This window comes from Gossypium arboreum, chromosome 11, assembly GCF_025698485.1.
Source record: "Gossypium arboreum isolate Shixiya-1 chromosome 11, ASM2569848v2, whole genome shotgun sequence".
NCBI lineage: Eukaryota > Viridiplantae > Streptophyta > Magnoliopsida > Malvales > Malvaceae > Gossypium > Gossypium arboreum.
Window position 1 is genome coordinate 27,124,470 of NC_069080.1, and position 72,089 is coordinate 27,196,558.

The 72,089-nt window shown below is 35.7% G+C and overlaps 1 long non-coding RNA gene and 1 pseudogene across 1 annotated transcript; one reads left to right on the forward strand and one right to left on the reverse strand.

Moving 5' to 3' along the window:
• Nucleotides 1-13,508: 13,508 nt before the first annotated feature.
• Nucleotides 13,509-15,967, reverse strand: LOC128284108 (uncharacterized). The gene is made up of 2 exons (XR_008274421.1): nucleotides 15,865-15,967; nucleotides 13,509-13,679 (listed from the first exon to the last, which is right to left on the reverse strand). It is a non-coding gene; the product is annotated as an uncharacterized LOC128284108 (long non-coding RNA).
• A 14,431-nt stretch (nucleotides 15,968-30,398) lies between these two features.
• On the forward strand, nucleotides 30,399-31,254 carry LOC108473320 (protein argonaute 4-like; annotated as a pseudogene).
• Nucleotides 31,255-72,089: the final 40,835 nt, after the last annotated feature.

Genomic DNA, 72,089 nt, shown 5'->3' on the forward strand with positions numbered 1-72,089 from the left:
ATTGGTTTTTAATATGTTCAATGATATGTTATGAAATGTTTGAAATTTCTGTCTGTTTGAATTGTAAACTATAGTAATGCTCTGTAACCCTGTTCTGGCGATGGATACGGTTTAGGGGTGTTACAATTCCACTCTCAAGGCCACTAGTAAAAACCCATGCTACACTGGCAGACTGAAACCTATTTCATCTTTTCTACTTTTATTCTACACTCGGGTTGAAATGTTGTTTGGATTACTCCCTTGTAATTTGCCCTATTTACGATACCTTGCTTTTAAGGTGTAACATGTCCGTCTACAGTGGACCATTTTGGCATACAATATCCGATAGACTATTATTTGAGTGACCATTCGAGTTTACGATCTCCATATATAATGGTTTGTAACACCCTCTTCCTGGATCTGACGCCGGGATAGGGTTCATGGCGTTATCAGACTTAAACATAAACGTTCATACAAAACCGGGCCATAAAATGTCGCCCAAATTTGAAACTTTTCAATCACATGCAAATTGTCCCTTATAAGTGCCTAGAGGCCCAAAGCATACATCAGAAGTGGTTCGGGACTAAACCGAGAACTTCAGAAAACTTTGAGAAAACTTAGAAAATTTTCTCATTTTTGAGAGTCATACGCCAGTGTGGGTAGGCTGTGTGGTCACACACGCCCGTACGGCTTGGGACACGCACGTGTAACTCTCTGACTATGACATCATCAAACAATTAAGGTCACACGCCCGTGTGCTTAGGCCGTATGGAAAATTAAATTCTCGAAATTAAGTGCAGACTTCACACGGCCTAGGTACACGTACATGTTCTAAGGCCATGTCCTCCACATGGCTGAGACACACGGCTGTGTCTCTGCCCATCTGTTTACTACTAGGCATTTTGTTTTGCATTAATTAGGGTGTAGGGGACACATGGTCGGATCACAGGCCTATAGGGCAGACCTTGGGTCAAACATGGCCTAGACACATGTCCATGTGTCTAACTGTGTGGACAATTTCTAGGCTATTTTCCAAGTCATTTGCCACCCTTAAGCACTTACACACTTAAACCCACTTCATGGCATTTAACATGGCACTTTTATCATATGAGGCATAGACATTTATGTTTTTAATAAGTCAACGAATAGCATATTCAAGTTAGTAGGTTTACCCAAGGTATTCCACACCAATTTCATGAATAATCATCTTTGCTATCCTACTTTCAAGTTATACATTTGTACCACATTTGTTGCCATACACATTAATCATATTTCATCCATTAAACAAACATGCCATCCATCACACTCATTGTCATAAACAATCACCAGCCACATCAAACATCCATCAAGCAGCCACAACAAGCATAAACACATTTGCATGCATGCATAATTGATTAGGGTTACAACTTAAATAATCAATACGAGCCACCTCTCATGGCCATATACAAAATGAATCATAACATCATCATTAGCCAACATATTTGGCTAATCAATATGACACATAACTAAAAAACCAAGTCCCTATACATGCCATATTCAAAATGTTGAGACTAACTATACCAAACTTTCAAATTGATAGTGTGATCGAAAATTGCGACATCTTTCAATCCCCGAGCTAGCTTGGCGACATTATAAGAAAAGGGAAAAGAAAGGGGGTAAGCTTTAAAGCTTAGTAAGTTCACATGCAAATAGAATGCAATTTAAACAAGCATTAATCATACATTTAACTTAATGAACATAAACTTGCATTTTATAATCAAATCACTTAAACTTATTCGTCATATATTTATTCTTACCACGGGTTCATCACATCCCAGGATGTTCTCATGAGTTCGATATACATACCTGTGCCCACTTGCACATACTAACTTACTTTCTCGTCTTTGACGTGTTCATCAAGATTACCCATTGAACTTCTCTTTGGACTACCCGTTGAACACTTGGAATACCATTGGATACATCAGAATCTCACACCTAAATGCCCCATATGTAGCCAGCATTACCTTATATCACATATCACATGTTGCTAGCTTTTGAGATACTCACAGGCCTGCTCATCCAAGCTGTCGGTCAGGATGTAACTATACGGGCTACTCACACAAGCTGTCAGGTATTCGCAACATATGTCGGACTATCCAGCCTCTGATAGAACATACATGGCCAATTCCCGGAACCGCATAACATGTGTCACATATATCATGAACTCAAACCACAACTCATGAGTTCAGATCACATAGTTCCTAGTAACATGTCACTTGTATCCTAAATTATTCCTAAGGTTCAAATGAGATTTTCATACTTATCGCATCACTGTCTGACTCGCTCGAAATATCGACCTCAATGTACTAGTATGAATCATTTTCTCATGGAAGGATCAAGACATAATCATAACAACAATAAAGCATTTAAATTTACAAAATAACAAAACATTGAACATAATACATATTACATTATTCACATATGAACTTACCTTGGTACAAAATGATAGGAACGAGCCTAATCCTCGTACACCTTGTTTTTCCCACGATAAAAACCCGAATCACGTTTTTCTTGATCTATAATGCCAAATTTAACTTATTTAATACATACATTATTCAAATTGACCCATAACACATACTTTGGAAAAAATTACCTTTTTACCTTAACTTTTAACTTATTTACACTTTAGTCCCTAGGCTCGTAAAATAAAATGCTTACATTTTTCTTGGTTACCCAAGCCTAGCCGATTCAAATTCTAAGTTATATCAGACACATTTCTCATTGAATCACATTTCTGCTATCTATTTTTACATTTTTACAAATAAGTCATTTTCATGCATTTCTATCAAATCTCACTTAGTAAAAGATGTTAAACACACATCAAACTTTCATATTCTTTCGTTAAATATCAAAATACGAACATGTCACACATGGTTCAAGTTTCATACATGAGCCCTACTACAAAATATGGCTAGAAATGAATAGATCATGCTTCAAGAATCTCAAAAATGTAAAAATATAAAAAACGGGGGCTTGGGAGCACTTACAATCAAGCTTGAAAAGTTGAACAAAACCCTAGCTATCGCTTTTGGAAATTTCAGCTAGCACTTGGAGAAGATGAGCAATTTTTTGACTTATTTTCCCTTTTTATTCTTTTATTTACCAAATGACAAAAATGCCCTTTAAGCCTTTCTTTCAAAATTTTCCTATTAATGCCTATTTTTGTCCAAATTTTTAGAACTTGGTCAAATTGCTATTTAAGGACCTCTAATTAATAATCCAATGCAATTTGATGCTTGAAGCTTCTAGAACACAAGTTTTGCATCTTATTCAAATTAGTTCCTAACTTCAAATTGGACACTTTAGGCATAGAATTTCTTTATGAAAATTTCACACAAACATGCAATCATATCATGGACCATCAAATAATCATAAAATAATTATTTCTATTTTGGATTTGTGGTCTTAAAACCACCGTTCTGACTAGACCGTAATTCGGGATGTTACATGGTTCCTTACGAAACTACCTCCATGATGGGTATACTCGCAATAGATCCTCCTCAAAGAGGAATAGTCTTGGCAGACATAACTGTCATTTGGATAATCCTTGCTAATACCTCTTTTTGGCCGTTCTTAATGGCAGATCCTTATCTACGATCCTAAGATAAATCCTCTTTCATTTGCCTATATACAAGGCAATACCGACACGTCATTCCCATATGTAATTCTTGTTGGGTTATGACCATATGCCCTACCAGCTTCCATGTTTACCATTTTGGTAGACTACCTAGTGTTTATTGTCCTAATGAACTACCCCGTTTTTATTGTTCTGGCAGACTATCCTGTTTTTATTGTCCTAGTGGACTACCCCGTGTTTATTATCCCAGCGGACTACTCCGTTTTTATTGTCCCAAGAAACTATCTCATGTTTATTATCCTGGAAGACTCTCTATGTTTCCATAGTCGAGCTATGGTTTTACACATCATACCCCATATTTAATATCCTGATGAACTTTATTAGTTTCCATAGCTGAGCTATGGTCTTACACCTTAAACACCATGTTTAGTGTTCTGGTAGACTCTATTGGTTGCCATAGCCGTACTATGGTCTCATACCTTATACCCTGTTATAGCCCATCTATTCCGCCTCCCTTCTAACCTTGATGCTCAAACACCGTAGTGTCCCTTCCACAAGGCCTAGAGCTTCGCATATCACGGTTTATACCCAAAATTTTTTAGATTGAGGTAAATGGAAACTCCATTTCCTAAACCATTCACCCAATCCTCTACATTACCAAATCTTATATTAAAATTTGGTCAGACGAATACATTAATTGGATAGTTAGTTAGGGTATATTGTAACAACTCGGTTTTAGTGGGGTCGAAAACAACAGTTTCAAAACCTCGTAATCTGATAATCGAGTCTGTAAATATTATTTAAAAATACTTATGAGTCTACCATAAATTTAAATTGGATTATGATCTTGTAAAATATCTAATTTGACAATTAGTTAAGTTAAGTGGTTTGACCCTAAAGTTAGTTATTTTGGAAAATGAGGAATTGATACCTTGTTTCTATAAATCGAGCTTATAAATATCTTTATTAAATATTTGTGGAGTTTTATATAAGTGAATTAAATTTTGTTTCAAATTTTTAATGATTAGATGGTTAATTAGGGTACAAGGACTAAATCGTAAAAGCGATAAAAATTAACCGCTATTAATTTTTATTGATTAAAAGGACTAAAAGAGTAATTAATCAAAGATTAAAGTGGAAATAATTCCAATATGGATGCTAATGGACGGTTGAGTGATGTTTAGGTTGTGATTAATGTTAAAATTATTATAATTATATTAATATAAAAATGTATAAAGGATAAAATAATAAAAGAAAGTTATCTTCACCATTATTTTTGCTTCTTTCATCGAAACCATAAAGAGAAGGACCAAGTAATTTTTTTTTTGCTTCAAATGCTTTCAGCCATTGCATGGTAAGATTTTCAAAGCCCATTTTTAGTAAATTTTATGTTTTTAATATCGTTGTAGCTCAATGTAGCTAATCCGTATCTTATTTCTCGAAACTATTAAAGTTTCAAAATGTTTCCATTGTTATTACTTGAAGATTTTAATGTTAAATGGTTGATTGTTAAGCTTAGAAATGAAAATGGACTATTTTGTAAAGTAAAATTGATGTTTTTGTTAAAAGGACTAAAGTGTAAATATTTCAAAATTTGGTATGAAATTTCTATAAATAATGGTAATAGAGGGCTCTAGAAGGATGAAATTGAGACGTGTTTAAAAATCAAAGCTCAAATTTGAAAGATATAGATATTTCAGTTTTGAGGACTAAATTGAAACAATGTAAAACTTTAGGGGACATTTGAAAAATAAAATTGAATTAATATATGATTACAATTGGCTATTTTAAGATGTTTAGAATTGATAAATTGAAATAAATTATTATATAGATTGAGATTTGAGCTAATAAGAGGATAATTGAGGAAAAGTCAATTTTTCAGATTAGTTCTCGATGTTTTGTGTGCCACTGTTTTGTCAAGTAAGTTCATATAGAACGTACTATGTTAATTTTTGATATATCTGATTATATTTAATTTTTATTAACTAGATTAATTATAATTTTGATGATATTGGCTTAAAATTGATTATATTTTTAACATTAGTGAATGATATGCCGTAATTATATAAGTTTGGATTGAAAATGTGGCATAAATAATTTGTACCTTATTGAGTTGGTTTATTTGGAATGAATACACACATGAGCATGTTGTAAGTTAGAAATAGAATGTATATAGGATTTGGTAAGTATAAGAAGTTATTTTGGAATGATGGTAATGATGGGTCATAGGTAATACTTGAATTTGAATGTTATATAACATGTATATATATAAGTCTTGTTATGTTTAAGTGTTCACTTGAATGTTGATTCTTTGGATCTAGCTTGGAGCTAGTAAATTGAATGGTTCATGTCTTGAAATTTTTAAAGGTATGTGTTAAACGAGAATGCCAATGCTTTGAATGCCTTGGTGATTGGTTAATGTTCATTTGGTAAGTATAAGAATGAATATGTAACAAAAGGGTGCATAGTTACCTTTGCATATAATGAATAGATGTTTGTTTGATCATTTATATGTGGCATGTAATTAAGAGATGTTATACTATCTTGTCATGTTTAGTTTGGTTGGGAACTTAGTTGATATTGAGCCTATAATGTAATTGGAAAATGTTTAATATGAAAAAGTTTATAATCATGATGGGGAATTGTTAGATAATACATGTATTGTTTGTATGACAAATTAGTGATCTTAGGACATGACTTAAATGTTGTGTTAACTTGGTATAACTTTTTTCTACATGCTTTTATATGGTATGAAGTGTTATAATAGTGATTGAAATTATTATCAATTGTATGCTTGAGCTTGTAGAAATACAAGTGATAGATTAGGAGCATGTATATAGGTTGATTATATTTACTATAAATTTGGCATAATAGTAGATGATTTTAAATTTTTTATTATTAGACTACTAAGTTCTATATATTACATTGTAAATAGGCACTGAACAATTAAATGTACCGAATGATATAGAGAATTCAGGGAAATAAGCATGCTAGTATGTATGATAGATTATTGAATTTGTGATTGTTTGGTTGATTAAATTTGTGAATATTGAGATATCTAGGGATAACTTATGGTATTTTTTGGTATACACATAGAGCCAAAAATCTAACCCTATTTATTCATCTTTAGTACCTATATTTGAGCCAAAAAATACTTCTTGATGAACCTCCATACAAAACCCAAGCTAAAAATGTTAATTTGTATTTCCCCTTTTTCTTTGGTCTTGAACTGCATGACTATAGATGTTTGTCCACACGTATTGAAGGTTAAGTAGATACATCACGATGAATTTTGTAATAACAGAGTGAAATAGGAAAGATCAGTGTGATATAGTTATTATAAGTTAACTTATAAGTGCGAAAAAAAAGAAAAATTAAAAAAGAAAATCAAAACGAGTAGAAAAAGTACTTGAAAGGCAAAAGCATTCGTGAGTGAGATGTATTGAAAAAGAAAAATGTGAAAAATTCAAAAAATAGAAAAAATCATTCATTAGTGCATAGAAACTCGTGAGCTAGCCATAGTTGTTGTATTATGCTATGATTTCCTATGTGCAGAAATAAGGGGGCGAGTGGGTAAGGGTCACTAAGGGGGGAGAATAAAGAACAATACGATGTGCCAAACTATTTTCATGCTTAAAACTATTTTGATGTTTATCGTTCTTGAATTCCATATCTGTCCTAAGCCTCAAAATGGTACAAACCGAAAAGCCCTATGTGACCTAGGTAAACTTATTCATGAATTGAAATCATATTAAATAATTGCATTTATGACTGCTTGTATTCTGTTAGGATAATCAAATTATATGTATAACCTATTGATGGATTCATACATTTGAAAACCTTAATGTTTGCATGCCTTATAATATAGTGAACTTAGGTGTTTAATATCAAAAGTGGTAAGTCATCTACATATCATGTCAAGATTACGTGTAAATATGAAATGCCTAGTTATGTACTCTGAAGCCAACATATGTACTATACTTGCTTAAGGGTCGTTTTTTAATTTATTACTTTTGTTTACCTTTCTTGAGGAAAAGTAATGACTTAAGTGTGAGGGAGTTTGATCTGCCATAATTTGATATAGCGGATTAAACTAGTTTTCACACTTGAAGAGCTTCAATACGAGTGTTTTCATTATGTTTTTATTAAGTTTTCATAGTTTAGTTTAAATGTAATAAAAAAGTGTATTACGAGTCTTTTATTGACATTAGAGGTTAAATGAGGCCAAAATGTGAGCTAATCTACTTAGTGAATTTGCAGAAGACCATTAGAGGGCATATAAACTCAATACTAGTCGTTGTGTTGCAACACAGGAAGTTTTATGTCGCAACATAGAGAGTAGAATACAAAAATATCAAGATTGTCTTCGGTGTTGTGACACAGCCATAAGATGTCGTAACACACCTCTGAAACAACCTTGAACCTGAGCATACTACCTTCGATGTGGCAACATAGGCACTAGGGTTTCGCGACATCGGTCCTGTACGAGAGATAATTATGAGCCAGGGATATTTTGGTCTACACAATCAAATATTTAACATGAGAGCGTCAACTGATTTTGGGTTGAGGACGACGACAACCCTAATTCTATAAATCGGCTCATTTAACACTTGTTCTGGACAACTTTTGATACATTAAGTTTGTAAAACGCGATCAAATGCTAGTGGATTGTCTGTGCTTCATCTAATACAAGCATGATTCTCTAAACTCTATTCTTGATTTGTGATTTATGTTTATCTTTATATTCAAGTTTATTGTATTCATGAGATCCATGATGAATTAATTCTCTTATTGGGGATTAGCAATTGGAGGTGTGATTAATTGATTCTTATGTAGAGTTTTCTTAGTGGATAAACTATTTGGGAGAGGAAGAACTTAAACCCTAAGCTTGAAGACCTTAAGAAGTCAATTAGGTGGGAATTAACCCAAAATTGGTATGGCCTATCCGTGAACACCATAGCCCTAAATAGTTCTAGACAATGAGATTAAGAGATAAGTAGTTCTTGCCTACTCATTAGTTTAGTGGAAGATCAAGAGATCCTGCTAGGGTAATGACTAGTTGATTGAGTAAAAACTCGAAATAGGAATTAGTTATGACCTCAAAAGCAAGCTAATCACCTATGCTGTAACGCCCCAAAATCCTAAGTATTTATTTTTGTATGTTTGTGTTACACAAATGCATGTTTGCTTCAGTGGTTAAGTATTCTGGGAAGAGTTTGAGAAGTCTTAGGTTCAAACCTTGGCTTGTGCAAAAGTTTTGTTTTTATGTGAATAAAATCTGTCTCTAGTCAGTAGGCTTTTAAATAAATGTGGGTATTTCATGACAGAATGGGCCTGATGGTCTAAGGGATAGGTGTCGTGTTGTTGATGCCTGAGGTCTGAGGTTTGAGTCCTGGTGGGTGCAGTGGAGTGTTTTATTTTGTTGCTGTGCCGTGGGAGTGTTGTGGTTTGACTGAAACACTGAAGTATTTGTGTGGAATTTGAATTAGGTGGTTAAGGGAGGAGTGGTCGGTTTTGAGTGATTTGAGGAGGAATTTGTGGGATTTTGAAAGAAGTGGAAGAGGAGTGCCGAACTTGAATTCTTGCTTGGAGAATTTTAGCTGTGGTTGGTTTTTGCTACTGATTCTTCGGCTTTTGTTTTATTTTTACTCTGCTGAGAGGTCGATTTTGTTAGGGTCTTTGGGAACCATTCGGTTTCATTTTGTTTTTGACTTTGGTTTTCCCTACAATCCCCTTATCTACCGATTCTTTTTCTGCTCTGCCTCTCCACTTTTTGGCTGAATATTGTTAGGGTTCTGACGGGGTTTATCTTTTTTTGTTTTTTTCAACTTTGTTCTTCCTTTCAACTGTCACCCTTGTTTGTCGATTCTCTGGTATTCTTCTCCTTTATTTGCAATCGTTTTCCTTCCTCCTTTCTAGTGGCCGAACCCTTGCTCCTGTCCATTAATCTTTTTTTTTCAGCCTTTGGCCGATTCTTCTCTCTCTACCCTTTCATTTTTTGGCAAGTTTCCCTATCTTACATTCTCTTCCTCTCCTCCTTAATGTTGTGTTCCTCTCGGTTCTTGGGTGCTTGTGTTGCGTCCTAGGTGTAGATCGATTGCTTCTTTCTTCCATCTTAGTTTTTCGATTTCGGTAAGTTGGTATGCGTTTGTTTCAAAGCTATTTGTTTGTGCATTATTGGTTAATAGAATTCGGTTATAGTGCAGTTAACCGCCAAGGAGCGTGTTATCAACCTTTTTCAGCGGTTTTTGTGGGTTGAGCCGCAATCGTTCTATTAAGGCAAGTGGCAATCTACCTTTTGGATAAGTACCATAAGAGGGATTGCTTTAATCCTTTCGTGAAGGGACTAATGGTGTGTTATGTTTGAATATAGGTTGGAGTGCTCAAGAGTGGTGTGCGCACGTTTGCAAATAAGGTGTGTACAGTCGCAACTCCAATTATAGGAATCTGCAAAAGCTGGAAAGAGTGAATGTCGACGCCACACGGGCATGCTCGTGGCTGTGTAGCTAGGCCATGTGATTAAACATGGGCGTATAGTCGACATGGCCAACCATGAGCGATTTCATGGGCTGAGGCCGTATTGGGCCGAATTGTGCTATGTGGGCCCACATGGGCCCGTAATATGGGACGGGGCCCATTTTTACTGTTTGACTGTTAAGGTTGCATGGCTTGCCCGATAAGACTATGGACCTACTGTTGGGTTGATAAGTGTACTTGGTGTAACACCCTTAGCCCTAATCCAACACCGGGACAGGGCTCGAGGCATTACCAGAACTTTACTTTTTCAGTATACTAACTTGGATCACAAAATTTCATTTGAATTTAAAACCTTTCAATCATGAACATCTCTTCCCTCTATAGGCCTTCGAGACCTATAACATATCGGAAAGCAATGCGGGACAAATACGAGCACGTCCGATTAACTTTGGGCTTCTCAGGGAATTTTTCTTAACATAAAGGGACACATGCCCGTGTAGATTGGGCCGTGTGGACTCACACGCCCATGTATCTTGAGGCACGCCCATGCCCTTCAACCGTGGGCAACACTGACTTATCAACACGGCCATGGAACACGCCCGTGCTGTCTGCCCGTGGACGAAACTGTCATTTTAACATGGCCATGATGCACGCCCGTGTGGCCTACCGGTGTATAACTTTGAGCTAAAGATTTAAGTGCAGGGGACACATGGCCATAGCACACGCCCATGGGAGGGAACCGTGTGTCACACACGGCCTAGGTACACACTCCTGTGTCCAACCATGTGGACTTTATTAGGCTATTTTCCAAGCCTTTAGTCACCCCTTTCTACTACTTGTGTTTAGTGGTTACCAAGTTTGAGAGAAAACATAATTTTACGCTTGTAAATAACCTTAATGAAAGTAGTTGTATGGAAACCTCATATCATTGGTTTCATACATAAATGGTTATTTCCTCTTTAGTATCATGGGTTCCCGTGTTACATTAATCCATCCGAAATTGGATCATTCATGTGACTCATTGTCAATTGATAGCAACCCATCATTAGTAATTAAAATCATGCATAAAATCATAAGTCATAGCCTACTTAAATTAAGCAAATTTTCATGGCCATATTCAAAGAGATAAACATATTTCTACATGCCTTTACTTGGCAAATCAAATGACACATGTCATAAAATACTCAAAAATACTATACATGCCATCTAACAAAATAAACAGAGTCTTTATACCAAAGCTTGTTTAGTTGATAGTGTGTTGACTCTCCAATTGTCCTCTAATCCTTTCGAGTCCTCGAGCTCTGTGAGACAGGGAAAAAGAGAGGGGTAAGCATTTACATACTTAGTAAGCTCGAATAACCGGAAGTAAACTTACCGAGTAATTAGCATACATCCGTATCTAAATCATAAAATCATCCATTATGAAATGATTTCCTATCACATGCACTCAATCAATGAGTTAGTCACATAACAAAGCATCATGTAATTTATATAGATGAGCTCATCATTCATCATCTTGTTAACATACATCATATTATCCCGTTGAGTTTCTAGGAAATCTCGATGGAGTACCCATTATCCGTCAATTCTTATGAATGATCATTTCACATATATACACTCTCGCGAACCTCACATCCCATGGCAGGATTACCAGTCTAGGCTAAATCCTCCATATCAAGAACTCGTAAGGTGATGTCAGGGTTACCAGTCCAGGCTAAATCCCTTATAGTGACAAACACCCCTAATGAGTTCAGATCTGAATTACCAGTCCAGGCTAAATTCAGACCCTAATCGGATTACCCGTCCGGGCTAAATCCATAATGCACACATATTCTTCGAGAGGCTTGATCATTCAAGGAACACCCGTCCGGGCTAGATTCCTTTCCATATTTGAGATCATGGATTACCTTTCCAGGCTAAATCCTTAATGCAACACATGCAGGATCTCAGTTCACATGTAACACATAGTTTATCCATCGAATTCCCTTTTTAACCTCAACCGAGATAGTTATCAACAAGTCATTACCAAAGGTGCATTTCATGCATTTTCATACCATCAATATATTAGGGCTTTACTTTAAGTTATCCAAACTTACCTGGTATTCTTTTCGGGATTGTGTTTCGGTTATTCTGAAACCTTGCGTTTACCACGATTGACTTCCGAAATTTATTCTTCGGGGTCTATAACAGAAAAATTAACTCATTAATACAATACATTATGCATTGCAAGTTTAATATCTACCCCTGGTCCAAATGACCATTTTTCCCCTAACTTTTCACATTTTTACGATTTAGTCCCTAGGCTCGGATAATGAAACACATGCACTTTCTATCTTACCCAAGCCTAGCCAAACATTTTTCCCTCTTATGATATCCCACATTATCCATTATTTTCTCATTTCTACCACACATTTACATCTTTTGCAAAATGGTCCTTATAAGGGTTTTTTTTATGAAAATCAACTAGAAAAAGATGTTTAACACACATTAATCTTTCATATTCCTCCATATTCCATCAAAAAACAATCAAATCATGTATGGGTAAATTTTTAAACATGAACCCTAGCATGAAATATTGGTAGAAATGGAGAGATCAAGTTACAGGGATTTCAAAAATACAAAGAACATGAAAAACGGGGCTCGGGAGCACTTACTATTAAGCTTGAAAATTGAAGAAACCCTAGGTATGGCGTCCTCCAAATTTCGGCAGCTATGGGAAGAAGATGAGCATATTTTTGCTCCATTTTTCTCTTTTTATTTCATTAAAATGCTTAATGACCAAAATGCCCTTATGCAAATTTTATCCATGTAAGCCCATTTTTGTCCAAAAATTTAGAATTTGGGCAAATTGCTCTCCAAGACCTTCTAATTCATAATCTAAATCAATTTCATACAAATTGCTTCTAGAAACCAAGTTTTGCAATTTATTCAATTTAGTTCTTAATTTCCAATTGGACATCTTATACTTAGAATTTCTTCATGAAACTTTAGCAAATGCATATACTCATATTCTAGGCCTCATAATAACCATAAAATAAATATTTTGATGTCGTATGGTCCCGTAACCACTATTTTGACTAGGCCCTATTTCGGGATGTTACACCTGGACCCCTAATTGATAAAATAACTATTATGCCCCTGTGTGATAAATGACTATTATTGTAACACCCCAAACCCGGCCTGGAAGTTTGGCTTGAATCTGGCGTGTCACATTGAAGTGTTTTTCAGAAACCATGTTTCCATTAAAAACCCTTCTTAATAATTAAAAACTTGTACCCTTTTTAAACCTTGTTAGAAAGCCTCAGCTGAATAACATTCTTAACTACTTTGTAAAAAATCCTGGCAGTTGCGGAAGCTTAATTTAAAAAAATTTGCGGTTACGTGATGTTTTGAACAACAGTAGTTGCTTTGGAAAACCATGTTCTAATACTAGCAATTATAAGAACAATAAATAAAATTCTAAATTTGAAATCCAGAAAATTAGAACGACTTTACTACAACCCACATAAAAACATTTAAAAGTAATAATCAAAACTGTAACATAAACAGTGTGTGTGGCTTCCTCCGAGCCCGTCCTAGCTCCGATCCGTCTAAGGCTGGAAATTACCTGAAAGGTTAATAAACGGGGTGAGTTTACGAAAACTCAGTGTGAAATCCCCTACTATATAAAGGAACAGTCAGTCATAGAATTAGAAGTTTGGCCCCAGCCTTACTTACAGTTTCAGTACCAGTTGGGCCTTAGCCCACTACAGAATATGAAACATTATCAGAACTAGAATCAGAATCAGAATTAGAATCAGAATCAGAATCATAATCAGAATCAGAATCAGAATCAGTATCAGGTAACAGAATCAAAATTAGAATGTGAATGCAATCCAAACCCATATCCATCCGTATACACCCCCGTACCAACCCTTCACTCCATGTGGGGAATAGCTCAACCCACCCAGCCCTACACTCTACAGTTGCAGCATTACTGCTCAGTTATCAGATATTGTGACAAAGTCACCAGATATAGATATTGTGGCAGAGCCACCAGAACAGATAGTTGTGGCATAGCCACCAGAAATAGATAATGTGGCAAAGCCACTTAACAGAATACGTGGCACAAAGCCATCGATAACTGCATTATGTTAGGCACATAGCCATCAACTAGAGCAACATAACTGGCATACAGCCCTAGGTAAATGTGATCGACATAGAGTCGTCAATAACCATATTCTGGCACATAGCCTTAGGCAAATACGTTTGGCACACAACCATAATCACGTTGGCACAGAGCCATATGTAGGTTGACACAAAGCCATAATCAGAAGGGTTTAAGCCATCGGTAGCTGTATCATGTTAGGCACATAGCCATCAGCGACGGTAATATAGTCGACACATAGCCTCGGGTAAATATGATCGGCACTCAGCCATTGATCGGTCCACAGTCGTCTTGGGCAACTCGTGCGACCTTATCAAATCAGTACGAATATACGACTCTTAAGCCTTCGGTGGATCCACAGTCGTCAAGCAACCATGCGATCCTAACAGATCAGATCTTCCTCTGTACAAAATCCCAACCCATGCAACATGTCATGTATGCAGAATGTCATGCCCATATTTTAATCAAACAATCACAGTCAAGTCATTCATATACCAACACATATTCACAATCAAATTCGTCAACCACACAGTCCATGTTAGTCACTTGGCCATAAGGGCAAAATAGTCATTTAACACCTTAGGGGTAAAATGGTAATTTTACCCCACAAGGTATCTCGGTAATTCCACCATACAGGGGTATTTTAGTAATTCTACCCTATAGGGGTATTTCGATAATTCACCCTACAGGGGTATTACGATAATTTTACCCTACAGGGGTATTTCGGTAATTCTACCCTACGGGGGTATTTTGGTAATTCTACCCTACAGGGGTATTTCGGTAATTCTACCCTACAGGGGTATTTCGATATTTCTACCCTATAAGGGTATTTCGATATTTCTACCCTACAAGGTATTTCGGTATTTCTACCCTACAGGGGTATTTCGGTATTTTTACCCCACAAGGTATTTCGGTAATTCTACCCTACAGGGGAATTTCGGTAATTCTACCCTACAGGGGTATTTCGGTATTTCTACCCTACAAGGGTATTTCAATATTTCTACCCTACAAGGTATTTCGGTAATTCTACCCTACAGGGGTATTTCGATATTTCTACCCTACAAGGTATTTCGGTAATTCTACCCTACAGGGTGTATTTTAGTAATTCTACCCTATAGGGGTATTTCAGTATTTCTACCCTACAAGGGTATTTCGGTAATTCTACCCTATATGGGTATTTTAGTAATTTTACAAACTAGGGGTATTTTGGTAATTTTATAAACAAAGTGTATTTTAGTAATTTTACAAACCAGGGTTATTTTGGTAATTTTGTAAACCAAGGGTATTTTGGTAATTTTACAAACTAGGGGTATTTTGGTGATTTTATAAACCAAGGGTATTCTAGTAATTTTACAAACTAGGGGTATTTTGGTAATTTTGTAAACCAAAGTATTCTAAACAGGGATAACAATACGAATGGGCCTAAAGCCCTTTCTCAGCCCAAATGGGCCCACACGCTCGTGTGGCCCTTTTAACCCAAATCTAGCCACAGATATGAGATTCACCTAGCCTAGTCCAATATTTACTACACAATCAAACAACTTATCCAATTGGGCCCGTAGGCCCATTGGGCCTACATGGCCCCTTTCGGCCTATCGCGACCCGAAGCAGCCATCCTACAACTAGAGTAGTAAGAAATACACACCTAATAGGAGACTGGAGTTAATCCGCGCTCCGAGCACTCTTAGCCAACGTCCAACCCAAACGAGCACGCCATAAAGCGAAAGGGATCAACCAAGAAAGGTACCTTTACTCTCCTCATGGTTCTCTCTATTTAAAGCCAGCTCTCCATCCACTCTTATGTTAGCTTCTCGATGTGGGATCCTTCCATCATCAGAGTTTAAATTCAACACCAACTCTTGCCGCCCCCTGTTAGCAAAATAAATGCTCTTTGCTTGCCATGGGATTCGAACCCATGCCTCCCCTTAAATGCTCCATACGCTACTTGCCACTAAGCCATAAGGCTTTTTGTGTCACAATTTCTCCAACAATATTCTTAAGGCCTACCTACTACACCCAGGGTTTGATTCACTTTAAACCAAATTTTTGCTAGAGTCCGTGTTTGAACCTGTGACTTCTCCAACACTTGTCAAGACACTTAACCACTAAAACAAGCCTTCATTAACGAAATTTACATGCACAACAGAATATTATAAGCTGCCTTCAACCACTCCCATGCTCAAGGCCCAAAACTTCTAGGCCCAAATTCAGGGTGTTACAATTATGCCCCTATGAGATGTATGATTATAATTGAGCATGCCATTTTAAATATATTGAATACATGTATGATATTATGACATAATGCATGATATGTTGCATGAGGATGGGTTTTATTATGATTGGAGAAAATGTACTATACTAGCAACTTTGCTGCAAATACTATTTAGTGCCGCAACCAGTACTACTAGGAGTGTAGGGATGGGTGAGTTGATTATATCCCCACATGGAGTGCAGGGTTGGACAGAGATGGAGTGTAGAGGCTGGCCGGGTAGGATCTCTTGATTGCATATCTGTACTGTACTATCACTGAGATGGGCTCTGGCCCAAATTGATACTAATACTGTAATGGGCTAAGGCCCTAACTGAGATTGAACCATTACTGAAATGGGCTTAGGCCCAGACTATATATGCTCACTGCTTGGTTATTTGATATGGGATTACACATTGAGTTTTCATAACTCACCTATCTGTTTCTCTGTACAGGTAATCCCTAGTCTTAGACGGATCGATGCTGCGAGGGACTCAAAGGTGGCCATACAACCGCACATACTTAAATTTTAAGTAATTTTATTTTGGGTATTTTTATTGTAATAAGGCCTCTTTGGATTTTATTTTTAATTTGGGATTTTTATTCGTTTTGACTTATAACTGCTGGCAGTAGGGAAAGATGCGGGTTTCAAAAAGATAAATGCTTTTCAAAAATACCATGAATACGCAACTTGTTTTAAGAGCTTCCGCAAGAATTAATGTTTTAAAAATTAATGACGTTTTAACATGATTAACTTCTTGCCAAACAGCTTAGATTTTGAAAATGAAGGATACATTCTAAAATCATCATTAAGATCACAAAGAGGTTAAATATAGAACGGGTTTTTCGATGATATCTCGCTTTACGAAAAACACTTCAATGTGACATAGCTAGATTCGGCCATAACGTCTAGGTCGGGTTTGGGGTGATACACATGCCTAGAATTGATTAAAGTCTATAAATTAAGTTTTTCGAAGTTCTTTATATTTAGGTTTTTGTTATTTCTATTTCATTATTTATAACCTAAAAATATTTTCTTTTATGTTTTATCATACTATAATTTATTTAAATTACTAATTTGATCTATTTGTGTTTAGGTTAGAAATAATTTAGTACTCGCCTCCATTGGGTACGGTCCTCAGAGTACTCACCTACTTCGTTCTCACTATATTACAATTTGACCCGTATACTTGCGGACACCGCTTATTTTATATCTTTTGTGCAGTATTCTTACTTTAGACGTTATTACATCCGAAGGCATTCAGCTTCCATCTGTTGTTCTCCACTTCTTTAGATATTGTATGAGCCAGCCTCTCCATGCAAAACATAAAAAAGGTAAGGAGAAAGATGATTACTGTAACTCCTCAACCCAATCTGATTCATTGGATCTGGATCTCGAGTGTTACTCTTCTAATATAGACTTACTCAAAAACAAAACATACAATTTTTTTGAATATTTACATCTTATTTAATAGTACTACTCCAATTAACTTACAGCTAGAAGTACTGTAGATAATTACAACCATTGTACAAGACTTAAAATAGCGAGGACTTAGAAGTGAATATCATAAATTAAATACATTATTCTATTTGTTTTATGCATAATAGAACTTAGTGAAAATATTGATTATAATAGTGCAACTAACACGTTCCGTATGCATAATAGCCCATTTTGTCACCTCTGGCATAGCCTTGGCGTCATCCCTCCTAGCGTAGACCGAAATCAACTTACTTGTAACACAATACACATAAGTAAGTTCGTGAGAACTTAGTGAGTAAAACTCCATTTACCTATATCGCGCCTATGCAACATATTTGGTAACTTCGTTGACCCTCTCATTATTCTTCATTCTTTAGCTTGTTTATCCCGAGTACAAGGCTATTTCATCTTTATAGTCCAAAAACTGACTGAACCGTGCTCTGATACCAAACTTGTAATGCCATCAACCAAATTTTATTTTCAGATCCGGATCTCAGGTGTTACACCTCTAATACAAACTTACTCAAAAACAAAACATACAAATTTTTGTATAGTTACATCTTATTTAAGAGTACTGCTCTAATTAACTTACAACTAGATGTGCTATAGATAATTGCAATCCATACCTTAAATTCGCCACATATTCTAGCTCATTTCAACTTATCTGTCCATATCCTAATACCATGCAGACTATGCTAAGACATTTTAGACGTAACCATTTCTTCAGAGTTTGCCATATATATCATTCTTTTAGGGTTTTCCATACTTACTATTCTTCAGAATTAGCCATTCGCATCATTCTTTCAGAGTTCACCATACTTACTATTTCTTTCTTTCAGAGTCCGCCACAAGGGCATTCCCTTCAAATGATAGCCATAGGGGCCTTACTTTAGAAAACTCCATGAATGCTTTCCTTTCCATAAATTGCCACAAAGGCTTTTGTTTTCATATATTGCCACAAAAGCGTCTATTCATAGATTGCCATAAAGGCATCCATTTTCATAGATTACCACAAAGGAGTCCATTTCTATACGTTTTCATCATAGGGATTCACCTAAACTCACATTATGTAAGGTTTGCCCCTCATTGTCTTAGGTTGCGTAGAAAACTCCATTAGGTATTAGCATTCCTTTAGATATTTCCATATGTTGCCATAACCCACCAGTTATGGTCTTTCACGATATGGTGCCATTGGATTTTTCTTTTAGAGAATCGTGTTTAAACTCCCAACGGGCCCCTTTAGATGAGTCCACCATGGTGAACAGACTTAGGCTCACTTGACAAACGTTCATGCATTAAACTCATTTAAAAAGTAACATATTTCATTTTAATTCATCTCATACATTCCAAAATCATTCATACAACCTCATTTCACTATCAGAACATCCATCACATGCTCAATTATCAGGAACTATACAGACTACACATGAAAGACTTGTTTATTAATCATACTACAACATTATCTTTCTATTATACTTACCTAACTTCATAATTGTAATGTGAGTACTTTCTACATAAGCATCTTGAATAATATCATGCATGCAAGAGTTAACTTAAGGACTCACCTAACAATCATGAATAGGAGCTTGAACTCCAGATCCATCATTAAAATAGGGATTTCAACGGTCTCTGCCCTATAAAATAGAAAATCAAATATAAAACCCATTCAAAATAGCCTTTACTATCATCTTATATTCAGACAACCCCCATACAAGGCCTTACTTTTTCATATGCTCAAACATTTCTACTTGCAAGGCCTTAAGACTTACCTTGACATGGAGAAATCATTGATAAAATTCAGGGTTTCCCGATCCATCATAAGAGAATGCTTCTATTTTTCTCCAGTCTTAATTTTCAATGTTTTGAAATGACAATAAGAGAACTCTCTATCTTTCAACTTGAAGACCTATTGAAATAGTCAAAGTCTTTATTGGAACTTGAAAAATGTCATATCACTACTGACTTGTCTTATGAAAGGTCTACAACTTCCGAGGAAACTAATTGAGTACTTTCCTTTTCTCTTTTAACTATCTCGGTTTACGTTTGATTAGTTCTTAACCATCTTACCTTATAACTCAACATGCACAATATCATAGGGAAAATGGTGCACTACTTCTGACGTGGGCTTATACCTTTAGTATCTATTTACCTGACTACATCCTTCTTCCAATAAGTTACAACAATCTGGTGAGGAGCTCTCAATATCTTTATCACACAACTGTGTCCGCCCTCATATACTCTATAAGGAGAACTTGGGCAATTACCAATTCGCCAATCGTACTTATCAAAGACTACGCCAGAACTTACACACTCAAAATTTACTTTGTATGCCTTACTTACATAGACATCATTTGAACATTAGGGTTTTGTCGAGTGGGATGTTACAACTCTTCCCCACTTAAGAAATTTATTTCTCGACATTCCGACAATGACTTGGGTTGTTTTTTCCAAACTCAAATTAGCGATTGCACAAATTCCATTGCACACACTTCAACCTTTTCTTTCTTATTGGAATACTTCCTGAAATTCCTAAAAAGATATCCTCATACTACTTTTTTTAATGAAATCAAATTTTTGATGGTTAACACTCGAGTATAGACACCTCACATTTACCTCTTTCTGAAAAATATCAAACTTGCATTGGAGAATTCAAACAGATTTTCCTAGAGTACCTTCTTGAGCATATTTATCTCTATAAAACAGATAATTTAATCCTTCCTATAAAGCCTTCGTCAAGTCTTCAATATTCTTAGGCTTCTCTGACTTCCTTTTCTGCCTTCGTCTTCTCCAGTTTCAAGAATTCTTAAAGGTAATCCTATTTCCCCTTATTTTCTTATTTTCATACAGGATGTCAAGAATGAACACTTGTGGTCGAGGTCGTGACCAACTTGGCTGAGTTTCAATCCCTAATCAACTACCATTTTTCGTCCTCAAGAACTCAAAAATACCCTTCCAACTATTTCCACTCCTGAATACAAATGTAGTAATACCTAAGAAGAAGTAGATTTATTCTTGATAACCTGAGGCTACCATTGTCCAAACTTCACTTACGACCTTGATATACCTTCAAGGTTTCATTTAAGTACCAACACCTTGGGTTTCACCCTTCCGCTCATTATGCTAGAGGCTGGTTTCTATTTACCTTTACACCTATTCTTCTGTTCAGTGTTAACTAAACATGATAATGCACCAAGGCAGTTATCAGCCTTATCTTAGTGAACCGTTATTGCCTACTGCTTAGATTGCTGCCAACAAAATGAACTTGCACTTCTAGGAGTTCCAAAAATTTTACCAACTAAAAATTACCAGATAATGGGAAAATGTCGGATACGCCCACTTCAATGTTTTCAAACCTTCATTGGAGAAGGGAAAAGTTCATAAAGGTAGTTTGTAAGTTCGAAGATGGGTTTGGCTTTTCCACTTGTTGGTATTTTCCTCAAGAGTCCACTTATTCTAAGAGTTTGCTTGTTTACTCTAAGGTGGCAAATAAGCATTTCAAGCGTTTAAGTAGAGGGTGTGTTCTAGAGCTAATTGAATTAGTTACAATTAGGAATGTCTTTAGTACTGCTTGTTGAATTAGAGTCTTAATGGCCACATAAACACTGCATGTATTAATTAGTTGGAAGATTTTATTGTGCTTTCAACTTCCAAGGCTTGTTTACACAACAACATTATTATCTTAGCCCAGATCCTAACTGGGCATGCAATAGAGCCCCCATTTTACTTTTACGAGTTTTTTGGGATACTTCTAGAAAATAGCTTATCACTTATCGTGCTCATCCTTCTTCTTTTTCTTCAAGCGAAGCTAACTCTCACATTGATGGTGTAGGGTCTATTTCCAAGTTTCATATTCCGCCCAACCTAAAGCTAGACATGGACATCAGAGCCATTTTGGGTATCACTCGTGATATAGAGGGAGCTTCAGTTACTCCTACTAGGAAGCCTATTTCCAAGAAGTATTAGAAGAGACTAAAAGCAAGTGAAAATGTTTTGGTTATTAAGGAGAGTGACCAATTACAACCCAAGTGGTGTAGACTCAGGAAATGACTTCCAAGTCCAAAGGTTCATTTCTTGCCAGTTTCGCCAATAGTTCCAATGGAATTTGACTGTGCAGCAGACTCTTCTACTCAGGTTACAGGTTCTCCTCACATAGAAATCCCAACAGAAACCTCACTAGAGGATCTATCTAGGAATCCCTTTATTTCTCAACCACAATTCTCTTCTTCTGTTGAAAATAATAATTTTTTCTTTGGCCCAACCTTTATACTTTAGGAACCTCATCTATTTCTTTAAGTTTGATTTTTTAAAAACCAATACAACCTGATTCCTCAACAATAGAAAGAGGCTTTCCGTTCTTTTATTGCGTCCAAGCATGTTTCAACTCATTTTTCTTATATGGCCAAATTTGTCAAAGCTTTATCTACTGAGTACGGGTTGTTAAGTGGATCTCTTTAAGAGTTTCATGGTTTATATAAGGCCACAATTTCCAATTGCAAGGAGTTGTTGAAGTCAAATTTCAAGACGATGGAGGAGCAATGTAGTAGGGAGCAGGATCTTAAAAGTAAGGTTGAAGAACTCGACCCAAGTGTGGTAGCGTGGAAGTTTAAAAACAAAGAGATAGGAAAAGTGTAGATTGTTGGAGAACACAGTCGAATTGTTAGAAAAGAATGATTCCTCTTTAAAGGAACAACTCTAATGCTAGAAGTTACTTTATAAGGCTAAGTTGGAAAGTCTATGCTAATCCGACGATGAAGTCTTTAAGAAATATCAGGAGTACACAATAAGAAACTTGATTGAGGCATTGTCAGAGTGGAAGGCTAACCTGATTCTCCATGCCCAAGTGGTCGTTGGTTCTATGGACTTGTGTCAAGAAGATTTTGACTTCCTTCTAGACACTGCTACATCTTCATTGGGCTTCAATATTTACAACCCCAAGGGCTTCAAAATGGAAACAAATTATCGGTTTCTTCATTCCTAACTCGTCCGAAATAGAGGCTGACAATAATCTTGAGGAGCTTCAATACTTAGAGTAAATCTTGGGGAAAATGGAGCCAACAGAAGAAGTCCACGCCAAGTCTACTAGGCATCACTCAGGGAAAGATGATAATTTCTTTCTTCTTATCCTTTCTTATCTTTTATCGTCTTTTTTTGTATAACATCCATTTTATCAATGAAGTGATCCTTTGTCTCTCTTTTTAATATATTCATTCATTTTTCCTTCTCATCTGTTTTATTTATCATTTCTTTACATCCTTTACTTTACACATAAATAAAATCGTTCACACATACCTAATAGAATTAGCCAAGCTCAGTGCATTATACATATTGGGCTCTTATATATTTATGGTCCAAGAACCCCCTGAACTGTGCTATGATACCAAACTTGTGATGTGTAAAACTTCCAACCAGTTCCCATCGGATTAGGGTTATAGAGTATTACTGTACAAAATAGAACATTCAACATCAAAGCAGAAACAATTATGTAATTCAAATGTTATCATTTCATAACTCAATTTAATTAAAGAAAAAATACATTTACAGGCCTTAAATCTAGCATACGGGGCCCTAAATATAGTTTGAAAACATTCTTGGATCAATTTGAAATAAAATAGAAAATTTTGGAAAAGCTTGAAAATATTGAAAATAAGGGTCATAATGTCGTGTGGCCAGGCTGTGTGACATAGCCCAAACCGTGTGGATATTCAAAGTCTAGACATACAGTCATGTCCCAGCTCGTGTGTCCATCTGAATGGGTATTCAAAATAGGGCCACATGATCGTGGCGTAGGCCGTGTGCCAAATCGTGTATGCATTCGATGTTAGGCCACACGGCCGTGTCATAGGCCATGTGCCAAATCATGTGAAACTTGTACCAAAAACAATAATGACACACGACAGTGTGGGGTGGCCTTGTGTGGCACACGATCGTGGGATAGCTCGTGTCCTAAGTTGTATGTTTTATAAATTGCCCCTAAAATAAGCCATTTCAAATCCAATTCTTATGCACCAAGACACAACATTTCCACAAACACTCACATGACCAAAACACATTTAAAACACATTTAAAGCATACCAATTCCATCAACCTATAAAACTAGCCAATGTACCAACAAAAGACACCAAAATTACAAAAAAACATAATCCCATTCAACATTACAAGTTCATTTAATAAACTTAGATCAAACATACCAACAACCATTCCAAAAGTATCCATTCAACCATGACTTACCTAATATAAGATAGAACATACATAAAAGCAACTTCACCTATTTACAACATCATTTGCACACAATATCAATTAAGCATCCAACCACAATTAAACTCATCACAACTTAAAACAATCGAGAAACCAATATTACATTTAAGCCTTAAACATGCCATTTATAACCATAAGCCAAATTAACCAAAAACTACAAAAATGATGGAAGGATAGTGTAATCTTGCTCTAATGCGATTGTAACGCCCCAAAATTTTGAATGTTATTTGTGAGATTCTGCAATAATTAAGTCTCTGTATTTGTGGTTATATGCTCTGCTTAGGTGTTCAAGGTCAGGAGTTCGAGTCGTGTTTTTAAAAGTTTTTCTAGTTTAATTTTAACCAATCTCTACTCTTGGGCCGCTGACTTAAAGTTAATTCTGTGTAAATCTGTGTTAAGAATAAGCCTGTTGGTTCACTAGTTAAGCATATGTCTATTCTCTGGTCCTGTGTTTGAGTCTCGGCATATGCATTAGGTAATTTTTTTACTTAATGCCAAAATTTTGATTGGTGGTTAATTAACTAAATATTCCCTCTTCTTCCCATCTTTATTTTTTTTCTATTTCTTCTTTCGTTTTCCTTCTTTTTCATTTATTTCTTTTTACTCTTTTCCTTCTTTATGGTTCAATTGTTACTTGATTCATATGGTTTGTTTGCTACATTATCGGATAAGTGCGCATGTCCTTACTACCAATTACATAGATTGTGTAAATCACGTTAATCGTAGAACTTCCGTTAGACGATAGTTCGTTAGTTCTCTCAAGGTTATTTCCAACTTGATTAATCTAAACTTTCTTTTAAGCGATTGTTCAGAACTGTTAATTTTGTTGTGTGACAATACAGAATGTAACGATCCTCCGCGTGAGTAATCACTGTTAATTTTGTTGGTAAGCCTGGAATTGTTAAAGGTTTTGAGTCGAAACTTTCGATATAGTTTTCTACGCGTAATTGGAAGTTGTTGTCAATTAAATGGCTTAATTGTGTAATTGGATGGTTGTTTTGGGCTTTGGGAGTCTTCTACATTGCTTCTACATTAAAACTACTTTAGGTGCGTACTAAAAACCTGAGTTTTTACAAATTTTGGACGTCAAAAAACATGGCAATCGATGCCATACAGCCGTGTGCTAGGTCGTGTAACTCATTGTTTACCAAAAATGAGCCACACAAGCACGAGACACGGGCATGTGTCTAAGCCGTGTGTGGCCAAGTTAATGCAGGGTTCACACGAGCCAAGGACACTTGTGTGTGTCTAGGCTGTATAACTCACTAAGTACAAGATAGAGATCACACAGGTTAGGGACATGAGCATGTGTCCAGGCCGTGTGACTTACTGTTGCTTTTAGAGTTCACACAGGCCATTGACACGGGCATGTGTCCAGGCCGTGTGACTTACTGTTTACAATTTTAGACAACACGGGCCGATGACATGGGCATGTGTTAGGCTGTATGAGACATACCGGTAGGTACACAAGCATGTGATAGGCCGTGTGGGGTTATACGAGCATATAGGTCAGATTCAGAAGTTATCTCTGAGGCCATAAGCATTGTCGAACGCAAACATCAACTTTTTATAGTGCATTGATGACCTGTATTAGACTGTATATGCTGCTATCTGATAAATCTGGAATGAACTATGAGTGTAGACACTCAATTTTGCCCGGGCCCAGAAATAAGTTCAAAAAATAAATTCCAAGTCCAGTACAAAATTACAAACATATAATTTGGCCCAATCAAAATGGCCCATTACTTGAAAAGATTTAAGGTCCATCTATAAGCTTGACTCATATGGAAATATAATCTTTAAGGATATGCAATCTTAGATATGATATGCAATCTTAGATATGATATGCAATCTTGAAGATATGATCTTGTAATCTTGGAGATTTAATTTGTAGATATCCTTTAATCTTAACCGTTGATGTAATTGATCTGTACCGTTGGATTTGGGGAGGCTCAACTATAAATAGAGGCCTCTCCCTTCATTGTAAATCACTTGAGTTTTGGGGAAGCAATAAGAATTCTTGAGAGCATTCACTCAAATTTCTCTCCCTCTTGCGTTCTTACTCTTTGTGGTTTGTTCTTATTTTACTCTTCGCTCATCTTAGTTTTTCAACCTTTTTTTATTTTAATTTCTTCATTTTTCAAATATGTATATTTATTCCTATCTTTTATACATTTGATTATGTATTTTATATATTATAATATTTAACCTTTTTATATAGTTTATTTTCAAATATATATTTTCTATGCATGTATATATATTATATTATCATTTCATGTATTTTGAACTATTGCATTATATTTTTATAATTTGTAAATGTTCTATTTGATTCATTTTTTAGTGTATGTCATTTATCTTATTTGTGCATAGTTTCATTTTTTTATATGCTATGTTTAATTATTTCTTTTATGTGCTATTTTATGATAAATATTGTTGTATAATTTTTACATGTATTATGTTTTTCTTTTAGTTTACTCATGTTTTTATTTTATTATTATCTTATATTTACCCTAGTATGATTTTTTTCATTAAACGTATGTTCGTGTTATTTAGTTTTGTCTTAATGATATTATTTATGTTTGTATGGAAATGTTGTACATCTATGTTTCATGATGCATTAATATGTCATCCTAAAATGTCATTTAAAATAATATTCCAAGGTTTTTTTTTAAAAAAAAATAAAAGGCAATGCTTGATGTTTGGAAACTTCGAGAAAGGTAGTGCCCTAACTTACTGGGTTGCGACTTTTCTCGTTGAATTCGAATAGTTAAGCACCCTTCTAAGTGATTTTGAGTTTTCAAAACTTAAAAAATTATTTTGAGATTTCAAAACATAGTGTCCTAACTTACTGGATATGGTGTTTTGTTGTTTGAGATAGAAATTTTGAAAGACGAGCTTAGTTTCAAGGTTTTAAAATGTTGCGTCCTAACTTACTGGATGTGATGTTTTGACTCGTTTGAAATAAGTGAGCCTTAATTTTAAAAATTGAGACATTCTAATTAAAAGAGGTTTGCATCTTAAAACTTTCAAATTTCCGACATTAAGGACACTTGATAATCAATTAGGTACCAATTTTTGGGCGTTACGAGGGTGCTAACCCTTCCCGTATGTGACCGACTCCCGAATCCATTTTCTCGACTTTCGTAGACCAAAATTAATGTTTTAAAACAAAACATTTTATAAGGTGATCCAATCACACCTAAAAAGATTGGTGGCGACTTCTGTTTTTGTTTTTCTTAAAGTCGATTCCCATTTTCCAAAAATTGATTTAGAAATGGTTTCGACAGCTTGGCGACTCCACTGGGGACTAATAAGAGAGTCAAGCCGTATAATTGATTACCTTTTGTCTTAATGTCGAAAATTTGAAAAATTTTAAAATTCAATCCTCTTTGCATTACATGTGTTTGTATTATTGCATATGTTATATATTCTGATACACATTGCATTTACAAGACCGTTGTGGTCACACCCTTAAGTGGGAGTGAGAAACTACGCCTTCGTGAGGTTTTCGCCTCCGTGCAGGATAGTGGATCACTTTCGGGATACATCCGTACCTATGGTTTCGTGAGATTTCCATCTCCGTGTAGCCATAGGGAAATGTATTCCCCTGAACTGAACTCGATTCAAATGAGCCTATAATGGGTGAGGATCGAGGAATCTGCTGGTTCGAGTACCTCAAACTTTAGAAACAAACCACATATAGAAAAACCGTAAGAGCTCAATATAGATAGAATTATACTTAGGTTATCTTTGTGTTTATTAATATCATACGATACTGACTGTTTTCTTTCTTTTGTGTATGTCATTTTGCATTTAAAAGGTATCGATTCACGGCTAGTTTCTAAGTTAGAAAGTTTTATTATAGAGAATGGGCTTCTCGATAGAATGGAGGGCAACGTTAACGTCCATAAATAGTTAAAGGAAACGCTGAAGGATACACATCAGAATTATGGAGTTACACTCGCATCAGCGTGGCACAAAATAATCTCTAGGAGTTAAAGGAAATATGGGATCAATGGAGTAATGAAGCCAAGCAGTTGTTCTACAATAACTAAGGGGACTTGCAGTATTTGCTTGACAGGAGGATAGATGAGCAATTCAAAGTGAGTGTGGGAGTATTGATGGGCACTTCTACCATTTTAGCATTTCTCTTTCATATGAAGACAGTTGCCGTGTGGATGGTAAGGGTATTGGAAGGAAAGTGATTGATAGAGTGCATGAGACCTACAAAAATGAGTTGGATGGAAAGAATTTTGCCTATGATGGTAAAAAGCTTGTTTACTATAGGGTCGCTACCAAACAACAAGCTTGAGTTTACTGTTGTACTTATCAGAAACAATGGAAATGCAAGCCCCGATGGCTTGGATAGCTCAAGTAAGTGTGAAAGAAAGCGATTAAAGAAGATCGTATCATACAAAGACCTTTAGAGATTAGCTATGCTGCGAAGGTACCGAGGCAGGATGCTCTGCGTGGGTAGAAATCTAAAAGCTCTCAAGAAACATTGAGGATATAGGATATTATTTTAAGGTAGCACACTGCAGAACGGGATACCTACCTATTCGCTAATCTATCTCAAAATAATCAGAACAACTTCACAGGTATTGGAGGAGGTGCCCTTAGTTGCACCGATTACCTCACAGGTGAGGTCGTAGCTCAAACTCAGGAGGCAGCTGATTATTTATAGACATTGGCGGTACAGGTTGACATATTGAGCACCAATATGAGCTACAATCTGATCGTGGCCAATAGTTTGTTTTGTTGTTAAAACTTTAGGCATTAGGGCGAAAGCGTATTTGTAATCTATTTATATGTAAAGATATTCTTTTTCTAAATAAATATTTCTAAATGAGATTAAATCGAGATCGATACCTTTCGCATTCATTTGCATCTTATAGCATTTCATTGCATCATTTGCATTCAAAATTATAAAAAGACCCTAATTAGTTAAAGTTATTAAAAAGAGAAAGAAAGAGAGAGAGAGAGAGAGAGAGAAGAGGGTCACGGCTAAGTGAAAAAAAAGTTGAATGGGAATTAACAACATTCCCTTACATATCCCTGACTTTTGTGTCAGGAAGGATAACTTACCCTGAGAAGGGGGTGTTTGGAAATGAAAATCATCCCATCAATGTCATACATGAGGAAGGGACTGAACAAAGAAACCTTGAGGGCATTCACCCTTACAAACCGAAAAGTTCTTTAAAAAATTAGATTGCAGAAGAACTTCCTGTAATCTTTAGGAATTTTACGGAGTAATATTCAGAACACTCTTGTTGCTCTAAAGCCTAGGAGTAATGAGATTTCTTTTGAGAAGTGGGCTCATGTTCAGACATTTTTATTTTCAATAAAACATACTTTTATTATTTATCCGAGTAAATATTCTTTCATTCTGATTCTTTTGACCTTTGACATTCTTTATAAATTTTCATTTCATGTAAATAGTCATTCTTGAATTCATTTATTCCTTGTATATTCTTTTGTGTGCCTATCATAGATCCTTAGATATCAATGACACGGGCAACGATACTCTGATTCAGAGTTCCTTTTGAGTGCGATATGTGTTTAGAGGAATCTCAGTACTTTGAAGGTGATAGAAATTGTGACTTGTTTCTGAATTTGTCGAAAATGGTTTTTACCCCATGAAGTGGTGGTAGGAAATATAGCCTTAGAGGAAGGAAAGATTGCGAAATTAGAATTAATGAGGAGACAAAACAAGACCTTGTTGAGACTATTATGGAATTCAAAATGTGGTCCAAAGACGATGCAGGAGGATTTGCAATTGCGGGATAAACATGATGTTTTGGGGCACTGTTGGTCCACCATGGAAAGGGATCGCATCAGTTGTACAATGAATGCCAAATTTAAAGGAGTCAAGACTTATGGGGCATGTATGTTATGGGCTCGAACTCGTCAAAAGTTTCAAGCTGACAATGACTCATCTTTGTGGACGTCAACTACTCCATTAAGAGGGGGAGATAGCTTCATATGCCAATATTACAAAGTCAAAAGTCATCCATTTCAAAAAAAAAAATCATATCCAACTGTACAATGCCAAAAGTTTGCAATCTTTTCAAAGATAAGGCGCCATACCACAGTACAACAAAGGTTGCCAAAAGAAAGAAAAAGAAGAAAAAAAATAAATTACAGAAGATGCCTGAGATTGGTAAAAATTGGCATAAGAAACTACCGCTTACTCTCTATGCTTACGCTGGGGCAAACACCTTCAATTCCAGTTGTTTTAAAGGTTCCAGCCATCATCCTTGGAATGGGTGCATTGTTTGGCTCTCCTGAGCAGTCTGATGTACCGTCAATAGCTATGATGGTTAGCTCCAGGCGTTGGCCATTGATTTCAGAGGCATCAGGCCGTACACAGTCTCTGAAACTTAAAATGATAGATTCTTTCTTCAAAACCAGTTCTTGACAAAGTGGATGGTGGTATCATGAAGGAAGCTCTCTTAGACTTCTATACAAGTTCAAGAAAGAGAAAGCCTGATCAAATCATTATTTTCAGGGATGGGGTTAGCGAGTCTCAATTCAATCAAGTTTTGATCGAGTTATTGAGGCTTGCAAGTTCTTTGACGAGAAGTGGAACCCTAAAGATTGTGGTTATTGTTGTACGAAAAACCATCATACCAAGTTTTTTTTTCAGCAGGGATCTCCTGACAATGTGCTACATGGTATTGTCATTGACAACAAAGTATGCCATCCAAAGAATAATGATTTTTACCTTGGTACCCATGCTGGAATGATTGGAATCACGAGGCAGACCCACTATCATGTTCTCTTAGACTAGTCTGGGTTTTCGGCTGATAATCTGCAAGGGTTTGTTCATTCTCTATCCTATATGTATCAAAGGAGCACCACAGCCATATTTGTTGTGGCTCCTATTTGCTACGCTCATTTGGCAGCTTCACAGTTGGGGGCAATTTATGAAGATTAGGGATGCTTCAGAAACATCATCGAGTCATGGTAGGATGTATGCTCCGGGAGTAATCTCTGTACCTCAACTTTCCAGGTTGAAGGATAAAGTCAGCAACTTCATTCTTGTCTGCTGAGAATCATTGAACCATCTTTTTGTAGGGTTTGACAAACAACAACGGCCGGGATCGCTGCTTTGGGGCAATCCCTTTCTCATGGGTTTATGAATCAAGATTTTTCCTCCAAGCTTTGATGGAGTCAAGAATTGAATACCTCTAGTAAACTTAACTTGAAAGTATTCATCCTAAGTAAATGTACAAAGAATGGATGACACAGACTTATGACAAAGAAGGTTCGTCCAAAAGAATTTCATAAAGGAAACCTTGTGCTAAAAAAGATCCTTCCCATGCAAAAGGATGCCGAATTGGGAAAGGCCATATGTTACGAAGAGGGCTTTCTCTAGAGGTGCACTGATGATAGGAAGAATTTATCTGATCCAGTGAATTCGGACTCGGTCAAGGAGTACTTTGTCTGAAGGAGAAGGGAAGCCAAAGTGAAAACCCGCAAAGGGCACTTTGGGACTTCTATTTCAAAAAAAAAGAAAAAAGAAAAGAAAAGAAATAAATAAAAAGAAAAAAAGAAAAAAAAGAAAAAAAAAATGGAGAGGCCAAGGTGAAAACCCGCAAAGGGCGCATTGAGACCAAAGGGGTTTTGAGCTGAAAACCCGAAAGGGCAGCTCAAATTTTGAAAGGCGCGCAGTGATCTTACTATACTAGATTTGAAAAGAAGTGAAATATGTTACATACCGGGCATCAACAAACTACTTTGGATCTTTTAAACATATGTTAAACTCAAAGCAGTCTTCACGGAGTTTGCATAGGAAGCCCAAACTGCGATATTTGGGGCATCTGATTTTTGTCCTTTTTACTATTTTTGGATTCTCTTTCTTCTCAAAGATAGATTCTTAGATTAATCTCTGTTTTTTTGATAAATCATTCAAATTATCCTCAAGATCAATTTATTCGTCCTCCATTATTCATAAAGTGTGTTGCATAGAAATAATGATTGATGAACTAAATATCTTTACAAACGAAGTTTTGTATATTAGTCTGGAAATTTATAGATAAAACAAGAAACTGAAACAAGACAATTGTTTAAAGAATTTCCATATTTGAGGGTCGGATGTACTCGGGGAAATTTCTTCTTCAGTCTAAAAGGTGGCTGGACGTTTTAAGCAATATTGATCTTAAGAAAGGATCATTTCATAAACATCTCCAGTGGGTCACAACATTTGGAGAACGGTACAATAGGACTAAGTTGATTCAAAGCATACAAGCAAAGTATGATTGATACATCAAGAAGTATAAAGATAAAACTTCGATGAGGGAATGAGTGATGACGTCCGAAATAGGAGTCATATTCATAACATTTTGCATTATAACATGTATAATTAGGAGAATTTGACTCACTTCGATCATAGCATCCTAATTATTAGGCATTAACTTATACGCATTCTTTAGGTTATGTATTTTATGGGACAATGTAGATCAAAGAAACAAGATTTGGCATCCCTGTGTTTATAGGGAAACAGATCGAAGATAACAGATCTGAAACTCCTGTGCCTCTGTTGGCGCATCAAGATTTCAAAGATGGCATCCCTATGTTTATAGGGAACAGGTTGAAGATAGCAGATTTGGCATCCCTGTGTTTATAGGGAACAGATCGAAGATAGCAGATCTGACATTCCTGTGGTTACAGTGAAACAGATCAAAGATTTTAACCTGGCATCCCTGTGTTTATAGGGAACAAGTTGAAGATAGCAGATTTGGCATCCTTGTGTTTACAAGGAACAAATCGAAGACATAGCAGATTTGACTTTCAGATGTTCTTACACCAAAGCAGATCCAAGATAACAGATTTGGCATCTCCATTTTGACGGAGAGCAGGTACATAGCAGGTCTAACCTTCAGATGTTTATACTGAAGTAGATCCAAGATGATTTGGCACTCTTGTGTTTACAAGGAACAAATTAAAGACATAGCAGATTTGACTTTCGGATGTTCTTACACCAAAGCAGATCCAAGATAATAGATCTGGCATCTCCATTTTGACGGAGAGAAGGTACATAGCAGGTCTAACCTTCAGATGTTTATACTTAAGCAGATCCAAGATGATTTGGCACTCTTGTGTTTACAAGGAACAAATTAAAGACATAGCAGATTTGACTTTCGGATGTTCTTACACCAAAGCAGATCCAAGATAATAGATCTGGCATCTCCATTTCGACGGAGAGTAGATACATAGCAGATGTAACCTTCAGATGATTTTACTGAAGCAGATCCAAGATGATTTGGCATCCTTGTGTTCACAAGGAGCAAATCGAAGACATAGCAGATTTGGCTTTCACGTGTTTACGCTGAATGTAATATCCCGAATTAGGGCCTAATCGGAATAGTGGTTTCGTGACCATAAATCCGAGATAGAAATAATTATTTTATAATTATTTTGAGGTTTATGATATGATTTCATGATTGTGTGAAAATTTCGTGATGAAATTCTATGCCTAAAGTGCTTAAATTGAAAGTAGGGACTAAATCGAATAAGTTGCAAAACTTGCATTCTAGAAGTTTTTAGTATGAAATTGTTTTGGAATATTAATGAGGAGGTCTTAAATAGCAATTTTACCAATTTTAAGTTCATGGACAAAATTAGGACATGGAAGGAATTTTTGGAAAGTTTAGTAGTAAGGGTATTTTGGTCATTTAGTTATTAAAATGAATTAAAAACAAAATTAAAAGCCAATTTTTGTCCATCTTCTTCATTAGGCCGAAATTTCAAGGGTTCTCCATAGCTAGGGTTTGTTTCAAGCTTCCAAGCTCCATAGTAAGTGATTCCAAGCCCCGTTTTTAATGTTCTTTACGTTTTGGAATCCGTAACTCGATAAAGCTTATGTTAGCAATAATTTAACCTAGGGTTTATATTTGGAAAAATACCCATAGGTGAAATTTGTGTATTTTGATGTTTTATGATAGAATATGAAGTTTTAAATTATGTTAGACAACTTGTACTACTCGATTTTAAGCAAAAACGAGTAAAAGGGCTTAATCGGTAAAAATACCTAATAGTCACAAGTACATGTTAGAGTGAGAATTTGATGTTGCCATAGAAGAGAAAAGTGATCAGCATGTTGTAAAACATAAGAATAAGGAATAAAGTTTAATCCAGAGCCTAGGGGCAAAAATGTAAATATGCAAAAGTTTAGGGTAAAATTGTAATTTTGCCAAAATTTGAGTTAAGGATTAATTTGATAATGTGAGTATTAAATAAGCTAAATGTGTTATTTTAGATCAAGAAAGACGTGGAATCGACCTCAATCAAGGAAAAGAAAAGATTGTGGACTAAATTGCAAAATCTTTGTATTTTGGTACCAAGGTAAGTTCATGTGTAAATAAAGTAGCATAATTGTTATTTTTAAGTTATTGATGTTAATTATATGCTATGCTGAATTTAATTATGAAATGTATGCTTTGTGGTTAATTTCAAATAATATGTAAATTATGCGAGCTACTTGTTAAATATAATTGTTCTGAGTATTGATTTGGCATTCTACGGAAGACGGCAAGGATAAGTGTTCGAGGAAAAGGCCGTTTGAACCTTAGGAATAGATTAGGATACAAGTGACATGTCACTAGGATGGTTGAGCATCCGAACTCGTTGAGTTGAGTCCGAGTTCACTTATGGATGCGAATGTCCGAACTCGTTGAGTTGAGTCCGAGTTCGTGAGATGTAACTAGGCATCCGAACTCGTTGAGTTGAGTCCGAGTTCACTTATGGATGCGAACGCCCGAGCTCGTTGAGTTGAGTCCGAGTTCGCTTATGGGCGGGTTACATGATTGCTTGATTGCATATATGGCACTTATGTGCAAGTTATCCATGTATCCAATTATATTCGATGTGTTCAACGGGTAAAGTTCTACTCAAATGGAGGAATATTCGAGATGTAAAGAGACGTATTGGTAAGTGATGTGAAATGGATATTTTGGACAGGTATGTATTTAACCCTCGGGTTGAGTATTGATACAACCACGATAAGGAAATAAGATGATGAAAATGATTAAAAATGTGATATGTGTTTTAGTGATACATGCTAATGTTGATTGGTATGACTGCTTGTTATGTTACTTATTATTTGCATATGAACTTACTAAGCATTTATGCTTACTCCTCCTTCTTACTCATTGTAGTTTTGGACAAGCCATTTCGGAGTAGGGATAGGTCAAGGCTCACCACACTATCCTAAGACTTTTGGTAATGGCTTGTAAATTTAAGTATGGCATGTATAGCAATATACCTTTTTGTGTAAATGATCTTATGGTATGGTGATGGAATGGTTGAGGAAATGCTTGATAATGATAAATTATGAAAATAGTTAGTTTAGATTATATTTGATGTTAAGGAAAATTATTAAGATACTTAGTGCATAAAAACTCATAAAAGGGATGAAATTTGCCATAAACAGAATACTGCAGCAACACTGACTCGAGTTTAAAAATTTACTAAAAATCATAGAAATTGAACTTGGTGATGGACTACATATCAAATTGAAGCTTATTATGTCTAGTTTCACATGAAACAAATGAAACAGGTAAAAGAATTATAAGTTACAAGATAGTTGAATTTTAGTTAAACAGGGTCATAGCAGTTTCGGAATCCCCTGTTCCAACGTTAGAAATTCACCATAAATTGTAAAGATATAATTAGGTAGTGTATTTTATATTCTTAGAATCCTTATTGAGTCTAGTTTTAGGATAAATAAACCTCATAGTCATATGGATTTTGTACAGAGAGAAATGTGGTTCGTAGTAAACAGAGGTCAGACCAGTCAAGTCCTGAAACAGGGGTAATTTTAATTAATAAACTGTACTAATTTACTCAACCAAAAATTCTAGAAAAAAATTAGTAGATAGGTATATGAGTCTAGATTTAGGGAAAATTTACGGATCTTGATTTCGAGTTTCGTAACTCGAGATATGATTTTTCTTGTGACTATGATGCAAGTAGCTTAAAAGCTGCGAATATAGAAATAAATAATCCAAAGTTCTAAATATGTTAAATTAAGCTTAGTAACACCTCATACTCGACTCCGACGATGGTCTCGGGCGTGGGGGCGTTACATTTAGTGGTATCAGAGCAGGTTTAGTCGGTTCTCGGACTACGTGTTGTATGTACGAATTTTGCTATACATGCCATATGTATAAATTGTGATAGTGTGACGACTTGACCTTTTAAATGATTTTTTATAGTAAATGGATCCCGATCCGGTTGTGGCAGATGAAGTAGAGAGTAATGCGCCACTCACTGAAGGAGCAATACGATGAAAATCCACCTCCTATTGTTGGTCGGAGGAGGAGAAAGGGATCGAAGCCTTTCTCCAAATGATGAGTGCATGGTACATCGAGTTCGTTCAGACGAACCCAAATGTACGACCTCCCCCACCTCCCCCAATTCCTCAACCTGTACCCCCGATGCCTCAAGGTATGGATCTGATGAAATTTCACAGAACTCCAGTTGATAAAATTCGCAAACAAGGGGCTGAAGAATTAGAGCAAATATTGATGATGATGCAGAGAAAGCAGAGTTCTGGCTTGAAAATTCTGTCTGGGTATTTGATGAATTATCTTGTACACCGAAGAATGTTTGAAATGTGCTACATCTTTGTTGAGAGATTCACCTATAATTGGTGGAAGACTTTGATTTTGGTGGTACCGAAAGAGAGGGTAACACGGGAATTCTTTCAAGAAGAGTTTGGAAGAAATATATTAGTGAAAGGTTTATTGATCGAAATGTAAAGAGTTTCTTGAGTGAAGCAAGGTAATATTGATCTCGAATATGAAAGAGAGTTTGCTCGATTGAGTAAGTATGCCAGGAATATGTTCCTCTGAAGCCAAGATGTGCCGACGATTTGAAGACGGGCTCAACGAAGACATTAAAGTATTTGTCGGGATCCTTGAACTAAAAGAAATGGTAGTCTTGGTTGATCGAGCTTGCAAGGTTGAAGAACTACTTAAAGAAAAGAAAAGGTAGAGGTGAGACTAGAAATTGGAAGAAAAGACCGATGAGTAGTTCATTTTCACAAGAACCTAGAAAGTCAAGGAATATGAATCCTCGTTCCCAAGCTTCATTTGGATAATCATATGGGAATTATAAGAAGCAAAATGTGGGTCCTAAATCTCAGAATACTTCTGCAGCCAGTGTAGGGAACTTGAGATTTGTTAAACCCGAGTGCCAGTGGTGTGGTAGAAATCATTTTGGTCCGTGCAGAGAAAATGAATGTTTTCGATGTGGTTCTCCAGATCATTTTATTAGAGACTGCCCAGAGAGAGCTGAGAAAGAAAAATTTTAGAATGTAAAAGCTAGTGGTGCAGACTCGAGGGGAAGGTATCCGAGAAAAGCTGGAAGTGAAACAAGCAGTAAGAATGTAGCCAAGGATGCACCGGTTAGAACTGAAGGAAGGGCTCCGGCTAGAACTTATGCTATTAAAGCGCGTGAAGATGCTTCCTCACCGATGTGATTACGGTACATTTTCTCTATAATGTTAATGTTATTGCTTTGATTGATCCCGGTTCTACTCATTCATATGTGTGCATGAAATTGGTGTCTAGTATGAATATACCTGTTGAGAATATAGAATTTATGATTAGAGTGTCGAATCCGTTAGGCAAATGTGTGACTGTTGATAAAGTATGTAAGAAATGTCCTTTAATGATTCGGGATCATTACTTTCCGGCCGACTTGATGTTGTTGCCGTTTGATGAGTTTGATGTTATTTTGGGTATGGATTGGTTGACATTGCATGATGCTAAAATAAATTGAAAAGAAAAGGTTATAGAATTAAAGTGTGAAAATGGTGAAACTCTGCGGGTTGAATCAGATAAATTAGAGGCATTGCCTAGTGTGATTTCTTCAATGTCGGCTCAAAGATATCTGAGAAAGGGTTATGAAGCTTATTTGGCGTATGTAATTAATACAAAAGAAGTTGAAAAGAAAGTTGAATCAGTCTTGGGTTGTGTGTGAATTTATGGACGTATTTCCGGAAGAATTGCGAGTTTGCCTCTAGTCGGGAAGTAGAATTTGGTATTGATTTGATCACGGAACGACTCAATTTCGATTGCTCGTATAGAATGGCACCAGCAGAGTTGAAGGAATTAAAGTAGCAGTTGCAAGAGTTGACTGATAAAGGTTTTGTGAGACCGAGTTTTTCACCTTGGGGTGCTCCCGTGTTATTTGTGAAAAAGAAGGATGGTTCTATGAGGTTGTGTGTTGATTATCGGCAGTTAAACAAGGTGACAATCAAAAACAAGTATCCGTTGCCAAGAATTGATGATTTGTTTGATCAGCTAAAAGGAGCGACATGGTTTTCAAAGATTGACTTGAGATCTGGGTATTACCAACTGCGGGTAAAGGAGTCGGATGTGCCTAAAACTGCTTTTAGAATAAGGTACAGTCATTATGAATTTTTAGTTATGCCATTCGAGTTGACAAATGCTCCTGCTGTGTTTATGAATTTAATGAATCGCATATTTCGGCCATACTTGGACAGATTTGTTGTGGTGTTTATAGATGATATTTTAATTTATTCAAAAGATGAGACGAGCATCTTGAGCATTTGAGGATAGTTTTGCAAACTTTGAGAGATAAGCATTTGTATGCTAAGTTTAGTAAAAGTGAATTTTGGCTCGGGAAGTTGGATTTTGGGTCATATTGTTTCGTGATGGTATACGGGTTGATCCTAGTAAAATTTCAGCCATTGTTGATTGGAAACCATCGAAAAACGAATCGAAGTTAGGAGTTTCTTAGGGCTAGTGGGTATTATCGGCGGTTCATAAATGGATTTTCTATAATTGCTGCTCCTATGACTAGACTACTCAGAAAGGATGTTAAATTTGAATGGACGTAAGAATGTCAATGAGTTTGAAGAATTGAAAAAGTTATTAATGAAGCACCGGTGTTGATACAACCCGAATCAGGTAAAGAATTTGTGGAGTATAGTGATGCTTCTCTAAATGGTTTGGGGTGTGTACTCATGCAAGAAGGAAAAGTGGTGGCTTATGCTTCGAGACAGTTAAAACCTCATGAGAAGAATTATCCTACTCACGATTTGGAATTGGCTGCGGTGGTATTTACTTTGAAGATTTGGCGACATTATTTGTATGGTGAAAAGTGCCGAGTATATACCGATCACAAAAGTTTTAAATACTTGATGTCACAAAAAGACTTGAATTTGAGACAGCGAAGATGGTTGGAGTTATTGAAAGATTATGAGCTTGTTATTGATTATCATCCGGGAAAAGCGAATGTGGTTGCCGATGCTTTAAATAGAAAGTTGTTGTTTGCTTTGAGAGTTATGAACACTCAGTTGAAAGTGTAAGATGATGGTTCGATTCTAGCAGAGCTAAGAGTAAAACCGAAGTTTTTACAAGAGATTTCTAAAGCTCAGAAAGATGATCAAGATTTGCAAGCCAAGAGAAAGTAGTGTGAAGTTGATACAGAGTCAGATTTCAAAATTGGTTCGATGGGTGTTTAATGTTTAAAGATCGGATTTGTAAAATCAAGAATGAGGAATTGATTCAAAAGATCCTACAGAAGCACATAGTGGTTATTTCTCGATTCATCCGGGTAGTACGAAAATGTATAATGACTTGAAGAAAATGTATTGGTGGAATGGAATGAAAAGAGATATATCGAGTTTGTGTCCAAATGCTTAATTTGTCAACAGTGAAAGTTGAACACCAAGTACCTTGAGATTACTCCACCTATTATGGTTCCCTGAATGGAAATGGGATCGGATTACTATGGATTTTGTTTCAGATTGCCATTGACTCGGAAAGAAAGATGCCATCTGGGTAATAGTTGATGATTAACTAAGTCGGCTCATTTTATCCCAAGACGCACGGATTATTCTCTTAACAAGTTGGCTGAAGCGTATATTAGAGAAATTGTTAGATTACACGGAATACCATTATCGATTATTTCAGATAGAGATCCAAGGTTTACCTTGCGGTTTTGGCAAAAGTTGCAAGACGCGTTAGGTACAAAGTTAAATTTCGATCGCTTTTCATCCACAAACCGATGGACAATCGAAAGAATAATTGATTCTTGAAGATATGCTTAGATGTTGTGTATTGGAATTTCAAGGAAGTTGGGAAAGATACTTACCGTTGGTGGAATTTGCTTACAATAATAGTTATCGACGAGCTTGAAAATGGCACCTTATGAAGCATTATATGGTCGTAAGTGTCGAACGCCATTGTATCGGATGAACTCAAGGAAAATCGATTTATGGAGTTGATCTAATAAAAGAAGCGAAGAAAAGTGAAGATAATTCGAGATTGTTTGAAAGTCGCTTCAGATAGATGTAAATCTTATGCAGACCTAAAGCGAAAGGACATTGAATTTCAAGTTGGTGATAAAGTATTTTTAAAGGTGACTCCGTGGAAGAAAGTCCTTAGATTTGGACGGAAGGGCAAATTAACTCCGCGTTTTGTTGGGCCGTATGAAGTAATTGAAAAAGTTGGACCGGTAGCATATCGGCTAGCATTACCACTTGAATTAGAGAAGATTCATGATGTGTTCCACGTATCTATGTTACGTTTGTATCGTTCGGATCCTTCACATGTAGTTTCACCGACAGAAATTGAACTACAACCAGATATGACCTACGAAGAAGAACCGATTAAGATTTTAGCTCGAGAGGTCAAACAACTAAGGAATAAAATGTTGCACTTGTGAAGGTGTTGTGGCAAAGGCATGGAGTAGAAGAAGCTACATGGGAATCGAAGAAACTATGAGAAATCAATACCCACATCATTTCTGGGTAAGATTTTCGAGGACGAAAATCCTTAAAAGGGGAGAGTTGTAATATCCCTAATTAGGGCCTAATCGAAATAGTGGTTTCGTGACCATAAATCCGAGATAGAAATAATTATTTTATAATTATTTTGAGGTTTATGATATGATTGCATGATTGTGTGAAAATTTCGTGATGAAATTCTATGCCTAAAGTGCTTAAATTGAAAGTAGGGACTAAATCGAATAAGTTGCAAAACTTGCATTCTAGAAGTTTTAGTATGAAATTGTTTTGGAATATTAATGAGGAGGTCTTAAATAGCAATTTTACCAATTTTAAGTTCATGGACAAAATTAGGACATGGAAGGAATTTTGGAAAGTTTAGTAGTAAGGGTATTTTGGTCATTTAGTTATTAAAATGAATTAAAACAAAATTAAAAGCCAATTTTGTCCATCTTCTTCATTAGGCCGAAATTTCAAGGGTTCTCCATAGCTAGGGTTTGTTTCAAGCTTCCAAGCTCCATAGTAAGTGATTCCAAGCCCGCTTTTAATGTTCTTTACGTTTTTGGAATCCCGGTAACTCGATAAAGCTTATGTTAGCAATAATTTAACCTAGGGTTTATATTTGGAAAAATACCCATAGGTGAAATTTGTGTATTTTGATGTTTTATGATAGAATATGAAGTTTTAAATTATGTTAGACAACTTGTACTACTCGATTTTAAGCAAAAACGAGTAAAAGGGCTTAATCGGTAAAAATACCTAATAGTCACAAGTACATGTTAGAGTGAGAATTTGATGTTGCCATAGAAGAGAAAAGTGATCAGCATGTTGTAAAACATAAGAATAAGGAATAAAGTTTAATCCCGAGCCTAGGGGCAAAAATGTAAATATGCAAAAGTTTAGGGGTAAAATTGTAATTTTGCCAAAATTTGAGTTAAGGATTAATTTGATAATGTGAGTATTAAATAAGCTAAATGTGTTATTTTAGATCAAGAAAGACGTGGAATCGACCTCAATCAAGGAAAAGAAAAGATTGTGGACTAAATTGCAAAATCTTTGTATTTTGGTACCAAGGTAAGTTCATGTGTAAATAAAGTAGCATAATTGTTATTTTTAAGTTATTGATGTTAATTATATGCTATGCTGAATTTAATTATGAAATGTATGCTTTGTGGTTAATTTCAAATAATATGTAAATTATGCGAGCTACTTGTTAAATATAATTGTTACCGAGTATTGATTTCGGCATTCTACGGAAGACGGCAAGGATAAGTGTTCGAGGAAAAAGCCTGTTTGAACCTTAGGAATAGATTAGGATACAAGTGACATGTCACTAGGATGGTTGAGCATTCGAACTCGTTGAGTTGAGTCCGAGTTCACTTATGGATGCGAATGTCCGAACTCGTTGAGTTGAGTCCGAGTTCGTGAGATGTAACTAGGCATCCGAACTCGTTGAGTTGAGTCCGAGTTCACTTATGGATGCGAACGCCCGAGCTCGTTGAGTTGAGTCCGAGTTCGCTTATGGGCGGGTTACATGATTGCTTGATTGCATATATGGCACTTATGTGCAAGTTATCCATGTATCCGAATTATATTCTGATGTGTTCAACGGGTAAAGTTCTACTCAAATGGAGGAATATTCGAGATGTAAAGAGACGTATTGGTAAGTGATGTGAAATGGATATTTTGGACAGGTATGTATTTAACCCTCGGGTTGAGTATTGATACAACCACGATAAGGAAATAAGATGATGAAAAATGATTAAAATGTGATATGTGTTTTAGTGATACATGCTAATGTTGATTGGTATGATTGTTTGTTATGTTACTTATTACTTGCATATGAACTTACTAAGCATTTATGCTTACTCCTCCTTCTTACTCATTGTAGTTTTGGACAAGCCACTCAGAGTCGGGATAGGTCAAGGCTCGATCACACTATCCAGGAAGACTTTTGGTAATGGCTTGTAAATTTAAGTATGGCATGTATAGCAATATACCTTTTTGTGTAAATGATCTTATGGTATGGTGATGGAATGGTTGAGGAAATGCTTGATAATGATAAATTATGAAAATAGTTAGTTTAGATTATATTTGATGTTAAGGAAAATTATTAAGATACTTAGTGCATAAAAACTCATAAAAGGGATGAAATTTGCCATAAACAGAATACTGCAGCAACACTGACTCGAGTTTAAAATTTACTAAAATCATAGAAATTGAACTTGGTGATGGACTACATATCAAATTGAAGCTTATTATGTCTAGTTTCACATGAAACAAATGAAACAGGTAAAAGAATTATAAGTTACAAGATAGTTGAATTTTAGTTAAACAGGGTCATAGCAGTTTCGGAATCCCTGTTCCAACGTTAGAAATTCACCATAAATTGTAAAGATATAATTAGGTAGTGTATTTTATATTCTTAGAATCCTTATTGAGTCTAGTTTTAGGATAAATAAACCTCATAGTTATATGGATTTTGTACAGAGAGAAATGTGGTTCGTAGTAAACAGAGGTCAGACCAGTCAAGTCCTGAAACAGGGGTAATTTTAATTAATAAACTGTACTAATTTACTCAACCAAAAATTCTAGAAAAAAATTAGTAGATAGGTATATGAGTCTAGATTTAGGGAAAATTTACGGATCTTGATTTCGAGTTTCGTAACTCAAGATATGATTTTTCTTGTGACTATGATGCAAGTAGCTTAAAAGCTGCGAATATAGAAATAAATAATCCAAAGTTCTAAATATGTTAAATTAAGCTTAGTAACACCTCATACTCGACTCCGAAGATGGTCTCGGGCGTGGGGGCGTTACACTGAAGCAGATCTAAGATGATTTGACATCTCTGTATTGTCAGAAAACAGATCAAAGATAACAGATTTGACGTCTCTGTATTAGATGGGAAGCAGATCAAAGATAGCAGATATCGCCTTCCTGAGTTGCAGTGAAGCAGATTGAAGCCGTCAAGAGGCCATTTAAAGAAGATCAAGGATCAAGAACTCAAGACTCGGCGAGCCCGGGCAAAATTGGTCCTTTTATAGTTTTTGCTTTATTCCTGTTACACAGCAATGAGCAAAGAGGGGCAACTGTAGACACTCAATTTCGCCCGGGCCCAGAAATAAGTTCAAAAAAAAAAGTCCAAGTCCAGTACAAAATTACAAACATATAATTTGGCCCAATCAAAATGGCCCATTACTTGAAAAGATTTAAGGTCCATCTATAAGCTTGACTCATATGGAAATATAATCTTTAAGGATATGCAATCTTAGATATGATATGCAATCTTAGATATGATACAATCTTAGATATGATATGCAATCTTAGATATGATATGCAATCTTGAAGATATGATCTTGTAATCTTGGAGATTTAATTTGTAGATATCCTTTAATCTTAACCGTTGATGTAATTGATCTGTACCGTTGGATTTGGGGAGGCTCAACTATAAATAGAGGCCTCTCCCTTCATTGTAAATCACTTGAGTTTTGGGGAAGCAATAAGAATTCTTGAGAGCATTCACTCAAATTTCTCTCCCTCTTGCGTTCTTACTCTTTGTGGTTTGTTCTTATTTTACTCTTCGTCTATCTTAGTTTTTCAACCTTTTTTTTATTTTAATTTCTTCATTTTTCAAATATGTATATTTATTCCTATCTTTTATACATTTGATTATGTATTTTATATATTATAATATTTAACCTTTTATATAGTTTATTTTCAAATATATATTTTCTATGCATGTATATATATTATATTATCATTTCATGTATTTTGAACTATTGCATTATATTTTTATAATTTGTAAATGTTCTATTTGATTCATTTTTTAGTGTATGTCATTTATCTTATTTGTGCATAGTTTCATTTTTTTATATGCTATGTTTAATTATTTCTTTTATGTGAGTTTACTCATGTTTTTATTTGTTTATTATCTTATATTTACCCTAGTATGATTTTTTCATTAAACGTATGTTCATGTTATTTAGTTTTGTCTTAATGATATTATTTATGTTTGTATGGAAATGTTAGAATATTTTGTACATCTATGCTTCATGATGCATTAATATGTCATCCTAAAACGTCATTTAAAATAATATTCCAAGGTTTTTTTTAAAAAAAAAAATAAAAGGCAATGCTTGATGTTTGGAAACTTCGAGAAAGGTAGTGCCCTAACTTACTGGGTTGCGACTTTTCTTGTTGAATTCGAATAGTCAAACACCCTTCTAAGTGATTTTGAGTTTTCAAAACTTAAATAATTATTTTGATATTTCAAAACATAGTGTCCTAACTTACTGGATATGGCGTTTTGTTGTTTCGAGATAGAAATTTTCGAAAGACGAGCTTAGTTTCGAAGGTTTTAAAATGTTGCGTCCTAACTTACTGGATGTGATGTTTTGACTCGTTTGAAATAAGTGAGCCTTAATTTTCAAAATTGATACATTCTAATTAAAAGAGGTTTGCATCTTAAAACTTTCAAATTTCCGACATTAAAGACACTTGATAATCAATTAGGTACCAATTTTTGGGTGTTACGAGGGTGCTAACCCTTCCTTGTACGTAACCGACTCCCGAATCTATTTTCTCGACTTTCGTAGACCATAATTAATGTTTTAAAACAAAACATTTTATAAGGTGATCCAATCACACCTAAAAAGATTGGTGGCGACTCCCGTTTTCATTTTTCTTAAAGTCGATTCCCATTTTCCAAAAATCGATTTAAAAATGGTTTTGACAGCTTGGCGACTCCACTGGGGACTAATAAGAGAGTCAAGCCGTATAATTGATTACCTTTTGTCTTAATGTCGAAAATTTGAAAAATTTTAAAATTCAATCCTCTTTGCATTACATGTGTTTGTATTATTACATATGTTATATATTTTGATACACATTGCATTTGCATGACCGTTGTGGTCACACCCTTAAATGGGAGTAAGAAACTACGCCTTCGTGAGGTTTTCGCCTCCGTGCAGGATAGTGGATCACTTTCGGGATACATCCGTACCTATGGTTTCGTGAGATTTTCATCTCCGTGTAGCCATAGGGAAATGTATTCCGAATCGAACTCGATTCAAATGAGCCTATAATGGGTGAGGATCGAGGAATCTGCTGGTTCGAGTACCTCAAACTTTAGAAACAAACCACATATAGAAAAACCATAAGAGCTCAATATAGATAGAATTATACTTAGGTTATCTTTGTGTTTATTAATATCATACGATACTGACTGTTTTCTTTCTTTTGTGTATGTCATTTTGCATTTAAAAGGTATCAATTCACGGCCAGTTTCTAAGTTAGAAAGTTTTATTATGGAGAACAGACTTCTCGACAGAATTGAGGGCAACGTTAACGTCCATAAATGGTCAAAGGAAACGCTGAAGGATACACATCAGAATTATGAGGTTACACTCACATCAGCGTGGCGCAAAATAATCTCCAGGAGTTAAAGGAAATATGGGATCAATGGAGTAATAAAGCCAAGCAGTTGTTCTACAATAACTAAGGGGACTTGTAGTATTTGCTTGACAAGAGGATAGATGAACAATTCAAATGAGTGTGACACGCCCGTGTGCGATTACTTCAGGCCATGTTCGAGCCTGTTAGAATGGCACGGCCATGTGCTATGCCCGTGTAAGTCGTGCTCTAATTCTTCCAGATTGACATGGGCGTGTGGTCTGCCCGTGTGAAGAGGTCCAGGTCGTGTTGATTTCGTACTTTGGCCCATTTTCTCTGTTTTGGCCCGTTTCTCGTTTCTTTCGCTCTCCTATGCTCTTCTAAGTATAAAACATGAAATTAAAGCATTAGGAGCATCGAATTCACCAATTCTAGTGAGAAATCATCCATAAACTGCATTAAACATGGGGTAAAAATATGTGTAATTTATAGTTATCATCGACACGAGTTTATGAGCCTGGTTTAGGGTGATCAATCTGTGGCCAAGTTTCTAAGACTGAGTAAGTACTCGCGGGCTCTGGTAGAATCTTACTACGATAAGTGCGTGAGGTTTGAAGAAGGGTTTCGTTATGATCTATAGGTTCTAATAGCTCCTCAGAGGGAGTAAGTTTCTGCGGCCTTGGTTGATAAGGCTAAGATAGTGAAAGAGGTGAAACATAATTAACACAAGTAGCATGACCACGAGAGAGATCAGAGGAAGGCTAAAAAGGATTCGAGTCCCTCTAGTTTTGGGCAGCGCCCTAAGAAACAGGTGAGGTTTGAAAGCCCTCTGAGATCCGAGGCACTAGCTTTAGTTATCGACATTTAGCTCTGTAGCGACTACAGGAAGCACCATTTACGCTAGTGCTAGAAAAAGTTAGGAGAATACCTCTGTTGTGGGTCGATGGAGCATCGACTTAGGGATTGTTCTTGTCGACCAGATCAAGTGCCAGTTGTGGCACTGACTTCTGTTCTAGGTCTTGCTCAGCCTTCGAGAGTAGGTCAGCAACCACCTAGAGGTTGTGGTAATGTTAGAAGAGGTAATAATTCTAGTAGAGGTCAGAGAACACCAGGTAGAGGTGTGAGTCAGACTGAAATACGACAGCTTGCCCTAATTTTTGCAGAAAAATATCGAGAGGACAGTGATGATATTGATGTCATAGCCGGTAAATTCTTTATTTATTTTGTTCATTACTTCGCTCTCATTGACATTGAGTCTACTCACTCGTATATAGCTAGTACTATTTCTACAAATCTAGGTATAACTACTGAGAATATTGTTAAAGAATTTTCTGTGATTAGTCACTTGGGTCAATTGTTTCATGCTAATAGGGTATAGAGACGAGTACCTTTAAAGATTCAGGGTATGGTATTTTTGACGGAGCTAATAGAGTTGTTTTTTGATGAATTTTATCTGATTCTGGGAATAGATTGGCTCGTAGTGTATCGGGTCAATCTAGATTGTGCATTAAAGAGAGTTACTTTAAGGATGGATGAAAATAACGAGGTTGTTATGGTTGGTGAGCATCACGATTACCATTCCAATGTAATCTCCGCCTTGGTAGCTAATAAGCTAGTCTAAAAAGGGTGCAAGGTATACCTTACCTACGTATCTGATTCTTTACCTACAAAGCTTTCTGTAGGGGATATTCGTACTGTAAGGGATTTCTTGGATGTTTTTCCCGAAGAATTTCCTGAAATACCTCTAGATAAAAAGGTTGAATTCAACATTGATTTGTCACCGGTTACTACTCTTGTTTCCATTGCACCCTATCGCATGGCACCGAAGGAACTTGTGAGGTAAAAGCTTTACTCCAGGAACTTCTCAATAAAGGGTTTATCCAACCAAGTGTGTCTCCGTGGGGGGCACCAGTGCTATTTTTTGAAAGAATGATGGATCGATGAGAATGTGTATAGATTACCAACAGCTGAACAAGTTAACAATAAAGAATAGGTATTTGCTATTGAGGATCGACGACTTATTCGACCAATTTTGTGGGGCATCTATTTTCTCTAAGATCGATCTCTATTCTAGTTACCATCAACTCAAGATTAAAGAGACTGATATGTACAATACTACCTTTAGAACTCGTTATGGACACTTCGAGTTCTTGGTGATGCCTTTTAGGTTTACGAATGCCCCAACAGCATTCATGGATTTAATGAATCGGGTGTTTCAACTGTATTTGGATCAGTTCGTGGTAGTCTTTATCGATGAAAAACTGATTTATCCCAAGACCGAGTCAGACTATGATGACCACCTTCGTATTATTCTTCTGCTAAGTTTAGCAAGTGCAAGTTTTGGTTGCAGGAGGATTTTTTTCTTGGACATGTGACTGCTGAAGTGATCCGGGTTGATCCCAAGAAAATAAAAGCTATAGTTGAGTGGAAACAATCGAGAAATGTGTCTAAGCTTCAGAGTTTCCTAGGCTTAGCATGTTACTAATGAAGGTTTGTCGAGGGATTCTCTCTCATTATGTCACATTTGACAAAGCTACTACGTTAGAGCACTTCGTTTGTGTGGTTTGAGGAACAGTAGTCTAGTTTCAAAAAGCTCAAATTTGTTCTGGCGCAAGCTCTTCTTCTAGTTCAACCTGAATCGGGCCGGGAGTTTATGGTTTCCAGTGATGCATCACACGTTGGTCTAGGATGTGTTTTGATGCAAGACGGTAAAGTGGTAGCTTTCGCGTCACGATAGCTTAAGATGCACGAGGGTAACTACCCACGATCTTGAGCTGGATGCAACTGTGTTTGCTCTAAATATTTGGAGGAATTACCTGTATGGTGAGAGGTATATCATTTACACTGATCACAAGAGTCTCAATGATTTGTTAACTCAAAAGGAGTTAAATCTCAGGCAGCGCAGGTAGGTTGATTTGCTTAAGGATTATGACTGTACGATAGAGTAACATCCTGGTAAGGCTAATGTGGTAGCCGATGCTCTTAGCCGTAGAACAATGATTGACTGAGAACGATGTTTGATTATATGAGTTTAGTTGAGTATGAAGGACTGTTAGCTGAATTGCAGGTTAATTCGGGACTGCAACAAATTGGTTCGAGTGAAACTTCAGATTTTAGTTTGAACAGTGACAAAGTTTTGTGTTTTAGGGGTCCGAGTTGTGTGCCTAATGATAAGGAGCTAAGGTGATCAATTCTACAGAAGGCGTATAGTAGCCCTTACGCTATGCATCCTGGTGGAAATAAAATGTATCGGGACCTCAAAAAACTTTATTAGTGGCCTGGTCTAAGAAGGGAAATGGTTGCCTTCGTATTACACTGTCGACGTGTCACAAGGTTAAAGCCAAATATAATTTGCCCTCACGATTGCTTCAGCCAGTTAAGATTACTCTATGGAAATAGGAGCATGTAACAATGGATTTTGTTAGTGCGTTTCCTTTAACCCCCACTCAAAAAGTTTCAGTTTGGGTCATCGTTGATCGATTGACCAAATCCGTTCATTTCATTTCTATCAGAACATATTACTCACTGTAGAAGCTCAACAAGATGTATATTGTTGAGATCGTAAGACTAAACGGAATTCCAGTGTTGATTCTACAATATAGATCCTGTTTCACATCTCGATTTTGGAAAAAGCTTCATGAGACTTTAGGCATCTGACTCGATTTCAGTACTGCGTATCACCCTCATACTGACAGATAGTCTGAGTGAGTTATTTATATCTTGGAGCATATGTTTCAAGGTTGTGGAATAGATTTCCTGGGTAGTTGGGAAGATTACTTACCGTTGGCTGAGTTTACATACAATAACAACTTCTGTCTAGTATTCAGATGGCACCTTACGAGTCTCTATATGGTCGTAAGTGTCGTACTCCGTCGTGTTGGACTAAGTTAAGAGAACATCGGGTTTTGGGTCCTAAGATAGTTTCTGAAACTGAAAATAGTGTGAAGTTGAGATGAGACCATCTTAAAACCGCTTCTGATCTACAGAAATATTGTGCTGATTTAAAGAGAAAATATATTGAATTTTCTATAGGCGATCAGGTGTTTCTGAAGGTGTCACTGTAACACCCCATACCCGAGTCCGTTACCGGAGTCGAACACAAGGTGCACACAGACTTAACTTAATTATTTTCACAGTCCATTTAAAAATTTCCAGACAAGCTGGTTACTGTGTCACTGTTGCCTTAAAAATTATATCTTGAGTTTCAAAGCTCTAAAATCAGTTTCGTAATTTTTCCCTAAAACTAGACTCATATGTCCATATAAATATTTTTTTCTAGAATTTTTGGTTGGGCCAATTAGTACAGTTTATTAGTTAAAGTCTCCCCTGTTACAGGGATCGACTACACTGACCTTCGCGCATTACGACTTGGATATCTCCCTGTACAGGGATTAAATACTGATGTCGTTTGTTTCTATAGAAACTAGACTCAAAGAGGAATCTATACATATATGGCATGACTCCTAATTATCTCTGGTTAATTTATAATGAATTTCCAAAGTCGGAACAGGGAATCCAGAAACCGTTCTGGCCCTATTTCACGAAAACCTAAATATCTCTTAACATACAACTCATATGACCGTTTCGTTTCTTCCATATGAAATTAGATTCATCAAGGTTCATTTACATAATTTATGCACCATTTAATTCCATTCCTACTATTTTTAGTGATTTTTTACATCCACATCGTTGCTGCTGTCAGCTTCTGCCTTTAAGGTAGACTCTACCTATTTCATAGTTTCCATGATTCAATTAGCCCTTTTTGCATACATAGCACAAAGTATAATCATGATTAACCATTCCAATGGCTAATCATTTCCAAACATTTCCATACCTCTTAGTGATCAACATACAAAACGATTATAGTACTATGCTAAAAACGTATATAAGCCATTTTCGCATCGCTATCCAAATTTACACAAAATCCATGGGTACAAGACCAATAACAAAAGGGTAGTCCTATACATGCCATTTCAAAGTTCAACCAAAATTGTACCAAAAGGGGGCTTTGATAGTGTGGGAGACTTCGACTTCCAAAAAATCCCGAGTCCGATAGCTGACGAGCCAAAATCTATAAAACAAAAATTCAGAGAAAACGGAGTAAGCACTTAATGCTTAGTAAGTTTCGAGCAAAGAATTTAAGCACATCAGAGGTATAGCATTCATATAACTAAACGGATAATTCCGTATATACATATTCTCAAATCATTCCTACTTCACATTCCAACCCCTGAATTCATACATGAGGGATCATCTTAGCCAAATACCGGAAGCTCACTACTCGATGGCGAATATTATTGAAGGAATCAACTATTCCAATGCACATACGAACATACCTCATTGCTGGAATTTTGCAAGCGTATTAACTGAAATTTTACAGCAAAATTGCTCATTCCCGAATCACGTACCTTGAATTTAACCGGATATAGCGACTCGCTCGATTGTCTTCGGGACATAGCCCGGTTATAGTAATTCGCACAAATGCCCTCGGGACTTAACCCGGTTTTGGTAACTCGCACAAATGCCTTCGGGAATTAACCCGGATTTAGTAACTCACACAAATGCCTTCGGGACTTAACCCGGATTTAGTCACTTAGCACAAAAGCCTTCGGGACTTAGCCCGGATACCATTCAAATGACCAAGCACATATATCAACAAATCATAACACATCCGTATTACATTCTCATTACCAAAGCTCAAACACAAGACACTTATCATATTTACAATTTCGGCTCAATAGCCACATACAAGGGCATGATTTTCATTTGTTTATTACATAATCTAATTAGATCATAATCTAAGTTCCATTACTCGAAAACTTACCTCGGATGTTGTCGAACGATTTCGATGGCTATTCGACCACTTTTTCCTTCCCTTTATCGGATTTAGTTCCCCTTTGCTCTTGAGCTTAAATTGACAATTAAATTGATTTAATCATTTGAGTATCAAAAAGAGGAACTCAAGGTACTTAGCCCATATATACTCATTAGACATTAAAGTCACATATGTACAAAATCATGAATCTAACTCAACACAATAGTCCACACTCTCTTTAGCTGATTATCTAAGCCAAGAATAGGCATCAATATGCTTGCCTCTAACCGAATGCATGCACACCAATCCACCTCATGTGGCGAATATGCATGTCCATGTTGAGGCCAATTATACATAATACCACACATAAATGGCATACATTTTACTAACTAACGCATTCCATATTGGAACTCAATACGCATCAATCATTTACTTCATAACCGAAACATCATCATATGTAAATATATACCTTGAGATAGTATATATGTCATACCAATACATCATGTGCAAACATATATATATATATATATATATATATATGCAAGAGCCGAATCTCAAAGTTGATTATAACTAAACATGAACATAAATCCAAAACACAAATCTTACCTACCATGCAAATAGCATAAATTATACTTATGGATGTACCATGGCCGAATACATCACAACACCATACCATTTCAATTTTGGTCATGGTTAAACAAAGAACTTAATGTCTCACTCAAAAATTGCTAAAAAGAAAGTCCAAGAGCCATCAATCCACCATCACATGTATCATTAGCAAGCTTCATATTTAACATACAATGGCATTAACACAAAATCCACCTTGGCCGAATATCATCCCCATGACATAGCAAAGATTTGAACCATGGGCTAATTAGAACTCAAGCTAGCAACTAAAAACATGCATGAATCTCATGGCACAACCTCAAACATACCTTAATCTAGATACAAGTATGGCCAAACCTCCTCCTAATCCTCTTCCAAACCAAACATGAAGCAAGAACTCCTTCCTTCTTCCTTAGAATTTTCGGCCCAAAGAAATGAAAAAGGATGAACAAATTTTTTTTTCTTTTTCTTCAACTCACGGCAATGGGGGGTAACACTCACACATTCTTTCTTTTTTTTTCTTTTCCATTTCTTTATTACCCATACTCATTAATTTATTTTTTTCCTCCCATAATGCACCAACATAACATGTCTATGACATGTTTTGCCCATAATCCTTTGTCATGGCCGGCCACTATCAATTAGGGGGGAAATTTGACATGCAAGTCCTCCCTTTTGATTACATGCACTATTAGGTCCTTATAGATTAGCCTGTCGCATTTCAAAAGTGTCACACAAGTCCTACTAACTGAATTCACATGCAATCGACCAAATCGAAGCTTGAAATTTTCACACATTTATAATTACATATTCTAGACAATAAATATTACGTTCAAACATTTCGGTGACTCGGTTTAGTGGTCTCGAAACCACTTCCCGACTAGGGTCAATTTTGGGCTGTCACAGTCACCGTGAAAAAGGTCCTTCGATTTGGACGTAAAGGCAAGTTGACCCCGAGATTCATTTGACCATATTGTATCCTAAAACATGTCGGACCTATTGTCTATCAATTAGAATTACCGCTAGAGTTGGAACAGATTCATGACGTGCTCTACGTCTCAATGCTGAGACAGTATCGATTCTATCCGTCACGAATTGTTCTGATTAAGGAAGTTGAGGTACGACCAGACTTAACTTTTGAGGAGGAACCTATTCAAATTTTAGATCATGATCTTAAGGTGTCGAGGAAGAAAACCATTCCTCTAGTTAAGGTTTTTTAGTGGAATCATGGCATTAAAGAAGCCAGTTAGGAACTTAAAGATTTGATTTGATGGCAATACCTATATCTGTTTGAGTCAGGTACATTTCGAGGCCAAAATTTCTTTTCGGGGGAGAGAGTTGTAACGCCCCAAAATTTTGAATGTTTTTTCTTAGATTCTACAGTAATTAAGTCTTTTTATCTGTGACTATACACTCTGTTTAAGTGTTCGAGGTCAGGAGTTCGAGTCATGTTTTTAGAAGTTTTGCTAGTTTAATTTTAATTAATCTCTGCTCTTGGGCCGTTGACTTAAATTTAATTCTGTGTAAATCTGTGTCAAGAATGAGCCTGCTGGTTCACTGGTTAAGCATCTATCTATTATCTAGTCCTGTTTTTGAGTCTTGGCCATGTGGTTGACCATGTAACTCACTGTTTACCAAAAACGAGCCACATAGGCGTATGTCTAAGTCATGTAACTCATTTTGTACAAGATAGTGATCACACGGGTTAAGGACACGGGCGTGTGTCCAGGCCGTGTGAATCACTGTTGCTTTCAGAGTCCATATGAGCCAGAGACACGGGTGTATGTCAGGCCGTGTGGGACACACGGGTAGGCAGACGGGCGTGTGCTAGGCCATGTGGGGTTATTCGGGCATGTGGGTCAGATCCGAAAGTGATCTCCAAGGCTGTAAGCATTGTCTAATGCAAATGTCAGCTTTCTGTAGTGCATTGATGACCTGTATTTGACTGTATGTGTTGCTATATGATAAATCTAAAATTGAACTATGAGTATGTAAATGGATACTGAAAATGATGACTTTTGGTGATGTTGATCTGTACCATCTGAATATGATTTGGATCTTAATGACTGTGTGTACATTCTGACATATGTAATTTACATTTGCATTGGGTGGGAATTGTGAAAAGGAGGAAGTAATCTATTCTGATTCAGTGGCTTGGCTACAATCTAGATGTTAATCTCGTAGTTTAGTGCAACTTGATCTAGCAGCTGGTCTACAACTACTTGAATGTGTCGGATCGATACTATATAGTGTGCAGGGCTGGAAGGGTTTTAAACTCCCTTATCAGTGTGTTGGGGTGATCAAAAATGGTGTGTAACGGATGTGGGTAGGAATCAATGTATTTGCTTCTGATCTGTTCTGTATCTGAATTGGATTTGTATTGGTATTCAATTGATGTGTAACATTGTACTGAAAAGTCTCTAATTATGAATAGGCTTTGACTTAGGAATTTATTGATATACTATGCTTCTAGTTAAATCTATAATGGTTATACACTGATTTCTCTACTCATTTTGTTGTTGACTGAATTTTAGGTAACTCACAATCCTAATCGGGTCGACGTAGTGGGAGCTCGGTCAACCTGCTTAATCACCCCTCTTATCTATATTATTAATAGTTGCATTAGTCTTTTTTGTTATAACTTTCCAAGATTGTTGGTTTTCGACTGAATTTCATGATTGTTCAGTTTGTCAGATGGTTTTAATTATGTTATATAAGTCAGTTTTTTTATTGGTGTAACTCTTTGGACTTGGCCCTGACGCCCAGGCCAAGTTTAGGGTGTTACAGTGATTCCAACCAATCGAAGTTTTCGACAATCTACAAGACAGAGAAAAATAACTACATAAGCAAATCATACTTAGTAAGCTCGTATAATCTTAAACGTAACTTACCAATTAAGCTCGATTTATATAACTCATGTATACTACTATCAGTATGCTCAATAATTAGCCATTCCCTACATACATCACCAAGCTCACAAGTTAGTGAATTCATTCATGAAACATATAATTTATCCATATCGTGCACATAAACTCAAAACATAGTAATAAACATTACATTTATCATATTTCCAACTTGTATCATCCATTCCTTTTCAATCAATTATAAAAATCCTTTCCATTTCACAATTTAATATGTGAAACATCATATATTTATGTACTATTGAATTAAACTATTCAAACATTGCTCATAAATCATATGAATACTTTCCTTTCCTATCTTCTACATTTCACATGGTTAGTAGAAACAAGTAAGAATATATCAACCTATAAAACATAGAATGTATCTCGAAATGGATTTCAATGCATAAAAGGTCCATTACATATTTCACTTGTTACCTTTTCCATCCAATTACACATATTACATTTTCCTTTTCGTATTCATAATAACATAGCTCATCTCATAGACTTCCTTTTCCATTTTAAACTTTAATTATCCATTGAACCAAATGAAACAACATCGAATACTCAAAAAATAATCATATAACCATTTAATTCTTTAAACACACCACAAACATAACTAGATATTATATTTATAAACATATGAAACATATAATTACACCAAGGCATTAATATCCATTATCAAATTATACTAATCAAAACATTCATCTCATATTCATACTTATGATACACATCTCACCTGAAATATGTTACATGAATAGCGAATGGTTGAAGGATGCGATACCGACCTTTCATTGCTATCCTTTTCAACCTTTTTATTGTTTTGGGGATACTATTGTATCTTTCAACCAAAGACTTTCACAATCCCGAAATGATGCCATAGTATATTTTAACTATGGTATTTTTCTTTTCTATTACACTGCTATGGTGTCTCTCAAACATGGCCTTTTCCTTTTCGCAATTCAATAAATCCAATCACCAATTTATAGACATATATATATATATAAGTATCAATTTACTTCTAGAAATCAAATAAGTTACTTTAATTAAAATACAAACTTACCTTGACAAAAACAGTTGTAAAAACGAAGTCAATGACTAATCCTACACATTAGCTTTTCTTTGGTTTAGATCCGTTTGATTCATTTCTTGATCTAAATAATAATTTTCATTCAATTGAACCATTCAAATAACTTAATATAATTAATTCAAGTTTTAACCCTAATCAATGAAAATTTTATAAAATTACCCATGATATTTACCTTTTATGCAATTTCATCCATGAACATGAAACCAACAATTTAACCCTTTTAATTAAAATTCAATCTAACCTATTCTTAATAGGTTCACAAACTACCCATATTTACCATCATTTCTCATTATTAATGTTGAATTTTATTATTTTCTCAAATAAGTCCTTAAACACAAAATCAACAAAAATCACTTAACAAAATACTTGTATCTAACTACCAACTTAAATAATCTATCAACCATATTCAAAAATACCTCAAAATCATTCATAAAAAGTCCCTAAACCTTTAACAGTTTAACGAATTGACCTCAGGCTAGCTAAATTAAGCTAAAACGATAACAAAAATGTAAAAATCATTAAAAACGAGACTGAGAGCATATAAAATCATCATGGCCAAAAGCTTACCCCTTTCAACCATGGTTTTCGGCTTAGGGTAAAATAAAATGTTGAAGATAATGTTTGTTTCATCTTTGGTTTATTTTTATTTTATTTTCTCTAATTAATATAATAGCCTTAATAACTTAATTAACCATTAACAATTTAATCTACATGGTTGTCCACTACTTCTCTATATGGTATATTTATCATTAAAGTCCATTAGATTAATATTCCATAATCAATTGACCCCTTTATCTAATAGAAATCTAATTTTGCGTCTTTTTCAATTTAGTCCTTTTTACTTAATTAATTATTTAAGCATTACAATTTCTTAACCAAATTTTAATATGACCCTAATAACACTCTGTAAATATTTAATACAATATTTTCAAGCTCGATTTATAGAAACAAGGTCTCGATACCTTATTTTTTAAAACCACTTAACTTTAGGGATATACCACTTGAACCTTATTATTCGTTCAAATAACATAAATTATCAAATCAAAATTTATTATAATACTATATTTGACTCTTAAATATTAAATAATAATATTTACGAACTCACTTGTCAGATTTGTGCCCCCAAAACCACTGTTTTTAACAACACTAAAAAAAGGTTGTTACATAACGCCCTCAACCCGATCCGATTCATTGGATCCGGATATTAGGTGTTACACCTCTAATAAAAATGTACTAAAAAAATATTTTTTTGTATATTTAAATCTTATTTAAGAGTACTACTCCAATTAACTTACAACTAGATGTACTGTAGATAATTACAACCATTGTTCAAGACTTCAAATAGCGATGCCTTACAAGTGAATATCATAACTTAGATACATAATTCTATTTATTTTATGCATACTAGCCCGTAGTGATAATATTGATTATAATAGTGCAACTAACACGTTTCGTATGCATAATAGCTCATTCTGCCACCTTTGGTGTAGCTTTGGTGTCATATTTCCTAGCGTAGACCTAAATCAACTCACCTGTAACACAATACAAATAAGTAAGTTCTTGAGAACTTAATAAGTTAAACTCCATTTACCTGTATCGTACCAATGCAACGCATTCGATAACTTCATTGATCCAATCATTGTTTTTCATTCTTCAGCTTGTCTATGGTGAGTACAATTTTAGAATTCCATCATTCATATCGTAAACAGCATACCTCACCTTGAAATCATGCTTTACCCTTCATTTCATCGTTACATTACTTACATTCTTTACGTAGCCTTTGTTGAGGCTCCTTAGCATTCCCATTTTAAGTTCCATACAAATTAAGCACTATTAATCAATTAGATCTTCAAGTCCATTTAACCCATCCTTGAATTCGCCATATATTCTAGCGCGTTCCAATTTATTTGTCTATATCCGAAGACAACACCAAGACATTTCAGACGGAACCATTACTTTATAATTCGCTATATATATCATTCTTATAGGGTTTTTCTGTACTTACCATTCTTCAGAATTAGCCATTCATATAATTCTTTCAAAGTTTGCCATACTTACTATTTCTCTCTTTCAGAGTCCGCCACAAGGGCGTTTCCTTTCAAGTGATAGCCACAAGGTCCTTCCTTTAGATAATGCCACGAAGGTGTTCCTTTCCATAGATTGCCACAAAGGCTTCTGTTTTCCTAGATTGCCACAAAGGTGTCCATTTTCATATATTGTCACAAAGGTCTCCATTTTCATATATTGTCACAAAGGTGTCCATTTTCATAAATTGCCACAAAGGTGTCCATTTTTATACATTTTCACGATAGAGATTTGCCTAACTCACATTATGTGAAGTTTACCACTCATCGTCTTGAGTCACGCAGGAACCCCTATTAGGTAATAACCTTTCTTTATATCTTTTCATATGTTTCCTTAACCCATTAGTTATGGTCTTACACAATATGGTGCTAAGGACTTTTCTTTTCAAAGAATCGTGTTTAAAGTCCCGACGGAGCCCATTAGACGACTCCACCAAGGTGAATAGACTCAAGCTCACTTAACAAAAATTCATGCAATGACCTCATTTAAGACTTAACATATTTCCAAACGATTCATCTCATACATTCCAAAATTATTCATACAACCTTGTTTCACTATCAGAACATCCAACACATGCTCAACTTAGTATGTACTATACAGACTGCACATACAAGACTCGTTTATTGATCATACTACAACATCATCTTTCTATCATACTTACCTAACTTCAGAATCATAGTGTGACTACTTTCTATAGAAGCATCTTGAATAATACTATACATGCAAGAATCGGTTTAACAACTTATTTGATAAGCATAGATAACAGCTTCAACTCTGGATAAATCATTAAAAAAGGGATTTCAGTGACCTCTACCTTATAAAATAGAAAACCACCACTAAAACCCATTCAAAATAGCCCTTACTGTCATCTTATATTTAGAAAACCCCTACACAAGGCCTTACTTTTTCATACGCTCAAACATTTCTACTTGTATGGCCTTAAGACTTACCTTGACATAGAGAAATCACCGATAAAATTTAAGGTTTACCGATCCATCCTAAGGGAATGCTTTTATTTTTCTCCGTTCTTAATTCTCAATGCTTTGTAAAGACAAGAAGAGAACTCTCCATGTTTCAACTTGAAGACCTATTGAAATAGTCCAAGTCTTTATTAGAACTTGACAAATTTCACATCACTACTAACTTGTCTTATCAAAGGTCTAATGTAATAGTCTGATTTAGAACATAGTCAAAATAGTAGTTTCAGGACCACAAATTTGAGTCAGAAAAATAATTTAATATTATTTTTTGTGCTTATAATATGTGAATTGACATGTGTGAAAGTTTCGTATGAAAATTTAATCATTGGTGTGTTTAATTTGATAAAATGACCTAATCACATAAAATGTAAAAGTTGCTTGTTATATGTTAGAAGTGTCTGTTTGATATGGCTTATAAATTGTGAGGTCCTTATGTGGTTAATGCAAAAGTTGCTTGTTATATGTTAGAAGTGTCTGTTTGATATGGCTTATAAATTGTAAGGTCCTTAAGTGGTTATTTGACCATTGAAAGTTTGAATGGATGTATATGCCAAAGGTTAGTGGAATTTAAATGTGTATATTAAGGCTATTATGGTAAAATGTATATTATGTTAATATTAATTAAACAAAACATGAAATTAGTTCATTTCATGTTCATAGTTGTCAAAAATCATAAGGAAAGAAAAAGAAAAAGAATAGCTAGGGTTCAGAACTTGTGATTTTGATTAAGGTATTAGTTTTGTTCTGTTTTCAATAATTTTTACGTTTTTGTGATCGTTGCTTAGTGTTCTATCAAGCCCATGCTTAAATTTATGATTTTGATGATGATTTTGAAATATTTCATTGATGTAATTGTGAGCTTTATGAATTTAGATGATAGTAAATGAAAGATATGTGTTGGGTTAGTATATTTTATCTTTGGATTTTTGACGAATTTGAGTAAAATGGGCTAAATTGTGAAAATTGTAAATTTAGGGACTAAAATGAGAAATAAAAGAAATATGTGGACTTGTATGAACACTATGAGAATTCGGCTAGGCATGTGTGCAAAGAAATTATGTGTATTTTGTAATTTTTGTGATTAGGGACTAAATTGTCAAAATGTGAAAATAGAAGGGCTAATTTGTAAAATTCCCTAAATATGTGTTTTTGGATTGATTTGAATGATTTGGTGAATAAAATAATTAAATTTGAATTTATATAGATCAAGAACCAAAGAAAACAGAATTAGATCGGGAAAAGTCGAAAGTCGTCGAATAGCCGTTCGTTTCTGTTCCTACCCGTACGAGGTAAGTCTATATACAAAAAATATATTTGAAATGGTTTATGTATGCTTATATGTTATTGAACAATGATGAATGGCTTTATGCCTTGAATATGAGATATCCGAGAAAGTATCGACAAAGTTCCGACATCCGAAAAGCCCCGTACGAACCTTAGGAATAGTTAGGATACATATGTCATGACATAGGATCCGATAAGTGATATTGTGTAAGACCACGTCTGGGACGTTGGAATCGTATTTGATTTCGTGTAAGACCCTGTCTGGGATAGTGGCATCGATATTTAATTACATGTAATACCACGTCTGGGACGTTAGCATTGTACGAGCTTTCTGAGCTATCCGCATAACTTTATGATTCGAACGGTTCAACGGGCTTTCTGAGAAATGAATGAATATATGAGATGTGTATTCGATTTAGGTATGTTTGAAATGTATATCATATTTGATGTTGAAAGGTAAGTATATGTACCTTAGTGAACAAGTGATGATATGTGACAAATGTATGAGAAAATATGCAATATTTGCAAATGAATTGGAAATATGTGATATATATATATATGAATCATATGGTTGATGATAATATTTAGTTATGGATTATACGCAAATTGATGATGCTTATATGATTTAGATGATAAGTTTATTTGTATATGGCTTACTAAGCTTTTGAAAGCTTATTTTGTGTGTGTTTGCATTGTTTTATAGATATCGTAGCTATCGGGAGCTCGAGGTTCATCGAGGATCGTCACTACACTATCTAACTCTATTTTGGTACATTTTGACAGTGTAAATATTGGAGTATGGCATGTATAGTCTAGAAGTACTTTGATTATGTTTTGTGATGTATATATCTAGCCATGTGATTTGGCTTGATTATGGTTGTGTATATGAATGAGTTCTTGGTATGAAATATGTGATGCAATATGATCAATATGATATGTTTTGAATGGCAATAGAAATTGGTCATTTTGGGAAGTATTGGTATATGTTTATTTGAGAAAGTGGTAAGTTTTTGTCATGAGACTGAATGATATAAATTGAAGTATAGAAACATCTGCTTTGGTATGATTTTGGTTTAGATTTGGTATGATTTAGATAGCGAATTGAGAATGGAATTTGTTGATAATGTAATGGCATGAATGATGTATTATTTGGTTGTAAAATGGTTGAGAATTTGGTATAAAATATTGTAAATTTGATGCTTGTAGGGAGGACCTTTAATGGGTGGCAAATTGGCCTTGTAAATGGCCTATTTTTGCCCACACAGGTAGAGACATGGGCGTGTGTCTCAGCCATGTTGCTCGAGGGACATTTCGAAATGAGCCTGGGAAAACCACACGGTCGCCCACACGGGCGTGTTCTAGGCTGTGTGGCCAAGTCAATTTCGACCATGGGATAGACACACGGGCGTGTGACTGGCCGTGTGACCCAAGTCAGTAGCCTCCCTAATTTTTACACGGCCTGGGACACGGGTGTGTCTTGTGGCCTTGTGGACAAGTCAGTATGTATGCCTTGTTTTGACACGGCCTAGACACACGAGTGTGTCTAAAGCCGTGTGAGGCACACGGCCTATTCACACGGGCATGTGACTTGTACAACTTTGAAAAATGTTTAAGTTATCAAAAAAATTGTATGAGCTCGGTTTAGTCCCGACCTCTTCTTAATACATGTTTTTGGTCTCGATGACCTATATAAAGGACTCTATTGTGATTTATGACAATGATTTTGAATGAAGTTTATGAATTGTTCGTAAAATGTTCTAATTAGTCTGGTAACGCCTTTAACCCTAGTCCGGCGACGGATACGGGTTAGGGGTGTTACATCTAACACTTCGAGAAAAATAATTGTGTACTTTCCCTTTCTCTTTTAACTATCTCGGTTCATGTTCGGTTAGTTCCTAACCATTTTACCTTATAACTCAACCTGTACAATATCACCGGGAAAATGGTGTACTACTTTTGACGTGGGTTGACACCTTTAGTATCTATTTACCTGACTACATCCTTCTTCCATCAAATTACAACAATTTGGAATAAAGCTATCAACATCTTGATCACACAATTGTGTCCGCCCATATATATGCCAAAAGGGGCACTTGGGCTATTACTAATTCACCAATTGTACTTATCAAAGACTATGTTAGACCTAGTGCCCTCCAAAACTGGGGCATTATAGGCTTGTTCAAAGAATTCTCATACTTAGTTAAAATTTATACTTAACACACACTCAAAAGTTACTCTGTATGCCTTACTTCTATGACATCATTTGAACAATAAGGTTTCGCCAGGCGGGATGTTACAATCACCTTAATGAAGACCTCTATGTGGCCTAAACTAATTTGTAACCCACCATTCCGTAGAATCTACATAGAACTTTAGCTTACACAGATCATAATAATATTTCGAATCTGATCTGGCATACCAATCTCGATAAGAGTATCATCAATAAAACTCCAATCGAGTTTGTCATAAGGCTTTTTTCCATATCAACTTTTATCACTAACCAACCTTTCTTCCCAGATTTATTACGCATAAAGTGAATTATCTCTTACGCTATAATAATATTATCCGTGATACATCGCCTTGGGACAAAACTTGATTGATTAGGGAGCACTCAATTAGGCATATAAGGTTTCAGTCGATTCAAAATCACCTTAGAAACAATTTTATATAGCACTGTACATAGACTGATTGGCTGAAATTGATGAATATATTTTGGTTTCTCCTTTTTTGGGATAAGTACAAGTAGAGTTTTATTGATCCACCCTTCGAACTTGGTACCATCCATAATGCTTCTAACAAAGAAAGTATACTAAATGACTAGTTCTAATTCTACTAAAATACTACTACAAACACATCCTAATTTAGTAGACTAGGAATGGCAGGTTTTGTAGGGGTGACACAACATAATGAGCAGTTTCTGACCTGATTTATTCTTGCGACTAGGAATTCATCCCTTAATTCAACTATTTCCTTATTGGTTGTAAAGTTTTCAAATTCTTCATCTGTTTCCCAATCTTCTTCCATAGGTTTTCTTCCTTGATGTTGAGTCTATAGAACCTTGCATTGCAAAACTTGTGTTTTGACAACTTCTTTAGTCGTTCCTCCGAAATAATGTTTTACTCTTTGACCATCGATGAGAAAAGATTGTCCCTCATTTTTAGTGAGTTTCATTGCAACATGAGGTGTTACTTGATTTATAATGTATGGTCTTGTCCATATTAATTTAAGTTTTCCGGGAAATAATTTTAATCTTAAATTGAACAAGAGTACCTTCTATCCCAGTAAGAACTCTCATTTTTTTTATTCTTTTAATTCTTTTAATTCAGAATTCTTTTAATTCTTGCAACTGGAATGATCTCTCTTTCTTGACCAGTTCAGGATCTAAATTCAATTCCTTTATTGTGAAATATACTTTCTTTTCCACCTTGATTAACAAATAGTAGTTTTTCTCGTACACCAATTTGTAAGGAGACATGCCTGAGGGGGTTTTTTACGCCGTTCTATGAGCCTATAGTGCATCATCCAATCTTAGCCGCCAATCTTTTCTTTTCGGATTGATAGTTTTTTCCAGTACTTGCTTAATCTTTCAATTAGACACTTCTACTTGTCCTTTAATGATTCGGGATCATTACTTTCCGGCTGACTTGATGTTGTTGCCATTTGATGAGTTTGATGTTATTTTGGGTATGAATTGGTTGACATTGCCTGATGCTAAAATAAATTGCAAAGAAAAGGTTATAGAATTAAAGTGTGAAAATGGTGAAACTCTGCGGGTTGAATCAGTGCCGGTTGTGTGTGAATTTGCGGATGTATTTCCAGAAGAATTGTCGGGTTTGCCTCCAGTCAGGGAAGTAGAATTTGGTATTGATTTGATACTGGGAATAGCTCCGATTTCGATTGCTCCGTATAGAATGGCACCAGCAGAGTTGAAGGAATTAAAGTCGCAGTTGCAAGAGTTGACTGATAAAGGTTTTGTGAGACCGAAGTTTTTCACCTTGGGGTGCTCCGTGTTATTTGTGAAAAGAAGGATGGTTCTATGAGGTTGTGTGTTGATTATCGGCGGTTAAACAAGGTGACAATCAAAAACAAGTATCCGTTGCCAAGAATTGATGATTTGTTTGATCGGCTAAAAGGAGCGACATGGTTTTCAAAGATTGACTTGAGATCCGGGTATTACCAGCTGCGGGTAAAGGAGTCGATGTGCCTAAAACCGCTTTTAGAACAAGGTACGGTCATTATGAATTTTTAGTTATGCCATTCGGGTTGACAAATGCTCTCTTTGTGTTTATGGATTTAATGAATCGCATATTTCGGCCATACTTGGACAGATTTGTTATGGTGTTTATAGATGATATTTTAATTTATTCAAAAGATGAGACAGAGCGTGCTGAGCATTTGAGGATAGTTTTGCAAACTTTGAAAGATAAGCAGCTGTATGCTAAGTTTAGTAAAAGTGAATTTTGGCTCCGGGAAGTTGGATTTTTGGGTCATATTGTTTCAGGTGATGGTATACGGGTTGATCCTAGTAAAATTCCAGCCATTGTTGATTGGAAGCCACCGAAAAACGTAACTGAAGTTAGAAGTTTCTTGGGGCTAGCTGGGTATTATCGGCGGTTTGTAAATGGATTTTCTATAATTGCTGCTCCTATGACTAGACTACTCCGAAAGGATGTTAAATTTGAATGGATGGAAGAATGTCAACAGAGTTTTAAAGAATTGAAAAAGTTATTAACTGAAGCACCAGTGTTGGTACAACCCGAATTAGGTAAAGAATTTGTGGTGTATAGTGATGCTTCTCTAAATGGTTTGGGGTGTGTACTCATGCAAGAAGGAAAAGTGGTGGCTTATGCTTCGAGGCAGTTAAAACCTCATGAGAGGAATTATCCTACTCACGATTTGGAATTGGCTGCAGTGGTGTTTGCTTTGAAGATTTGGCGACATTATTTGTATGGTGAAAAGTGCCGAGTATATACCGATCACAAAAGTCTTAAATACTTGATGTCACAAAAAGACTTGAATTTGAGACAGCGAAGATGGTTGGAGTTATTGAAAGATTATGAGCTTGTTATTGATTATCATCCGGGAAAAGCGAATGTGGTTGCCGATGCTTTAAGTAGAAAGTTGTTGTTTGCTTTGAGAGTTATGAACACTCAGTTGAAAATGTCAGATGACGGTTCGATTCTAGCAGAGTTAAGAGCAAGACCGATGTTTTTACAAGAGATTTCTGAAACTCAGAAAAATGATCAAGATTTGCTAGCCAAAAGAAAACAGTGTGAAGCTGATACGGGATCAGATTTCAAAATTGGTTCTGATGGGTGCTTAATGTTTAAAGATCGGATTTGTGTACCGAAGAATGAGGAATTGATTCAAAAGATCCTACAGGAAGCACATAGTGGTTATTTCTCGATTCATCCGGGTAGTACGAAAATGTATAATGACTTGAAGAAAATGTATTGGTGGAATGGAATGAAAAGAGATATATCAGAGTTTGTGTCCAAATGCTTAATTTGTCAACGGTGAAAGTGAACACCAAGTACCTTGAGATTACTCCACCTATTATGGTTCTGAATGGAAATGGGATCGGATTACTATGGATTTTGTTTTAGGATTGCCATTGACTCCGGAAAGAAAGATGCCATCCGGGTAATAGTTGATGATTAACTAAGTCGGCTCATTTTATCCGATGACGCACGGATTATTCTCTTAACAAGTTGGCTGAATCGTATATTAGAGAAATTGTTAGATTACACGGAATACCATTATCGATTATTTGAGATAGAGATCCAAGGTTTACCTTGCGGTTTTGGCAAAAGTTGCAAGACGCGTTAGGTACGAAGTTAAATTTCGATCGCTTTTCATCCACAAACCGATGGACAATCAGAAAGAATAATTCAGATTCTTGAAGATATGCTTAGATGTTGTGTATTGGAATTTCAAGGAAGTTGGGAAAGATACTTACCGTTGGTGGAATTTGCTTACAATAATAGTTATCAGACGAGCTTGAAAATGGCACCTTATGAAGCATTATATGGTCGTAAGTGTCGAACGCCATTGTATTGGACTGAACTCAAGGAAAATCAGATTTATGGAGTTGATCTAATAAAAGAAACTGAAGAAAAAGTGAAGATAATTCGAGATTGTTTGAAAGCTGCTTCAGATAGACAGAAATCTTATGCAGACCTAAAGCGAAAGGACATTGAATTTCAAGTTGGTGATAAAGTATTTTTAAAGGTGACTCCGTGGAAGAAAGTCCTTAGATTTGGACGGAAGGGCAAATTAAGTCCGCGTTTTGTTGGGCCGTATGAAGTAATTGAAAAAGTTGGACCGGTAGCATATTGGCTAGCATTACCACCTGAATTAGAGAAGATTCATGATGTGTTCCACGTATCTATATTACGTCGGTATCGTTCGGATCCTTCACATGTAGTTTCACCGACAGAAATTAAACTACAACCAGATATGACCTACGAAGAAGAACCGATTAAGATTTTAGCTTGAGAGGTCAAACAACTAAGGAATAAAAATGTTGCACTTGTGAAGGTGTTGTGGCAAAGGCATGGAGTAGAAGAAGCTACATGGGAATCCAAAGAAACTATGAGAAATCAATACCCACATCTGTTTACCGGTAAGATTTTCGAGGACAAAAATCCTTAAAAGGGGGGAGAGTTGTAATATCCCGAATTAGGGCCTAATCAGAATAGTGGTTTCGTGACCATAAATCCGAGATAGAAATAATTATTTTATAATTATTTTGAGGTTTATGATATGATTGCATGATTGTGTGAAAATTTCGTGATGAAATTCTATGCCTAAAGTGCTTAAATTGAAAGTAGGGACTAAATCGAATAAGTTGCAAAACTTGCATTCTAGAAGTTTTTATTATGAAATTGTTTTGGAATATTAATGAGGAGGTCTTAAATAGCAATTTGACCAATTTTAAGTTCATGGACAAAATTAGGACATGGAAGGAATTTTTGGAAAGTTTAGTAGTAAGGGTATTTTGGTCATTTAGTTATTAAAATGAATTAAAAACAAAATTAAAAGCCAATTTTTGTCCATCTTCTTCATTAGGCCGAAATTTCAAGGGTTATCCATAGCTAGGGTTTGTTTCAAGCTTCCAAGCTCCATAGTAAGTGATTCCAAGCCCCGTTTTTAATGATTTTTACGTTTTTGAGATCCCGATAACTCGATAAAGCTTATGTTAGCAATAATTTAACCTAGGGTTTATATTTGGAAAAATACCCATAGGTGAAATTTGTGTATTTTGATGTTTTATGATAGAATATGAAGTTTTAAATTATGTTAGACAACTTGTACTACTCGATTTTAAGCAAAAACGAGTAAAAGGGCTTAATCGGTAAAAATACCTAATAGTCACAAGTACATGTTAGAGTGAGAATTTGATGTTGCCATAGAAGAGAAAAGTGATCAGCATGTTGTAAAACATAAGAATAAGGAATAAAGTTTAATCCCGAGCCTAGGGGCAAAAATGTAAATATGCAAAAGTTTAGGGGTAAAATTGTAATTTTGCCAAAATTTGAGTTAAGGATTAATTTGATAATGTGAGTATTAAATAAGCTAAATGTGTTATTTTAGATCAAGAAAGACGTGGAATCAACCTCAATCGAGGAAAAGAAAAGATTGTGGACTAAATTGCAAAATCTTTGTATTTTGGCACCAAGGTAAGTTCATGTGTAAATAATGTAGCATAATGGTTATTTTAAGTTATTGATGTTAATTATATGTTATGCTGAATTTTATTATGAAATGTATGCTTTGTGTTTAATTTCAAATAATATGTAAATTATGTGAACTACTTGTTAAATATAATTGTTACCGAGTATTGATTTTGGCATTCTACGGAAGACGGCAAGGATAAGTGTTCGAGGAAAAGCCCGTTTGAACCTTAGGAATAGATTAGGATACAAGTGACATGTCACTAGGATGGTTGAGCATCCGAACTCGTTGAGTTGAGTCCGAGTTCACTTATTGATGCGAATGTCCGAACTCGTTGAGTTGAGTCCGAGTTCGTGAGATGTAACTAGGCATCCGAACTCGTTGAGTTGAGTCCGAGTTCACTTATGGATGCGAACGCCTGAGCTCATTGAGTTGAGTCCGAGTTCGCTTATGGGCGGGCTACATGATTGCTTGATTGCATATATGGCACTTATGTGCAAGTTATCCATGTATCCGAATTATATTCCGATGTGTTCAACGGGTAAAGTTCTACTCAAATGGAGGAATATTCGAGATGTAAAGAGACGTATTGGTAAGTGATGTGAAATGGATATTTTGGACAGGTATGTATTTAACCCTCGGGTTGAGTATTGATACAACCACGATAAGGTAATAAGATGATGAAAAATGATTAAAAATGTGATATGTGTTTTAGTGATACATGCTAATGTTGATTGGTATGACTGTTTGTTATGTTACTTATTATTTGCATATGAACTTACTAAGCATTTATGCTTACTCTCTCCTTCTTACTCATTGTAGTTACTCTCTCCTTCTTACTCATTGTAGTTTTGGACAAGCCAGCTCAGGAGTCGGGATAGGTCGAAGGCTCAGTCACACTATCCGAAAGACTTTTGGTAATGGCTTGTAAATTTAAGTATGGCATGTATAGCAATATACCTTTTTTGTGTAAATGATCTTATGGTATGGTGATGGAATGGTTGAGGAAATGCTTGATAATGATAAATTATGAAAATAGTTAGTTTAGATTATATTTGATGTTAAGGAAAATTATTAAGATACTTAGTGCATAAAAACTCATAAAAGGGATGAAATTTGCCATAAATGAATAACTGCAGCAACAACGACACGAGTTTAAAATTTACTAAAATCATAGAAATTGAAATTGGTGATGAACTACATATAAAATTGAAGCTTATTATGTCTAGTTTCACATGAAACAAATGAAACAGGTAAAGGAATTATATGTTACAAGATATTTGAATTTTAGTGAAACAGGGTCATAGCAGTTTCTGAATCCCCTATTCCAACTTTAGAAATTCACCATAAATTGTAAAGATATAATTAGGTAGTTTATTTTATATTCTCAGAATCCTTATTGAGTCTAGTTTCAGGAGAAATAAACCTCATAGTCATATGGATTTTTTACAGAGAGAAATGTGATTCGTAGTAAACAGAGGTCAGACCAGTCAAGTCCTGAAACAGGGGTAACTTTAACTAATAAACTGTAGTAATTGGCCCAATGAAAAATTCTAGAAAAAAATTAGTATATAGGTATATGAGTCTAGATTTAGGGAAAATTTACAGATCTTGATTTTGAGTTTTTTAACTCGAGATATGATTTTTCTTGTGACTTTGATGCAAGTAGTTTAAAAGCTGTGAATGTAGAAATAAATAATCCAAAGTTCTAAATATGTTAAATTAAGCTTAGTAATACCTCATACTCGACTCCGGCGACGGTCTCGGGCGTGGGGGCATTACAGGATCATACTGATACTGCCTCAACATCGAGACGTGGAAAACATCGTGGTTACAGTCTAACTCTAGAGGTAGCTCTAGCTGATAAGCAACCAGTCCTACACGCTTCAGAATCCGATATGGCCCGGTTGATAATCTCAGAACCTTCTTCCACTGAGAAACCTTAAGAAAAATGAATTCCCCCACAAAATACTCAATATCATGCCTCTTCAAATCTGCATAAGATTTCTGTCTATCAGAAGCTACTTTCAGACCATCCCAAATCAGTTTAACATTATCCTTGGTCTTAGAAACCAACTCAATACCCAAAACCCTACGTTCACCCAACTCAGTCCAACATAATGGTGTCTGACACTTACGACAATATAAAGCCTCGTAAGGTGCCATTTGGATACTAGACTGGAAACTGTTATTATAGACGAACTCAGCTAGCGGCAGATAGTCCTCCCAACAACCTCGAAAATTTATCACACAACTCCGAAGCATGTCTTTCAGTATCTGAATCACCCTCTTGGATTGACCATAGGTCTGAGGATGGAACGTAGTACAGAAGTCAATTCTCAACCCCAAAGCCTCGTGTAATTTCTTCCAAAACTGAAAAGTGAAGCGAGGATCTCTATCAAAAATAATTGAGGTAGAAACCCTATGCAGTCTTACAATCTCTGAACTGTAGAGTTTCACTAACTTCTAGAGAGAAAAGTCTATCTGAACTGAAATAAAGTGAGTAGACTTGGTCAATCGATCCACGATAATTGAAACTAAATCTTTCCTAGTAGGTGTCAAGGGCAACCTACTAACGAAGTCCATCGTCACACGTTCCTATTTCCATAAGGGACTCTTAACTGGCTGCAACAAACCCGAAGGCAACTGGTGCTCAGCCTTAACCTGCTGGCATGTTAGACATCGGGCCACAAAATTCGTAACCTCATGCTTCAAACTCGACCACCAGTACAACTCACAAAGATCGCGATACATCTTATTGCCACCATTATGCATAGCATAAGGGCTACTATGCACCTCCCTCAGAATAGACTGCCTCAAATCAGTATCATTCAGTACAAAGATCTGTCCTCAAAAACATAGAACACCATCATTATTCAGCCCAAAATCTGAAGTACTACCACTCTCAACCTGACGAAACTGCAAACCCAGAGGCTCATCCTCCAATTGTTTATCTCGAATATGCTCCACTCGAGTCGGCTTAGCATGCAACTCAACTAACAAACCCCTATCATCAAACAGGTTGAGTCGAGCGAACATCACTCTCAAATCAGACATCGCCATACGACTTAGAGCATCGGCTACCACATTGGCCTTACTAAGATGGTACTCTATCGTGTAGTCATAATCCTTAAGCAACTCAATCCATTGGCACTACCTAAGGTTCAACTCCTTCTGTGTAAGGAGATACTTGAGGCTCTTATGATCAGTGTAGATAATACACCTTTTACTATACAGATAGTGCCCCCAAATTTTCAATGCAAAGACTACAGTAACCAACTCAAAATCATG